Below are 69,931 nucleotides of genomic sequence, written 5' to 3' on the forward strand. Positions count from 1 at the left end.
TCCCAGCGCGCCCCTTCATCATTAGCATGGAGGCCGTGGGGCCAGCGCCCCCCTAGCCCCCAAGCACAAAAGGACCCCAGTCGCCAAGGGGCGTCCCCGAGAGGGGTTAAGGGGGTGGCGGGGATTCGGTGCAGCGAGGAATTGTGCGCCCCTGGCTGAACGCTGGGCACCCGAGCCTCCCCCGGGGCCCTGCTACAGGAGGGCTCTGGTGTTCAGACCTAGTGGCGGTCTGGGGATTCCGACAGGTCTCCTGGACCCCAGGGCCCGGCCACTTTTGCCCAGCCACCCCCGAGTGAGGAGCCCCGGGGGGTGGGGAGGGGAAGGCCTGGTCCTAGAAAGCGCTGTGAGCTCAGGTGCAAAGCCGCCTGGACTTGGCAGGCGGGGCTTGGCACTTCTGAGAGTGCTGTGACCCCCCTGACCTCTGGCTTGGCGGTCACGGCGGCCTGGGAGGTGAAGGCGGAGGAAGGTTGCAGTGTGCACCGCCCAGGTACACAGGGCCGCTCTCACTGGCGTTGGAACACCACACAAGGAGGGGTGGGTCTACCTGCTCGCTTGCGAGTCACAGTCAGAGCAAGCCTGGAGCCGGTGGTTTGCTGGTGTCCCAGAACCTGAGGTTTGGATTCAGACACCCTAAGGCCCGTCTGGAGCAATAGGGAGCCAAGGACCTGCATCAGCCCGCCTCTTTGTTTCTAAGTCCTGCTCACTCCACCCCCCCCCCCCCCACACACACACACAGGTGGTGACCCCGCTCTGGACATATCAGGCTCTTTGGGTCACAGAATGTCATGCATGTGTGGAACCCCAAGAATGTCTCCCGGGGAGAAAGGCTGTCGCCCAGCGCTTCCGGGATTTTCTCCCGAACACGACGTATTCCAGGTCTTTCCTGGAGCATTTGATCGTCCCAGGTCTCTGCCAGCATGGAAACCTGGGAGCTGCCCAGTATTATTTGGGAAGGGGCGAGTGAAAGCCCTTAGTGAGACAAACCCAAAGTTGCTGGTCAACAAACAGAGCAGTAGAGGACGAGCAAATCAAAAGAGGAAGGAGAAGCGGGGTTCGAGGCGTAAAGGAGGCAGGAGAGGGTGGCACACAGGCCTGCATCTCGGTTAACGAATAGGATGGATTTTCGGGGAGTCCCTTTATCTGGAGTCAGCTTTCCCTGAAACTCTGGCTTCAGTTAAAGATCGGGTGAGTGAGTGCAGTGGTTCTGTTCCCCAGAGTTACAGCTCTGGGTGCTAGCTCCCAGACTGGGAGGAAACTTGGCGATTCCTCAGTGGTAGTGGTCCTAGCTTGTGGTCCACTAGGACCGCACACCTCGAGGCTCCAAGTCTATAGAGAGTGGGGGTTCCTCTGCCCCTCCAGCTGTGGCGGCCTCAGGTTGCTGGAGCCAACCGCTGGTCAGTCAGGCTTTGTCAAGTCACTTAAACCAACCAGGTTTGCAAAGGCACACGTGCAGCTTCCCGGCCCCGCCGGCTGCTTCCAGAGGCCGGGGCTTCCCAGCGGCTCCCCAGCGGGGGCGGAGGCGCCTCCTGCATATTCAGCAGCACGTGGAGCCGCGGGCCTCGGGCCGCGCAGGCGCACTCCGACGCTCAGCCCCAGCCCCTGCCAAGGAGTGACCGACCCACTCTGCAAGCATCCCTCCGGCGAACTGGGATACCCCCTCAAACCCGCACCGCACTGCGTTGTCTACCGTGGGGGGTGCTGTGGAGCTTTCTGGCTTTCTCCCACACACACATAATACACCACCACAACTCCCTTCCAAAAAATAATCTTGTGTTTATGTGTTTTCCAATAAATTGTTTATAACAAACATCTCCCAGATCAAACACGTCACTTACTGTTATGCTTCCTCAGTTTTACCTTCCTTTTTAACTTTCAGTTTTCTCTGCCAGAGGCTCTGAATTTCCCCAGATAGATGGGGGGGGGGGATTTTTTAAAAGAAAGTAATCAGGAGGTGAGCTGATTATAACCCCATTTATGCCTATCTGCTTTCTGAGGGGTAGAGGAAATCATGACACAAAAGGCAGATGCAAAACATTCCTTTTTTTTTTTTTTAAGTTAGCTGTGGCTGGCTTTGCCCACGTCTAGGAATTTTTTTTTTCAAGACACAATCCCCATATGTTTATATTCGCACTTCGTGGTTGGTTCTTGTGTGTTCTGAGGAGGAAAATGTAACTGAGCTTCACTAGACAAGAATTCTCCTGCACGAATGTGCTTCCAGAGGTACACTGCCACCATCAGAGGCAGCCAAAATATTGTGGACAGTTGACAGACAGTTGTACGTCTTTTTGGCATTCTTGCTGCCAAACAATGTCATTTCCATAGTATTTACTGGATAGAAAAACTCAATTTCCTTTTCTTGGGGAGAAAGAATTCACGTCCAGTATATAAAGTCCACTGGAAACTTTATATATCTAAAGTGGCAACAAACACTGGGATGTAATGCCAGAATTCAGCTTGCATGGTAAAAATAGCCCCTGGTTTGGCCTGCTAGTGTTTCTTTTTACTTAGGGAGTGACTCTGGAGTGAACCAGCCTTGCACAGAATAATGGAATACACCGCCCATATTTTGTCCAAATTATGCCTTTCTATTTGCAATAAACTTCGAGAAAAAGGCACAAATGTGCCATACTATAGAAGGTTATTAACATTTTTCTTTATTTCTTGCCCCAAACTAGTGATTATCATTTAAAGAGAGAGAGGTTGTTGAATAGTTGCCCTATAAAGTCTAACTTTCTAAATCTATTCAGCTTAACCCCTTACTATGACGGTGGGGGAGGGAGGAGCTAAAATAGCACCATGGGAGATGGGAACCTTCAGTCAGATGGCATCTATAGGATAAATATTCCCATTACCACTTATTTTCCAAAGAGTTCTACATCCAGAGAGGATGAAGAGCTGTGACCATGTTTATGAAAACACTTTTTCCTAATATGAGTTATATAGTTATGAGAACTAAACTAAATGCCACAACACAATGCCTACAAAAGAGAAAATAAATTGGTAATTAATATTTTGAATTGTAAAAAAAAAATAATAGAGAAAAAAGGAATGTAAGTTGGCAATGTCTAGTATCTGATGATTTGCATCTAGTGCACAAATCATCAAAAGCACAAAGTCAAAGCTTTCATTTGGAGCTGGCTTGCCCATGCACAGTAAATTCTCCATCTTAAACTGATGCTGAGGGAACAGGGCCTTTTCCAAGTGACTTCCTGGGAAGCAGTCATCTCAGCACTGGTTCACAAAGGTCCAGGACCTTAGCCTCAAAATGGGGAACTTCTGGAAGGTTTGTGGATATGGAAGGATTTGGAAGAAGTATAAGTCTGTTGTAGTCCCTTTAAAAGTTCTGAGAAAACTTCACATCATCCAGTAAGAACAGCTAAATGCCAGGCCCATCAGCAAAGAAGGTTAGTGCTATTTTCATTGTCAGCAAAAGCCAAAAAGAAAAAAAAAATGATAAGCATATGGGGCAATTGAAAGGTTACATCTTTCTTTTGGAGGTGGTTTGCTTCTTAAAGGTTAACTTGAATGCTTGACTTTAAAAAATCAAAATCATCAGCTGCAAACGCTTAAAGCAGTTGGGGGTAGCTTTTGAAGAAGAAAACAAAGACTCTGAAATGTTTGAAAATTACTTAGCCCCCACATAAATGGTGCTTGTATATTTATATGCTTACTCTATAAATGTACACACACATACCACAACTCATTTCCCTTCATTTCTTAAGCATAATTGCTTGTACTCAGACATTTTTTGTTGACACAATATAACTTTTTAAATAACTTGTTAGCTGTTCTAATCATTTGATAGTATGCAGAACACAATGCCTTTGAAATAGGACCTCGGATGGCTTTCTGCCTAAATAAAACCCCACAGCTACACACAGAAATCAGCCATTTGCAACATCTTCAGCCCCTGCTAAATAGGGTCTAACAATATATTTCGCTGTTCACATTCATGTATTTCAAAACCTAATAGCCCATGAAGAAAAGTATGAAGAATACATCTCAAGAAGCAGACATTAAAGGTACCAGCAAAATAACAGACAACATCTAAGTTTGAAACATTAATTTAGGCGACCTCCATCATTAATGATTTTTTTTTTCTTTGACATGGGTGTTGGAGAAGAGAATGCATGTGTGTGGGGGGGGGAAGCTTGACATTAATGTTTGCTTCTCTTATAAAAAAAATCCTTTCCTATGAATGAGATTATTCCCAATCACACAATGCTCCTCAAATTAAAAAATACATATTTAGCCAGATTTATATATGAAACAAAGTAAAATTTACCCCCTGAAAGTTATCATTAAAATATCCCACTAGTGTGATAATCACTGTTATATCACTAGTGTGATAATTTAACTATTACTAACTCTGATGTTAATGTTTTATTACGGTACTAGGTACATAACCAATAATGAGACATTTCTACTTCCAAATTTGATATAAACTCCTTTTTGGGAATGGTCAAAGAAAAAAAAAAGGATTCATTAACTATTTCCCTGAAAGCACTAGGAAAGTTACAAAGATACTGTTAGCACCATTCTCATCATCATCCATCTAATTCACCGCCATCACACTCTTCTCAGGCACAAATCTCTAATGAAATAGAGAAGGATTATTAATTGAAGTATTTATCTTTTCTGGTTTGGATAGTTGGGTCTAGTGTGGAGAGTCACTTCAATCTCTGTACTGGCAGTCAATTTCCAGTTTCCAAAGTCAATTGGATCAACTTCAGGTCTCAAAAAAAATTTGGAGTTTACAACAATCCCTGTTTAGGTGTTCAATTTCCTTAAATCTCTCCAAATCTTGCAAGGTGGCGCTCTTTTGCTCTTTTCATGAATGGGTAACATTGACTTTTTTAAATCACTTTTGTTAAAAGGTTACAGACTACCATCTTCAGTTTCCGAAGTACTGCAGAAAGTTCTAGAAATACTCTCCATAGTTAATAAAACTTTGTTGACTAAAAGTGACAGGTACAAATAGCAAGGGACAAAGAACAAGTCAACAAAGGATGGTTTAAAAGGAGAAGGAGGAGGAACTTAACATTTTTATTTTGAAGAGGATTCTGCTATATACTTTGAGAGGAAAAAATCATGTCACTTTCAAACAGATGTGAGGATCTTTAAGATTCCCATACTATTAAAGGGGTTCCCTAGTCCATCTTGGAGCCAGTACAGAATTGTGATATCCTGAACACATATGGCATATTAAAGAAGCAGATCTGGGATTCTCGTCCACAGCGAGGTCAGTTTCTGCTTCCTGCTCTGACACGTCTATACCCTTGCAGCCACAGCCAAGGTCTGATTTGTGATCTCTGGCTACTCTGTCTGCTTAATGGGGCGATCATGCAAGCTACAGCCAGAGACAAAGAAGCTTGCATTTCCAACCAGCCCAGCTAACTTCGAGGGAGCAGCATAGCTTGCAAATCTATCAAACTAAACTGCAAGAAAGACAATCTGATTTAGAGAAAAGGCGTTCTGCTACAGTCATTAAGCACAAGTAATTTAGATTTTTTTTGTATTGTCTCCTCATTTACAAATTTACTGTATCAACGCCAGCCAATGGAACGAATTTCTTAAGTAAATGAGAAATAAATAAAAGAGATAGAAAGATAATCAAATTACATAAAATAATTCTCTTCTGAGATGTATTTTTGAGAGAACTAATAACTGCAGCAAAATTATAGGAATAATAACATATCACAGGAAGTAATTAATTTAAATTAGCAGCACGTCTGAAGAAATATAAGTAAAACGCTTTATGGACATTTACTTTTGTACAAAGAAGGAAGGCCTGGAAAAGCATGTCTCGACATTCTGAAAATTAGTTATAGCCATAAATGGTTTAATTGAAGACAGCAATTTAAAATATGATATTGTAAATCTGCAAGTCAGTTTCAGCCTGGGGAATTTCATGGGGAAGGCAGTGGAATCCTCAACTGCAAGTTCATTGCAGCACTGAAGAGCTGAGCCCCTGAGCTTCTGACAATTCGCCCACATTAATATTGATGTGGCCTCTGCAATCTATTTCTGTTATTTTTATGGTTGTTATTCTACGTCGGCAAAGGTCATTTAAATTATACTGCGGCCGAAAATTTGTTTCATAAATTTTTATATAAATACTAATTACACCCTCTCGGTGAGCCAGCAGGGTAGCATTCATTTATCACATTTATACCACCTGCAATGACAGAAAGGGAAAGCGAGGGAGAGTGAAGAGTGTCTCCCACTAAGACCCACTAAGGCTGGCAGAAGAGGCAGCAGGTTGCTAGGGCCAAAGAAGAAATTTCTACTACAATCACTGAGACTGAAGAATCTTTAATAAGGTACGAAAAATTACCAAACAGTTCTGGAAACTAAAGTGTACATACGAGTTCTAGCCATAAATATTGAATAGCTGTAACATGAATAAACCGGCCCCTTTACATGCGGATAAATATGGAAACTAGGATCTATATACATTATGTGGTTGTATCTTTTGCCAAAAGCAATGGACAGTTATAGTTTATATCTGTGTTTTTTTAATATCACTTTACATAAACAAATGAAACAGTTTGACACGTAGATCCAGGCTCGTACTATACGAATTCTTGACAGGACTGGGAAACAACATTTTACTGCACGAAAGTACTTAGACTTTGGGACAAAAATGTTTGCACTTCATACAAAAAAAAAAAAGTACATTAATAATATCAATAATATTCTGTTAGGTCGACGTGGAGACTGTAATCATACAAAATAATTCACATTTTGGTACACATTTACTAGAACATTCTTGCCATTCAGTACAAACAGTTGGCTTTTGAGGCCTCCCGCCCCCCTCCCCCCTCCCACCCTCCCCCTCCCCCCTCCCCCAAATGCAAAGACCACAACGCCACGATCCCGCCCGCCCGCTCCAACCGAGATATAACTATTTACAGATTCCAACAGTACAGCTGTAAGCTAATAATTCTGTATTTACAAGAATGCAAAGCCCAAAGAACGCAAGAAAAAGAATGAAGAAAAAATTTAAACCGAAGTCCCTCTGAGCCTGTTCCAATATGGGGGAGAAACTGGCCCTAAAGGTTGGCGGCCTTTGGTCCCATAGCCGCCCGCTCCTCGAACCCCCCTCCCCCCAACCCCCTAGGCTACCAAACCTTTGCCAAAAATAAAAATACGAAAGAAAGAGAAAAGGGGGGAAAGAACCAGAAAATAAGAAAATAAAGACACGGGGGCGGGGGTGGATGAAGGTATAGTGTTTCCTCTCTCTTACTCGGTCCTGGGTCTACTGGCAGGTCTGAAAAAAATGGGATTGTGGGGGTGGGGGTGGGGGAGTCTGGGGAGTGCTGTTTTCATTCACAGGGTTCTCTCAGCGAGAAGAGTTGTGTGTAGGGGAGTGCGATCAGTCTCTTAAATAGGGTGCTTTTTGTTGTTGTTGTTGTTGGGTGTCTGCTTTCTGGTGTTTACACGTACCATTCGTTAAAATTGGAAGAGAGCGCGCTGTGGCCAGTTGTGTGGTGGACGGCGGAGGAGGAGGGCGACAGGGAGCTGGTGGCCGGGTTGTCTGTGGAGGGAGACACGATGGTGGGAGGCGTGGACGACTCGTACCCTGAGCTGGCGGCCGGCGACGGCTGCGAGCCCTGCGAGGAGGATTCGTGGACCTGTGGGAAATAAAGTGGCCGGGTTTTTCTTTACGGAGACAGAGAGGGAGAGATCGCAGGGAGGAGAGATCAGGAAGCTCCTGGCAGGCTGCAGCACTGCCTCTGTGTGTGGGGGGGGGGGGAATCCCTTGAAGTCTGGGTCTAGGCCACCCTAGGGACACAGACTTGGCTGTGGCACTCCAGAAAATGGCAGCACCCTGGGGATTCAGCAGAGGGAAACAACTTAGGGAAACTGGGTACCAGATTGGAGGCCACAACTCAGGAACTTTCGAATTCAAGCAGCGGCCTAGCAGGAGACACACACACACACACACACACACACACACACACACACACTCCCTCCAGTGCCCCAACTCCTCTGTCCCCAGCTGTCACAATAGCAGCAGCTTGGGCCCATCTCGCCAGCTGCTACCACTCTGAGCTCCAGATCAGGCTTGGCCTCTGCTCCAGTGCTCCCTTCTTCTTTTTATTCTTCTTTTTTCCCCCAGGGAATTTAGAAGCTCCTGGGTGGCCCCCAGTCCAACCAACAGTCCCCACTCCCCCATTCAGCCTCTGTTCTCCATCCCAACTCAGCAGAATGGATCTGTGGCTTCCAAACGCTGAACCCGGCCACCCCAGAACAGAGCCGGCTCCTGAGTCGCAGGCGCAAAGCGAGAGCACCCCGATTACCTTCATGTGTTTGCGCAGCGAGCTGGGGTGCGTGTAGGACTTGTCACACATCTTGCAGAGATAGGGCTTGTCACTTGTGTGCACGTGCATGTGCTTCTTGCGGTCGCTGCTGTTGGCAAAGCGGCGGTCACAGCCCTCAAACTCGCATTTGAAGGGTTTCTCCCCTGGTACGAAGGCAGAAAGAAAGATGGGTATGATTAGAACAAGTCCCTCAGCTGTTTCTCTTTTCTTTTCTTCCTAGGAAACAAAGTGTGTGGTAGAGGGGAGAAGAAAAGCCACCAGCCCTAAGAGGAGAAAGCACTTTGCCAGCTTCACAACCCGGGTTTTTTAATGGAGTCAAGTTGTCGGTCTGGTAGTACCATTTGAAATATCTGGACTATCCAAATTCCTGGGCCAATTAGATCCAGATTTTTATTGCTTTTGCTGTTATGGAGTTATGGCTATCTCCTTGTTTCTCAAGGTCATTTTTCTTTCTTTCTTTCTTTCTTTTTTTTCTTTTTCAGAACAGACAAGCAGGTCTCTCTCTGGCTGCTGTTTCTTTTTCTTTTGCCCCAGGCTCTGCAAACCACTTCAGGTGTCCTCAGCCCCTTTCTGGGCTTCTAATTGTTAAAGTCCAGGTGGATTCTCCCTGTTTGGCTCTTCTCTCCTCCCTCCAACCCCCTCCCCAATGCTCCACACACACTCCCACCTCCCCCACCCACTCCACCTCTTACACATTGGCATTTAATATCAGAAGCTGGGAGGTAAGCGGGGCACCACAAACTCTTCCTGGAGCCCTGCAGTTAAACTCCTCAGTTCCAGATGCAGGGCTTGCAAATCACCCCAGACAGCCCGGAATAGCAAAGCAGAGGCAAACTCAAGAATCTCAAGATTACATGGGTGCTGGGAACCCAGCTGGGCCTGACTGACCCCAAACTATGATCCTGCACTCGCTGCAACTTTTCACTCTTCCCCAGCCGATGGATCTCTGGGTGTTGCAAGGCCCATGCAAGGATTTTGGTGTTTTGCAACCCTATGAGAGAATCTAACAACAAAATAGACTGTCAACTTCGGCTGACTTTTCCTAACTCTGAGCCTATTCACCAACGACAGCTAAAAACTGGACATTTTAATTGTGCAAAAGCCTCTGGAAGCAGGCCTTACAAGCTACCAATACTCAGCCCGCAACCCCCAGCACACAGTTCTGGAGCATTGGTTTTGTTTCTTTCTCTCTCTCTCCTTCTCTCTCTCTGGGGGTGGAAGCTTCCTAAGATCTCCAACTCCCTCAACTCCCTCCTAGGCTAAATCCTCATGAAAGGGCCCTGAGAGAGATGTTGGCCACCAAGGAAGCTTTAGATTTGTCAGAGGCTGGGAGAGGCTGGAGCTTCCACCCCAGCAGGAGACCGGCCCTGCTTTGGCTTTGCTGGCTCTATGGGCTGTGCAGAGCTGGGTTTTTCTCTCTCCTCTCCCGGTCTTTTCTTTCTTTTTCCTTTCTTCCTTTCTCTTTATTATATTAGTGAGATATATATATATATATATATATATATATATATATATATCCTTCCCATCCTCTCGTCCACTTCTCCTTTATTTTAAATTTCACGCCTCCAGCTATTGAAGAAAAACCCAGCACACCCTTGGTGCTGGAACCTGGTTGCTCAGACTCCCACCGAAGCCCGGCTGGTGCGCCCCAGCGGCTGCCCGGGAGTTCGGGTTCCCTCGGCTCAGGCTGGGGTGGGAGGACGGAGTTGTGGACGTGAGAGGGAGGCCAGCACGTTTCCCCTACCTGTGTGCGTCCTTTTGTGGATCTTCAAGTTCTCAGAGCGCGCGAAGACCTTGCCGCAGCCAGGGAAGGGGCAGGGGAAGGGCTTCTCGCCGGTGTGCACTCGGATGTGGTTGACCAGTTTGTATTTGGCTTTGAAGGGCTTGCCCTCTCGGGGACACTCCTCCCAGAAGCAGATGTGGTTGCTCTGCTCGGGGCCGCCGACGTGCTCCACGGTGACGTGCGTGACCAGCTCGTGCATGGTGCTGAAAGTTTTGTTGCACGATTTTTTGGGGTTGGCCAGCTGCTCAGGCTCGATCCACTTGCAAATGAGCTCCTGCTTGATGGGCTGGCGCATGTAGCGGAAGAAGGCGCCGGCGCCGTGGTGCGCGGCCATGTTCACGTTCATGGGCCCGTAGCCGTGCAGCTGGGGCGCGGCGTAGTGCTCGGAGCGCGGGCTGGTCACCTGGCCGTACTGCTCCGGCCGCGGATACATGTCCCCCGAGAAGCCCAAGCGCATCTGCCCGTTGACCACATTGGGCGACGCGTGGCCGGCAGCCTGCTCGTGCAGGCCGGGGAAGAGCAGGTGGCCCGCCGCGTCCGTGTGGCCGTGGGGCCCCCCGAACCCCCCGGCCGAGGCGGCAAACAGGCTGTGCTGCGCGCTGGCCGCTGCGTCGCCGAAGCCGCGGTTGCGGAACAGAAAGTCCCGGGTGGAGTTGAAGGCGGCGCTCGAGTAGGAGCCGACGTGGCCCGGGTGGTGGTGGTGGCCCAGGGCGGCAGCGGCCGCGTAGCCGGGAGCTTGCGACGTGAAGGCCGTCTGTCCGGCCGAAGCCAGCTCGTGCGAACTGGGGTTCAGCTTGAAGGCGCCCATGCCGTCGGCGAACGGGTTGATGCCCAGGCCCACGTCGCGCTCGCCCACGTCGCCCGCCGAGTGGTGGCGGGACGCGCCGAAGGTGGTCACGCCGATCGCGGGGTACTGGGGGCCGGCGTCCAGGAGCATCGTGGCAGCTCGGGGCGAGCCCCGGCCTCCCCCGGGCCCCCCACCCTCGCCTGCCGAGGAGGGAAAATCGGGAGGAGGAGGAAAGGGAGGCGGAGGAAGAGGAGGAAGAAGAAGAGGAGGAGGAGAGGAGGATAGGAGGGAGGGGGAGTCGACCCACCTCGCGAAGTCCGGGCCCGCTGGCAGCGCCGGGGCGCCCCGGGGAGCCCGCCGAGCCGAGCGCCGGGGAAGCGGGACGGCTGCGGGCCGCGAGCGAGGCTGGCTCCGGCGCCCGCCCTGCAGACCCCGCCGGCCCGGCTCGGCTCGCCGCTCAGTCTCGGCGGAGAGGACCCCGCGTCAAGGCTGGCGGCCGGAGACAGGCGCGGTGCATCTCAGCCCCCCAAAAAAACTTCCTCCCGGATGCGCAGCATAGAGGAATGTGAGCGCCCGAGCCGCGGCCGCTCGCCCCGCTCGCTCTCCGCCTCCGTCGGCCGCCCCTCCTCACTTCTCCAACCAACCCCTCGCCCTTTCTTTTCTCTCTCTCTCTTTCTCTCTCTTTCTCTCTCTTTCTCTCTCTCTCTCTCTCTTTCTCTCTCTCTCTCTCTCCTCTCCGGCTTGACTCCTCGCTTCTTCTCTCTCCTTTCCCCCCTCTGCCTTTTTTTTTTTTTGCAAAAAAAAGGGGGGGGCAGAGGGAGGGAGAGCAAAGAAAGAAAGAAAATGCCAAAGAAAAGGCGCAAATCATACACAATATTGTCTTTTGCGGTTTATCTTCCTGGGGAGAAACTTTCACCTCCTCCGCCGGGCGGTGAGCTCGAGACTGATAGCAGCAATCATTCCTGCAGATAAATGAATTGAAAGGACGACACCGTCCCCCCCTTGATGAATGGGAGCAGGGGGAGGCGTCACGTGCCGCGGGCGCGGCCGCCCATTGGCCGGAGCGCGCTCCCCCCTCCCTTGGCCGCCGTGCCAACGGAGGGCGCGCAGAGTTGCTGCGCGCAGCTCATTGGCCCGCCCGCCTCATCAATCCCAGGTATTGTAAAGCGCTTGACATCCCCTTTTGACAAACAGGGCTGCCAGGAGTAGCAACTTTTTTTAAGCCAAAAATTTCCTCTTCTCATGGAAAAAAAATTTTTTTTGGATGACTTGCTACGATTCCTTTTTTCTTTCTTTTTTTCCTCCTCTTGCAGACGAGTGCATTCGCTTGCTCTCTCCTGCTCTTTCTCCCTCCGTCTCTCTCTCTCTCTCTCTCTCTCTCTCTCTCTCTCTCTCTCTCTCTCGTCCTTCCTCCAACCTGCTCTTGGAGCAGGGACCGGCGACTTCGGGCCTGGTTCAGGGAGCGGGAGGCGGGGATGGGGCCAGGCTGCCCAGCACTGACAATTCCAGAATGTCTCGATTCAGCAACTTTCTTTTCTTTCTACTGCCCCCCCCACACACACACCCCGTTCCAGGGCAGCAAAGAAGGCTTTTGTTATTTGCTCCTTTTGAAGTTTGCTTCCCTCTTGCCTCATCCCCCTCCTGCTTATAATTTAAGATCCCGGGAACACACACGGTCACACCACGGTCCCCTTCACAAGAAATGCGGTTTCTCAGGCTAGCCGGCTGTCTCAGTTTCCCCAATTTTCGCACATCAGCTAGTCTCCCTGTGTCCATCATGCCCCCCCTTCCACACACACCCCAAAATAAACACAGGTGGAGAAGAGTTCTTCATCTCCCAGGTTACTGAGGGCTTTTCTTACCCCCCAGTCCCCCACTGGAAACATTGTTGTCCATTCTTTCCCTTCTTTCTTCTTGAGTTATTCTCCTTTTCCCCTTCTTCCCCTTGCCTTCCCTCTTCCCCCACTCACCCCCTCCTACACCCCTGCTCCCAAGCTCCCAGCCTCTTTCATTCAGGTAAAACTGTAAATTTCCCAAATGCACTATTGTTCTCCTACCCTGGGCCACTCAAAGCTCCCTGGAATTTCCCCAATACTTCTTTTTTTTTTTTTTTTTTTTGGTATTTAAATCCTCCTCCCCCCCTCCCATAGATAGGACCAATGTAAATTTGGTGACATTCAAACCTTTTTCTAGTTCACAAATCAGTCACCCTTGTCACAGTTATTGAAATGCCGCAACTCGCCACACCAGGACGGTGGAAAAAGCGGGCGCGGTCTTTGTGGCCGACCAGGCTTTTGATCGCCAGGGAAAATTTACTTACCTTCAGATGAGTGAGCAGAAAAAGAAATAACACTCCCTTTGATTTAGTTAGGAAAATGCAGACATTTGGATTCAGTGCAAACATACAACACTCGCTTGTTTTCGCGATGCGGCCCTCGATTAACCTGTCTTTGCCCAGCGCAAAGGCTATTCAGCCCCTGTGCCTAGTTGCTTTTTGTCCCAGCCACAAAGAACCATTGACTATATATTAAAATGATTGTTGAAAGGTAGAGAAGTATGGCACTTAAAAGTAGAATAAGAAAAAAAAAATCCCTGTGACTCAATCAATTAAGGAGAGCAATATTCTGCATCTCTCCCCCCCCAAAAAAAAAAAAATTCACTGGGATGCAAGGGGCAGGGGGAGACTGGAGGTTGTCTTCTTTCTCCCCAGCTCAGTTAAAAAAAAAAAGCAGCCTGGGGGCTGAGGGGTGAAACTGGAGCGCCCTACATATTCATTAGGTCTAATTATTTTCTAGTAAGGAAAACACAAAAAGCCAAGAGTCGGAATTCTTCAATTTGCCCTTTGTTTCTAACTTCATTTGGCTTCTTTGCAGCTGAATCCGAGCCCTAAACTCTTTGCACAGACAAAGAGACCTCAACTCATCCTTTCACAGGGAAAGGGCCCCCGGGAGGAGACTCACCAGCGCCCAGGCCGAGAGGAAAAATGAAAATGAATATTATTTATTTATTTCGGTTTGCCCAGCCAGCCCCGCACGGGGCTGAAGGGGCCGGCAGAAGGCAGGGTCAGCCTCGGCAGCTCCTTGCCTTTCTGCTTTTCTGTTCTTTTCATCATTGGGGTCCTTGCTGGGGCTGAGGAGCTGGGCTGCCTTTACCCTTGCTTCTTCCTGGCGCCAAACACACAAAACCTGGGAATCTGGGATTCTTTCTCCTTGTCTAACTGGACCTGTCCCAGTGTTTGAGGTGGTAGTGGTGATGGTGGTGGTGGGAAATAGAAGAGAGAGAGAGGGGGGGGGGGGGAGAGAGAATATCAAATGTTAGGCTCTAGCAACAAGTCTAAGTGTATTGACTCTGCAGCCCCAGCTAACTTGCAGTGGAACAGGGCTGGGAGATGAAGGGACAGGGTTGAGGTTGTTGGAATGATCTTTAAATTAATAATGATGATGATGATGGTATACTTTGTCCCCCCCCCCGAAAAATAAATATCAGGGTTACACTGAGTCTTTTCTGCTGCCCACAAGAAGAAGTTGGAGCTAGTCTCCACTATAATTGTTTTTTTTTAAATCTGATCTGCAATAAGTTTTCTCTCTTGGGGCTGCAATAGAAAGAACAAATATTGAACCCACCTCATCTGCCTTTCAAAAAAGAAAGGGGGGAACACAAGGGAGGGCATCTGAGGGGGAAGGGAACCGTTGGGGTGGAAGAATGAAGAGGAGAAAAAATAATTCTTCAAAAAGAGAAAAATCACTCTTCTCCTCTCCAGTCCATGGACAATGGGGGGGGGGGAGAGACGTTGGCAAGAGGATATTTTTAGGCAACGCATCCAAATATCCAGGGGAAGGGTGAATGTGAGAAAGGGAGGGGGACAAAAAGTTGTGGGTTGTAGAAGTTATCAAGTGGGATTTGCGGTGCTCTCTGCAGGAAACGCGAGCGGCTCCAGTTCAAAGCCACATGCACCAACGTGACATATAAGCCATTAAAATATCATCCTGACGGCTCATTTCTGCTTCATCATACATTCCCTAACTGCTCCCTGAAAGCTGGAAAAGGAGAAATGAAGGATGACCATCTCGCTGGAACCACCAAAGAGAGGCTTGGAGGGGTTTAAGGTCCCCCCTCGGTCACCCCAAAGTAATGTGCAGAAATGAGGTGATGCCGGCAACAGGTGGAGTGGGGTAAGTACATGAATATGGGGATGGGAGTGGGGGCAGACTGATGGGGCCCACACTGCAGGAACCCCCAGAGCAGGCGCCCCTGCCTGAGCCACTGGCACCCAAACCCCCTGGGCAAAGAACTACACTTTCTCCCCCACTCCCTCCCTCACGGACCCCCCCAAAACGAGGGGTGTAGGCCCCACCCCGTGGACACTGAGGGGAGGGGAGGGGGCTTTCTGCGGAGGGGCAGCACTGGAGATGAGTCCATTCTTGCTTTCCAAGGGGTGGGGGGGAGGAGGGCGAATGGCACTCCCACTGGCACAGGGGATGGAAAGCAGCCTGTGCCCACCCCACCTCCCCCCCCAGCCCACCTCCCCTCCCAACCTTAGAAAGTGCCTGGGTGCTCCCAGCGTGGCCACAAGAAGGGGAGTCGTGGCCCAGAGCTGCGCGGTGTGTGGAGGGGTGTCCCCGCAAGCAGCTCCTCTTCCCGGCCCCCAAGACCATGGCCAGAAGGGATGAGTCTCTCCCTCCAGCACAGGGTCCAAAGAGCCTCCGAGGCAGCCCAGCCGGCCGGCCCCGGGGTACAGGGACTCCTCGGGCCCCGGCTGCAGGTGGAGGCCGACTGGGTCAGCACCAGGCCTGGCCTCCTCCCTCGTGCCTAGCGGTCCAGCCTGGCGACATTGACCACTGGGATCCGCTCTCCGCGCGCGCCACGGGCCCGCGAGTTCAGGACTTGGCTTTCTATCTCCCTCGGGAGGTGGAGGAGGGCTGGGGTTGGCTCTTCAGATAGCAGGCCGCATCCATCTGTTCTGGGCACCGTCCTGAACACCCAGGGACACCAGGCGATGGGTCTTTGGAGCCGGGGAGGCGGGAAGGAAAGCTGGGGCAGCCGGAAGGCTGGCAGTGAACGCAGCCTTTGGGGAGACTGGTCCACCGGGGTGGGGGGCGGGAGGTGGGAACCATCGAAGTCTTAAGGCTGGAGAGGGCCGCTGCAGGACTGAGCCTCTGCAGGGGCGCTGTCTGTGAGGAGCACTACGACCCTGAGAGTGACACCCCTTTTTCCTTCCTCTGCCCCAGGGCAGGCTGAGGGTGGACAGGGAGTTAAGGGGCATCCTTAGACGTCCAGGCTGGCCCTTCAGGCGACACTCTCAAGCAGATCCCAGCTACAGCTCTACCACTCCCCTCATCCCCCAATCTGGGGAACTGGAGAAGGGGACCATGCCAGTCTACAGACCCTGGATCCAATTGCCGGGTGATCACTAGAGGACCGTGGTGTGGTTGTAGAGGGCCACTGCAGGTGGCGGTGGCAGGGAAGGTTGAGCTCACTTAGCCTCTGGCTTGGGGGCTTCCAGACTGCCTACACCTAGGACCCTCCTGCCCCAGCCATGGAGTTCTCTCCTGGTTCCAAGGGGCACAGATCAGTGGGTGAATCAGAGAGAGCTTCTGGAGCTGTCAGAGGCTGGAGCCTGCAGACTGCAATGACCTCTGACCTTAAGGAGGCCAACCAGCTATGGGAACCCCCCTCCCCGCCCCAATGAAGTCTGTGGGCACCCTCCAGGAAAAAAATGAGGCCTTTTGCAAATATTTAACTGTCTGCCCTCTCCACAAGCCTGGTCCTAAGGTGGAGGAAAGCAGATCCCAGTAAATTTCAGGTGTGTGCTTCCAGTTGGGGTTGCAATGGGAGAAACAGGTGTAAGAAGCCCTTGCAATCCTGGGGTGGAGGTTTGGGGACTCATTGGGTGGCTAGGGGCCAGCTCTGCTGATATGATTGACTAGGCAGTAGGGTCAGAGTGTGAACCAAATAGAATGGCATTGACCCGGCTTCCCTGTGCCCACCAGGGGCTGGAGCTGCTACAGAGAGCAGCTTGACAGTCCAGTATCTGCAGCACTTGTTAGTTAGTATGCTTGTGGGTTTGGCATGCCTCCTCCCCTCACCCCCAAAACCAAAAGCTAAGGGTAGAAATGACCCAGACTCTAAAGAGAGGGGGGTCTTGGTCAGCGTTGTGGGTGGACAGAGCTCTTGAGGGAAATTCACACCCGTTTCTCTCTGAAAGGCGGCAAAAGGAAATTCTTTTAGTTCCAACCAACCAGGACTTTATCCGTGCCAGGCATCCCACTATGAGGAGATTTTAGAGCAAGGCCTCGCAGCTGGCTGCCCCTGCAGGAATGCAAAGTTGGGGCTCCTTTTCTTTCTTGATTTGTTCAGAGAAAGAGCTCATTACCTTTGGGGATGGATGTCGCTTGGTTAGAAAGACTTAAGAATAAATAAAAACCCTCTGGGAAAAGGTGAGTTTCTCCTTTCTTGCCCCCCCCCCCCCACACACACATCCGCCCTTTCTCACATGGGACCTGAAAAAAAAGAATGGAGTAAAAAAAAAAAAAAAAAAAGAATGGAGTATGGGAAGGGTGGAGACAATGAAGCTAGCTCAATCACAGATTTGGGGGCAGAAGGGAGAGAGAGAAAGAGAGATGGTGAGAGAAAGAGAGAGAGAGAGGGGGAGAGAGAGAGAGAGAGAGATATCTTCCAGCAAAGAGAACTGGAAGCCCTTTGAGATAATAGCAGAGCCCCACTTGGATTTGGCCTGTGGTTCAACAAGTTAAACAACCCCTTGTTCAGTGGACTGGAGTGTCGAGACAGGCGGCCATCCTCATTGACAGAGGGCTCGCTGTGTTTGTCCAGCCTGAGACCTTTTCAATGACTGTTTGTCTTTCTAGACCAAATTGAGGGTTGGGCTGGGTGGATCGCCACGGTCTGACTGCTCCACTGCTGTCTGACAGATGCAGAGGTCTCCAGTGTGGGTTTCAGGGCAGAGAGCTCTAACCACAAGATGAAGCTGACTTAAAAAAAAAAAAAAATCTATGGGGGAGGGCAGGAGATGCTGACTCTGACCTTCTTAATCAAGCAATAGGAACAGCCAGGACCAGATGAGAAAAAACAAGAGGCCCCCAAGCCCACCCCACCCACTACACACATCCCAATAGGGTAGATTTTATATTAATGTTGAAAAGCTAAGCAGTGTTGGCTCCCAAATGGGTCCGGGGATGAGAGCCATTTAAAGATAAGTGATTCCACACCACCCTGGGCCAAACAAGATCTACAAAGAAATTCCTGTCTTTTCAATACTTACAACTCAATTTTTGAATCCGATAATCTCCCAGAGGACACACAGCCCTCCCCATCACATCTCACTAAACTCAATTAACAGGCTTAAAGGAAATAGTGGGGGCTTCTCTACAACAAATGCAAATTCTAGAACTGAGGGGCAATGGGACACTGACTAGCAGAAACAATGGTTAATTCTACCTGCTAGGCAGATCATCAAATAAGTTTCATATTTTTAAAATCTGGGGAAATTATTATTTTTCTGCATATTTTTATCTCCAAGACTGTATCATGTATGCAAAAAAAAATTATGTAGTTCCTAGCAGAGTCCTTCTAGACTAAAAGCCTTTTCAGATCTACAGCTTCCTGTCACTCACATTCAGGCCACAGCTTCTTGCCATACAGACAGGTCTGAAATTGTTTAACTCATGACTCTCCCTCTTTTCTTCTCAGTCTCAAAGTCAGAAAATGAGATACAAGACTTCCTTGGTGATGAGGAAACGATTACGGCTTTACCGGAACACCCTGAAAGAGTCAAGTAAGTTCCACTCCTCTTTTGAATCTTGGTTTGGCTGAAGTGAAATTTGTGGAGTAGAAAGTTTTCATTCTGTCTTGTGGTTCTATTGGGGTTGTAAGTTGGAGGTGGTGGTGGTGGTGGTGGTGGTGGTGGTTGGAAGTACTTCTTGAATCCAAATGAAACTTAGAGACAGCTTAGTCTTTGATGCACATCTATACAAATCAATGTAGCAGATGTCCTACCTACCTGCTGAACCCCACTCATTGCCTCCCCTCCCATGCCTACTCATCTAGATGTTTTAGCATTCATATTTGATGACTCTTTCATTGAAACAAACCACCCCTGACCTTCTGTAGTTCCACTGTCACATAATTCTATGACATAGTCGTCTTGAATTCATTTCCGGATGATTTGATTGGAATGAGGTTTGACATGTATTGGCTTCCATGAAAGGAGCAGACTTTGATCTTGGTGATGGGACTTACATGATATTCCGCATCCTTCCCAGGGACACCAGCCTTCTGCAATGTGGTGGTCAAGACGTTCCCACAATGTGGTGTCTGAGCAGGGAGTGACTGACAGCCGTTCTGTCAGGAATACCTTCATTGTAAAGAGTTTAATTTAATATTCCATTTAGAATAAGCATATGATTTAGGGTTGGGTGTTTCCCCTTCCAGGCATCTCGTTTCCTCATTTCAACTATACCACCAGCTGAGGGTTGCCTCCAACGGGCTATTCCCTGAGTGGTAGGAGAATCAACCTTCTGAACAAAAGTTAAATGGACAGCTCAGGCGAGGGCTCCCTTCTATTATCTGATGATGATTTGATGGCAGGAGTGTGATTATTATGTAAATTCGGTTGTTTTGATTCTTCAAGGCCGTTTGGGAAGATCCTTGAGCTATACTTCTGAATCTTTCATCCAGAGACATTCTGCAGCATCGTTACTTGGAAACTTGTTCTCCAAGTGTATTCATATTTTCTTTCACACTATGTTCCATTAGTGATGACTTTGTCCCATAACTTCCACAACTTTAATAATAAGGCATGCCCTCCTTTCCCTACAAGACCCTGGTGGGGCTCATCTCCTTTGCACAATCTGGGCTTAAACATATGGTGGACATTTGGAGGTTTAAGTGATATATATATATATATATATATATATATATATATTTTTTTTTTTTTTAGAGACAATTTCTCACTAAAAGATCACTAAAATCTGAACAGCCATATTCCCTTGCTGACCAGAAATAGAGCAGAGGGACTTGAACAAGTCATTTCAGGAGCAGAACATTCAGGCAGCAAGGTTTATGCTTGGCCAATCTCTGGGCTGTGCTTCAACTCTGGGGTCCTATTGTGGCCATCCCCTGTCACAAACAGTCATCAGTTAGCACTGTTTACAGGATCAAAATAGACAATCAGTCCAACCATGAATCTTAACCTCCCTCATTTCTTTCTCTTTCAATGAGGGAGAGGTTAGACACTCCCCTATTTGAGACAGTGGTGTGAGAAGTGTTGGAAAATGACAAGGTCATTCACTAATGATGTTATTTCTATGCTAGCAGAAATATGAACTAGCAAGTCACTTGATTTTATGCTACTGTGTTGATGTGGTAGGTGGGCATGCAGACAAAGGTGGTTAGAACATGATTCTGAATGTGGGGGATGGCGGTGGAATGCTTTCTAAACAGGCCACAGGGAACTTTCCAGTGCATCTTTGAATTCTATCAAAGACCTCTGAAAGTCCCAATATGTCCTTTTTCTACAAATCAAGCAGGGCAGTGCGCTCAGCAATAAGATAAACCACCCCACCCATCAGCATAGTTCGGAATAGAATGCTCCAACCAAGCAGTTAGTGTTGGGGTAAGTGCAATGAAATAATCTGAAAGAAAATTCTTAGTGCTTCTTAAACTGCCCAACAGTCACAGAAGCTCGACTCTTTGCTACCTGGACACTGGAAGGTTCCAAGAATCTCCTCTGAAGATGGATGTATGCCTCTCTGGCACTATGTCCCATTCTGTCATCTACAGATGTGGCCTGTTTGGGGGCTTATTTCAGATATATGCCTTAGGAGCCCCTTATAGAATCACCCCCAGTTTCCTGTCTACACATATTAGTCGAGGAAAGAGGTTTTTTTTTTTGTTTGTTTGTTTGTTTTTTCCTTTCTTCCCTATCACCTGGAACATGTCGTCAGGGGAGAATGCCTGGCCCTACTGCAATATTTAGTCGACCAAGGTATGAACCACATAGTTCCAACAATGTTCAAGAATCAGGCAACCTTAGTGACCTGCAGGTCACCTGACCCCTGGCTACTCAGGAAGATGTGGGTCCAGATGTTTCCAGAGCATCCAGAGCTGGCTGCATCTGGGAAAGAGCTCCATGGGGCCAGGCTACTGCCTGAAATTTTGGCTGAATCAGATGTATCTGCCCTCTTGCTGTTGGCACAAGAAGCCATACACATGTTCAAAGTTTTTTCAAGGGTAAAGCTAACAAGAGAAACTGCTAACACCTGTGAAGCTCCATCTCTGGGGTCCAGGGAATCAAAGCTGAGAATTGGGGGGAGGGGGAGTGCAGAGTGCTAGGTGGGGGAATACTGCATCTTTCTTTTCAACACTTTCTAATGGGAAGTTAACATTTTCTTCTCTGGTGATTGTGGGCAACAAACACAGGAGAATTAGAGGTCACTGATCATACTAGACTTCCAAAGGGGTTGAAAGCCTATCAGCTCAAATACCCAGATTATTCAAAGGCTTTGATGCAGGTGTGTGTGGGGTGTCACAGTCGATAAAGTAAGGGACTGATCTCTGTGCAAATCAGTTGTGATGTAAGTTGGAGGCTCACTCTCTCTCTCCCTCTCCTCTCTCTCTCTCTCTCTCTCTCTCTCTCTCTCTCTGTGTGTGTGTGTGTGTGCATGCTTGACAAACCTACATGGCTAATGACTGGGTCCAGGTAAGAAATCCAGGAGGCAAGTGCAGGACTATTGCAAAGGTCCTTGAAGGTTAGGCCTTAGTAACAGATGTGGGGCTTCTAAGCTTCCTTTTGGAGAAAAGAGTTAGTCAAGAGATTACAAAAATGAACACACTTTTTCTTTTTAATTGCTGTTGCTTTGTTACTTTTGGAACCTTTTGTAGACTCAGCTCAGACTGACCTAGGCAGCTGCATCATCCAACTAATACCTTCATGATGGGCAGCCTTGAAATCACTTGGGTTTTTGTTTGTCTTTTGAGACAAGGCAGTCCCTTGCCAGAGACCCAGCTGGGCTAGCACTCATGGAAGAAAACACACAGGGGGGGGAGAGCAGAGAAAAGACCTCAGTGGGCAGAGGAGTAGATTTCCAAAATAATTTTCTTAAATAGTATTAATGTGAGAAGGAGTGAAAGACAGAGGAGATAAATCCATTTAGTCTCCATGTTGCTTTGCAGAAGCCCTTGGTCTCTACAACAGAGAGGGGTTCCTCTGTCAAATGCTTCCACCTCCTCCCCCTTTTTAAGTGCTATGGCAATATCTATTGGTAACAGTGTTGAAACCAGAGTAATAACAACAACAAAATCTGGAATTATCAAACCCTGGAGGAAATTGTTGAAGTTAAACCCCAACCAAAAAAAAGTAGCAGTGAGCATGGAACAATGTACTCAGTCTCCAACACTCTATCTGTCCTTAAAAATAAGCTGATTCTCTTATTATTTTTTTAAGTCTTGTATAATTGGATTAGGAATGTTATAGGAAGAGCCCTTGGTCCTAGGGATGGGTGGAGCAGCTCAATCAGCCTTGGGTCAGAGGTGCTTGTTTTTGCCCAACTCTGTAACCTGTTCGTGGTGTGGGGTGTCTCGCTCAACCCTTCACGCTTCTCTTACATATCCAGACCTCTCTTTGCTTTGGGGGCGCCCTTTTCGGCCTCCAAGGAGGCCCCATATTCAGGTTACATTTTCAGTCACAGAATGAAAGGCAAGGCCAGCAACCTTTTAAATTCCCGAGCACAGCAGACAGCTCGAGCTGGCTAGCGCAAACAAAGGACGCTCCTTCTGTTTAGGCCACTCTCGGCCTGGCGGGAACTTCCCACCGCCCCCCACACACACACATCCCACTCCATTTTACTCAATCCCACCCCATTCCTGGACGCAGAAATCCGCACCCCCAGGCGTCGTCCTGGCAAGAGGAAGCTCTGAGTTTTCGGACCCTAAATGGACTTTGGAGCCTTCAATAGCTCCCTCCCGAACCCCGAGGACCGCCAAGGCTGAGAGAGGCAGAGACTCCGACCACCCGCAGGCAACAAGTGGCCAGAGCTGCAAGTGGGAATGATCCCCAAGTGTGTGTGTGTCTCTCTCACCCTCCCCCCTCCCTCCCAGATTCTCTATCTGGTGGCGGGTTAGTGGGGGGGGGGTACCACCGAAAAGTGATAGAGGCGCTGTCCCCCTGTACTGCGCGCCCCTGGCCTTTGTTTCTGTGGCCGGCCGGCCGGGATGATCTGTGGCCCCAGGCTGTGTGTGTGTTGGGGGGGGGGGGTTCAGGGGTCAAGGTGAGCTACTCCCGCCCGCCACCCACTCGTGGCCTTGGGTTCAGGCTGGACTTCCGGCTTTGCGAGTCCCTGGGCGCCCCGGACCTTCGCAGTGAGAGGAGTTGGGCAAGGCTAAGTCTGGGAGAATAGAGGCAAAGACAGAGGGGGAGAAGCGATAGGATCCAAGAAGGAGAAAGTGTGTCCACAGGTTTGGACAAATGAGAGAAAGAGAGAGAAAAAATTTAAAGACAGAGAAAAATGAAAATTTAAAAGGGGAGGGGGCTGGGAATACACACACCAGACATTTCGGGAAAAGCGAGAAAAAGAGAGCAGGAGCCAGAGCTGCAAGCCCACGATCTGCTCCGCCCGCGGCCACACGCTCATTGGCCGCCTCGGAACCCGGGAACCCGGCTCGTCCTCCCGGCTGGGGTGGGGGTGGGGGGTGCAGGGCGTTCAGGCGCCGGCCCAGCTTTCACCTCCCCGCCCCATTCGCACACAACACCGGGTGCCCCCCTTCAGGCCCGGCCAGCGTGGAGGACAATACTGCAGCGCGACACCCCCTTCCCTAAGCCGCGGTGAATGGACGCGGCGGGGCCGAGTTGCACGCAACCCCGGGAACAGCAGCGCTGAACCGCCCCGCCCCGCGCTCCCCAGAGAAGGGGGGAGGAGGAGGGGGGAGGGGAGCGGCGGCGGCGGCGCCCGGGTCAGGACGCATGAGCAGTGGAGGCCGGAGAGAGAGGTTGGTGGGCCAGGAGGTGGGGCCCGCGATTGAGCGCTTGTGTATGCGCGCGCACGCGCACTTGTGTATATCTGTGTGCGCGCGAGAGGGCGAGTGCGCGCGCGCGTAGCCGTGTGAGGCAGGACTTGTCATCGTGACGTCAGGCAGGGCCGCGGACCAATAGGCTAGCTGGGCGATTGTTTCTCTCGGCCGGCTCGGGAGGCCTCCCAGATTCACTATTCACTCTTCTCCCGCGTCCCGCTGCTGCCTCTGCGGCGCGCGGGATTTCAATTAGGCGTGAGACAGGGAGAGAGAGCGAGCGAAAGAGTAGAAAGTCAAACTTGAGCAGAGGGGAAAAAAAACTTTGCTAAAGTTTTTTTATTTTTGTTTTTATTATTTATTTTATTATTAATAATACTTTTATTTTGCGGTTGTCTGTCCTCTCCCCGCTGTCAGTGACCGCGGCCTGAACGGCAGGGATCCGGGGAGCCCCCGGGCCACGATGCCGCCGCGCGGAAATCAGTGTACACGGCCAGGCGCTCCGGCGCCACCCCCACTTCCCAACACTCCCACCTCCACTACCTCCATGCACCCCCTGCTAGCCACCCCCTCATGCACCCCAGGAAGGTGGCCGCCGGGCGCCCGCGGGGAGCCCGGTCCCAGGGCCCCCCAGCAGACTCAGCACTGCGCCACCCCCTGACCCCTCCGTCCGGCTGCGGCTCCGGGCACGCCCCGCGGCTCCCTCCCGCCAGCAGCCCGGACGCGCCACCCGCCGGGCTCCCAGGCCCCGCGCTGGAGGAGGGAGCGGGGTGCACCCCGGGGCGCCCGGCGAGGCGCAGAGGCCGCGCCGCCCCTTCTCATGCGCGCTGTTTGTCTCGACAACAGGTAGCAGCTCCGGACACCATGGCCCCCCGCTCGCTGTGGCCTCCAGCCCCTCCTCGGCGTTCCCGGGCCTCCCGGAGCATCCTCCCCAGGCCTCCCCCGGCGGCCCTCTGAACGGACTCCTGCGCCTGGGGCTCCCCGGAGACATGTACGCGCGGGCCGAACCCTTCGCGCCCGGGCCGGTGGCCCGCAGTGATGCCCTGGCGGCGGCCGCGGCCCTGCACGGCTACGAGGGCGTGAACCTGACCGTGAACCTGGCCGCACCCCACGGGCCGGGCGCCTTCTTCCGCTACATGCGCCAGCCCATCAAGCAGGAGCTCATCTGCAAGTGGCTGGCCGCCGAAGGGCCCGCGCCCCCGCGCCTCTGCTCCAAAACTTTCAGCACCATGCACGAGCTGGTCACGCACGTCACTGTGGAGCACGTCGGCGGCCCCGAGCAGAGCAACCACATCTGCTTCTGGGAGGAGTGTCCGCGCCAGGGCAAGCCCTTCAAGGCCAAATACAAACTTGTCAATCACATCCGAGTGCACACGGGCGAGAAGCCCTTCCCCTGTCCTTTCCCGGGGTGTGGGAAGGTCTTTGCTAGATCAGAGAACCTCAAAATACACAAACGAACTCACACAGGTCAGTATTCCTCACAAGCTGTCTCCTTTGGTGGGGGGAAGGGGTGGAGGCTCAGGAGTTGGGTCGCCCCAAGTTCTCCCAGAGGGAAAGAGGAGAGGGGGGATGTTTTGCTGTTTCCATGAGTCAACTCCATCCAATATTAATTATGTCCTTCTATGCAGAGAGTCGCAGAAAGCGTCCTGAGGCTGTGCTTGGAAGGAGAGTTGGTGGGGGTAGTCTCTGTTGGGGTGGTGGGGAACGAATGTGCTAGGATCTCTGCATATACAAATGTGTGCACCCTCCTCCGAGTTTAATTTCAAGGAATATAACAAGAACACATAGCCCCTAAAGTCCCTAAAGATGGAGAAACGACGATCTAACTTTTCCTGGCTCACTGGGAGTCCTGCAGCTAATACTCATCTGCTTCTCAGCCTGACAACCCAGCTCCCACCAGCACTGAGGGGTCTTCAGCACCTGGGCGCTTTCTTTGGGACTTGGGGGACCCATGGGCTGACTTTGGCCCTGTTTTTGGAGATCTGACCATCCTGAACTTGGCATGTTCACCAAATTCTCTCTTTTGGCTTTAGCAAAGACTCAAGGAGACTCCTCTTCTTTAAGTGTCATTTACCAGAGATGTTGAGTGAAATGGGGACATGTGGGACAAACACACCTGTAGCTCTATTTAACAGACAAGGAGCCTGTGCAAAACAAACAAACAAACAATAACCTGCAAAGTTGACCTCCTCTGGCCAGAAATGTCTCTCATTAATGCAAATACAAGAAGAAAAAAAAAGTGTTCAAGCTTCCCAGAACAGCCTAGAAAGTTACATGAATTAGTTTAACAACCAAAGTTGTTTCTCTCCCTCACAACACCCCTCCCCCAGATTTATGAATTCAACATCTCTCTTCCCTCCATTTTTTTTTTTGAAGGGAGGGCAATAGCAAGAGGAGAAAAATGAAGTTCCACTTGGTGTCCCAGTGCTCCTCCTCTCTGATGTTTTTTCTTACTCTTGGTGAAGACATCAGCACTTTGAGGCACGGAACAACCCTCTCCCCCAGGCTGGCCCTGGCCAGGGAAGAATCTGGCTACACAATTTCCCCCGTTTCCCCACGCCCCCCTCAGAAGTGCTGAGACACCACACATCAGAGCAAAGTCCACTTCCAGTAAACTGCTTTATCCCCCAGAAATGGGTGCATTTTCCCCAGCTGTTTCTCCTTCCCCTGGCATCTGTGCTCCCCCTCTCCTCCCTTGGGGTTTTATCCTTGGGGAGGGAGGCAAGGCAGAAGCCTTCACCCTGCCTCCCCGCTCTCAGGCCTGCTCCTTACTAAGCCGGTGGCTTCAGGGAGAAGGTAGAGAAGGAAGAGCTGTCCTCTGAGCCAGAGAAGGAACTCATTTTTAATGAAAGGGTTGTTTTTTAAACAAACAAACTTTTACTGCTCTTTGCCGGCCTACTGTTTGAAGTCTTTGAAGCAGAAAATGGTTAAATTCTTAGTGCAATCAACCTACAGCAGAGAAGCAAGTTCAGTGCGCCCAGCCTGGCTCAGGTTTGAGTCTATTCAGGACCGAGTTCTCAGCGCGTCCTTCCCACTGGCAGCCCTGATTCATTAGTTTTGGAGTTAAAGTGGTGGGTCGGTTGGGGTGGGGTGAGGGGGGTGTCTAGAGAGCCTGGCCTGCTCTAGCATTTTCCTCCAACCCCCTCCTAAGTAATGAAAGGGGAGGGGACCCCCAACAAAATGTTTCTCAAATGGCAATAGACCTCACTACAAATTATTCATGAAGACAGTTCTCGATTCAACAGGAAAATAATTGCCTTTTCAAATATTAATGACGTTGCATTTCTTCGAGTCACAGAAGTGAACAGGAGCGGATGTCTCCAAAGCTGAAATTCTCCTGGATCCGAATCCCAGACCTGGTTTCGGAGGAAGCCACCCCTGGGCTCATGCTAAAAGGTTTCACTTTGTGGCAGTCTCCGCTGGCCTGGAACAATGGTGCTGCTGCAAGGGGGACACATGCTTCATGCTCCACAGGATCCTGGTTTCCCCTTCCCCAGGATCCTCAGCCTGTGTCCTCACCCCACTGTCCCTCGCAGCTGAGGTTGGAAGCCTGGCTGCGGGTCCCAGCAGAGAGTAAGGGAGAGCGTGTGTCTGGGAGGAGGAGCTGAGATAACAAGTGCCAAGAAATGGTCCTACTGCCCAACTTTGTTTCCTTTTCCTGGCTGCAGCTCTGAGTCTCTGGGAGCAGATGTGGGGCCTGTCCTGGGCCAGGCCATGGCGGTCTGGCTGCAGAGGCCTGGCCCATCCCTGCCTCTCTGCTTTCCCTCACTTGCCTTGAGAGTAGAGCCCAAACTTGGTGGGAGGGAGAGGACAGGGTAGTGGGCTGTGTGTGTGTGTGGGGGGGGGGGCTGGGAATGCAGCCAGCTCCCCCACCCCATCCCTTGCCTCCCAAACGAGGGGAGAGGCAGGCATCAGGGCCCACCTCACCTGACCTCCCAGAGACTTTGCACTGCCAGGCTGCCCAGGCCCTACCATTTCCACCTCTGCTTCTTGTCTAGAAGGAAACAATCCTGTTTTATGTGCCTGTTCAGTGAAGCTCTCCTGAACTGGGAAAGATAGATTGATGGGGGAGAGGAAATATTTGTGTGTGGGGGGGTGGGTAATCAACCTCAGTTCCCAACTCCCCCCCCACACACACACTTTCCCCCCCCCCTGAGCCAATCTAGTTTTATTTTGCAGCCCCTGAAACTGCACAGCTTTTGTAAGTGCTTTTTTATAAAGAAGAAAAAAGTTTGGGTTTCACAGATGCTAACAAGGCTTAGAGGGAGGAGAAAACGAGGGGGGCCAGATAGCAACAGTGATTTAGGCTCCGTTGTACATGTAGATAATGACACTTGGGTCCCCAGAAGGGGCAGATGGACGGAGTGGTGCTGGTGGTACCTTGGGCTCTAAGGTGGCAGCCACAGGGAGGCGAGAGTTGAGCGCAAACCTCTGGCTCAGCCTTGGCTTAGGGACTCTGGGGTGGGGGTGGGGGCTTTGTTTGCTTAAACCTGCCTTCCCCCCCCACACACACGCACAAAGCAACGGTGTTTGGTGGCAGCCGTGACCACTGTTCTCACCACGGTGCCTTTCTCACTAGCTTGCTGCTTGGCGTCTCTCCCAGCCCGAGGCGCACGACTTTGAGCTATTTGTTTAAAGCGATTGTACACTTCTTCCTGGAGTATCTAGGGCTCCAGCAGCAGCCTGGGCTCCTCGGACTCTCGGAGTTCTTTCCTCCGATCAAATATCAGCCAAGTCCGCCGGCGGCCTGACGGGAAGCTCCGGGAGTGGGGCTTCCCCTGGCCAGTGTCACCCCCTAACTGTGCGATCGCGCCTTCCCGCGGCTCTCCAGGGCATCGCACCACCCAGCCGGGTCCGTCCGGGTCCACCCCGGCGATCCAGCGGCCCTGGTCTCAGCAGAGCCAGGCCGAAGTCACGCTCACCCCCAGAGCCGTGGCGCTCACGGTGCGATTGCGGGAGACTCGGCCCCCAGTCCCTGGGACGCCTGGGCCGACCTTGTAGGCCACGGCCTTAGAGGCCTGCTCGCCGGGCGTGGGTGGGCTGGGGAGGCCAGGCAGCCTGGGGCGGCCGGGGCGGAGGGGCGAGTGGGCTGCTCGGCGCTGCGTCTCCCGGAGGCCACTGGAGCCGCGAAATCAAATCTTCCTGCCGGCGCCAGTAGATCAGGAGGGATCGCGGCCGGTTTAGGCCAGATTGGAAGAATGCTGCTAAACGTTTGCCCTCAGGGGGTAAAAGGAAAGGGGGAGGAGGCTCGTTTTCCCTGTTTAAAAAAAAAAAATCGCCTCGGAAATGAATCTTTGCTCAGAATACCTTTTCCCGCGGCACGAAGCCGCACTCCTAACTCTTCTGGGCTGCACCTCCGAAAGGACTCGGCCGCCTGGACACTCCGACAAAACCGACTGCAGGAAACCGCCCGGCGGAGCGGGGCGGGCTGTGTGTGTGCGGGGCGGACTGCGGGGCGGGGGGCAGGGAGGTCTGGTTGGGAGACCAGCTTTAGACCCACCGGAGGTCAGCTGGCCCCTCAGCTCCGGCCTCCGGGTTCTCACTTGGGGGGAAGGGAGATAAAGAAGAAGGGGGGGCTGAAAATTGGGAGGAAAGCAATTGTAGGGGCGCAGCCTGGTCCCCGGTGGGAACTCAATTAAGATGGAGTCACTGTCGCCCCTCTTGTCCCCCAGCTCCCCCCACACCCAGGCCAAGGCGGGAGAGGGGGAAGGGTGGAGACCTGGGGAGGAGGTGTTTGCTGGGTGGGGGAGAGGCGCAAGGCTGCCCAGGGGGTGTCAAAGGGATGGTTTCTGGGAGTCCTGCGGCGGTGTCTTCTTGTAAAAAGGGAAGGGAAGTTGGGGGGGGTCAAGGGGGCAGGCCCCCCGTGCTAATGTCTCTGCGTTGTCTCCACCAGGGGAGAAGCCCTTCCGATGCGAGTTCGAGGGCTGCGAGCGGCGCTTTGCTAACAGCAGCGACCGCAAGAAACACTCGCACGTGCACACGAGCGATAAGCCCTACACGTGCAAGGTGCGCGGCTGCGACAAGTGCTACACGCACCCCAGCTCCCTGCGGAAGCACATGAAGGTGCACGGGCGCTCGCCGCCGCCGCCCAGCTCCGGCTACGACTCGGCCCCGCAGTCTGCCCTCGTGTCGCCCTCCTCCGACTTCGGCCGAGAGCCCCCGGCGGCCTCCTCGGCGGCGGCGGCAGCACAAAGGGCTGATCTGAGCGAATGGTACGTGTGTCAGGGTGAGGGCCCCCAGGTGCCTCCAAACCCTGCGCCCCTCAGGGGGCCCTGCAGCCGCCGCCGCCGCCGCCGCCGCCGCCGCCGCCGCCGCCGCCTCTGACTGCACGGATTGAGGCAGGAAGGGAAGGGAGGAAGGAAGGAACGGATAGTCTTTTAGTTCGCTTAATAGGCGGAGAAAGACTGTCCATTATTTTTAAAATTATAAGCATAACGCCTATATTTATCCTACAGTCACACCCAGCACCCCCATCCACCCATTCAGCCAGCCACCCACCCTACAGGCGCCCATCCTGCTTGGCTGGCACAGAAGCATCGTTGGGATAAAGACAAAGAGAGAACGAACTAGAAGGGGAGAACCAGTGCGTGCCTGGGAGTCTGTGTGCAGTCTCCGCTATTGCAGGTGGCCACCCTCCGGCCACCGAATGGTAGCGCGCTCCGCAGCTGGGGAACTGGGGGGTCGGGCCTAGGCCGCTAACCAGCCACCGCCGCTCCCATTTGCAGGCTCCTTCTGGAGCAGCAGATGCCCGAGGTTCCTTTGCTTCGGGCCTCCATGCTCCGACCCTTAGGAACAAAACTACTCAGTCCCCCAGTCCTACAAAGTCCAACCATTTCTGTGAAGGTGGCAGGAGGGAGGAGGGGTGGTCGGAGCACTCCCACCATCAGACTGATCCTCCCCCTGGGGACTCTAGGGAGGCACTAAGTGGTGTCTATCTTCCCAGGGCTCAGTCTCCACCCCTTCCCCCTCCAGCTTTACATAGTTGCAGTAGGGGGTGAGTCCCAATCACAGTGTATGTAGACAAAAGAGCTCTCCAGGGGCTTTAGGAGTTCCTGCTGAAAGACGTCCCTGGAGCCGTCGCTCTCTTCCCCCTGCTGGCGCTTCTGTGGACACCACGCCCAGTGGAATGTTTGGGGTAGTTGGTACTGGGGCACAGGGTAGGCTAGTGACATCACAGAGCCGGAGCTTCCAAAAAAGAGGAGCCTGCCTTGGGCCGCCGTGAGCCCATCACATCCAAGTCTGGCATGGCTGGTCAAAATTCGCACGGATGTTGGTCATATTTTAAAATAATAACAATAATAATGATGATGATGTCGGGATGGGACATGAAAGCTAAGCTACAGTAATAAACATTGTGGAATCACCCAGTAGATCTAGATTGAATGAGTAATTGATTTGATGGAGGCCATGTTCTCAGAAAGAAAGAATAAATTCCTAAAAAGATGCTAGAGGCAGAGGAGAGGAAGGTCTTTGCAATTGTTGCCAAAGATATAGAAGAAAGGGGGGGGTGGACAGTCCCCAGTCTGTCACCCTTTGCAGGGAGCACTGGGGTTGCCCCCAAATCCTTGTTAAAATTTGGAGAGAGACAGAGTGAAAGTAACAAAAAGAAAAAGAGGTATAAAACTTTACCAGACCCATTTCAGTCCCCTAACAATTTGGGGCTAGGACAGATAATGGTATTCCTGACTAGGAAACCACCACCCCCCTAAAAAAAAAATCTTAAAAACTCAGAACAGCCAGCAGGAGAGTTTCAGCCCTTCCATTCCGCTTTTTTCCTCCCCACCCCCTTTTCCAAATACCATTAGAGTATTTATACTCCTGCCTTCCAAAGTCCTGCATTTTCCACAAGGCAAATAATGTCCTAACTGCAGTTTTCAATACCTTCTAATAAAGCTCCAAATCTGGCAGACATTCTCAGTGAAGCCTGTGTGATGAAGAAGGGACAGCCATTTCTTCATCTTCCCTTTTTGCCTCCCCCCACCCCCTAAGCTCCAGCAGGACCCAGCTGCCACCTCCTGGCCCAGGATCGAGGGCCCTGTGTAAACTACCGGTTCCCACCGGGAACCGGGTCCCAACGTTCGGTGGCCAAGGTGCAGAGGGCATCTGACCATCTTGCTTCTGAGGACAGTGTCTCCAAATGCATCCCCCTTCCCTGCGTCACTAGGAATCGTTTTCTCTTTTATTCCATCTCTCTCTCTCTCTCTCTCTCTCTCTCTCTCACACACACACACACACACACACACAAAATAAAGAAAGAAAATAAAAATGTTGAGCCTGCCACTAATCGCCTTTAATTTTTCATTTGCTTGTTACAGATGTCCACCGCGTTGCCCGCAAGGTAATCTGGCCCCGCGCAGCTGAGCGCCCTCATCCCGCGCCTGCGACATCAAAGGTCCGCGCACAAAGCAATGTTTCTTCGCCACGGTGCATCTTCATGGTAAGTTAGGATTTCTATGGCAATGGGCAAGTCGCACTGAAATCCTGAAAGGCCGAGCCTGGAGCCCGTCCAGGCTTTTCATTAAGCACATAATATTTACGTCTAACAGGCCTTTTTTCTTGTGTATACAAGTATATATTTTTGTTTGACGCGGACTAAATCATTTTCATTTAATTTCCGGTAAACAAAACCCACGCGAATGGGCACTTGTTCCCGATCATAATAAAAATGGATAATAATGCGGGGGAAGAAAAAGGCCGCTTGAATCGCCGCTCGGCCCCCTTTGTTTCTGCTTTCTGCGGTGATCAGAGGGCGCATTTGGGTTTGATGGCAAGTTTCTAAAGGCGAGGAAATGGTTTGTAAGAGGGGAAAGAAAAGGAGAAAGGTCTAATCAAGCTCGGGTTGTTCAAAGAGTCCGGGCTTGGGGGGTTGAAAGTGTGGAGTTTGACGGAGCTGATCATGCCGCGTTAGGCTCGCCATGGCAATGTGCGCGGGGAGCGGCCTCTTCAAAGAAGGCACACTTCACTGCAGACACTCTATTAAGATACATTTGCGTTGACCTTTGCTTTCACGCCATTTAATACTGTCACCGCACTCTCCAGCATATACTTCCTCCGTAAGACCTGCCTCCCATCCCCCCCACCCCACCTCTCAGCCTTTCGGGGTTCCCCCCTCGTATGCTGAGGTGTGGAGGGTGCGCTCCGTAGACGCTTTCAGGAAAGGGAGGAGCCGGACTCCAGCGATTCTTGACTGCGTCCCCCCCCCCCCCAACACCAACCCCAGAAGCCCATGGCACAGGAGTGGACTGACCGTAGGGCAACCCTAGAAACTTAACAAATGAGCACCCTCCCCCCTTCTCACCCCCAGCTCCTGTTTGAATTTGAGTAGGACGTAGGAGCCACCCTAGATGAATCTGGGAGGATGTGGGAGGAGAAACTCAGACTGTACTTTTGGGGTCTTAACTCTGCCCTCTATCCCAGGATAGTCCATCCTTGCCTCACCCATTCTAGAAATTTCTTGTAAGTTCCCCCCCCCCAATTAATTTTTCCCCAGGTGGGATGTAGGGGATCCCTCAAGCCTGAATAGGACCTAGGCAGGAACTCAAAAGCCCAAGGGCAAGGGGATAGGGAAGATGGCAGGAAAGTTAGAAGTCCATGTCCCCTTAATTGTCTTGTTGTTTATTTTATCCAAGTGCCCCAGTGAATAGGGGAAAAATAAACATGGTGGAGAAAAAAAAATCAAACAGAGGAGTCTTCTTTAGTGCCAGTCCTTGTGGTTGAATAAAAAGGATGGTCCACTTTCTATTGAGCTGAGAAATCTTTGAAGTGGGAATTATTATCTGAGACATTCCTGCTTGTCGTCCTAACAACGCTGATGAAACGTAAAAGGTTCTTTGTCAGCGATTTGTTCTCCTCTTCTGTCAAACTCGCCCTGCTCCATGAGTTTCCAACCGTTTCTAAAGTGATAAAAATCAAACTTCTTCTTTCTTCCTCTCTCTCTCTTTCTGTCTCTCTCTCTCTCTCTCCCTCTCTCCCTCTCTCTCTTAACCAAAAGCACATTCACTACGTTGACTGATAAACTTTAGGGCTAAGTCCAGCAAAAGGAAAAGCAAAAGTGATGTGGAGACATGAGGTCCAGGGCCTGTGGAGGTGTGCAGATGTGGAGGGATTCTTTGCACTGGACATTGGAGGGGAAAGGATGCAGAGAGGGGCAGGCTAAGGTTATGTGCCCCAAACCCCAAACCCACATTTATGTACATGCTCCTCTCTGCTGTAGTCTACCATCCATGAGACAGTCCAAACCAGGTCACCTAGAAGAGCTTTCTTTGGGAGATCCCTCCCTCAAGTTTCCAATATTCTCCTCCAGAATTCTTGGAACGCCAGGCTTCAGTCAAGCGGTTGGTAATATTTCCTGCCCGCTCCACCCCACCCCACCCCCCACCAAGACAATCTCTGCTAAAAATAGGCTCATTGTGTGTTTCTTCCCAAGCCCCAAAATCAGTGAGCCCTCTTGCCATTAATGGAGGGGCTTGAGGGAGAGAGACATTATAATATTTCCCACATCTTGGCAATTGGAGTTCAGAAGGTTTAGTCTACAAGATAATGATCCCAGAGTGCATGCAAACACCCCTCCCATCCACATATGCAGTCCCTCTTCATTTTATATTCATGCCAAGGAAGGAAACTTTCACCCTGTCCAGTTTCTCTCCCTCCCCAACCTCCTAATGTGGTTTTTCAAGGTGGTTTTAAATAAGCAAGACTCTTGCCACCTCCCCACCCTGTGTGTGCTGACTAAATGATTTGTAAAGAAGTTTCCCCAAGCTGTAACCCATGCTGTTATTATAGTTGCTGCAAAATGTTGTCTCTTATATTGATTTTTATTTGTTTACTGGAGGTCCCCATATGTTTGTTTATATTGCTAATTTATGGGAAAATGTAATGATTGCAATGAACGTGAATTATACAGACAGGCAAATGTTTTTGCAATCATAATTCACACAAACAAAAAGGAAAAAAGAGCCTGGATGAAACCTTAGACTCCTTATCCATACTGTCTGTGTGATTTATCTTGGTCCCCTTAGCACCTTTAAATTATGAATTAACTTGAAAGAAAAAAAAAAGTTGTTACGTATTTGACTGAAAGTGATTGTTGAATGATAACATAGTAGAAAGCTGTGGCTTAATCTTGCTGTACATATGTAATAATGAATTGAAACCTGTGATTCTTTTTTTCCCCCCCTCTGCCCTCTCTAAATCCCTTTGTATACATGGAGATCCATTTTGCTATTTTGTTTGGAAATAAATGATGTGATGTTTACCTTCCTCTTTGAAACTGAGTGTTCTGTTATTGTGTTGTTATCTGGGGAGAGATTCAAGACTCTCCCACCAGCCTTGGAGATCACAACCAGTTGTTCAGGGCAGTGCGATGGGAGAAATTCACCAAACTGGTCACCTCAGAGGTTTTTCTCCCCACACCATACCCATCCACCCCACCGCCGCCCAGTGACATTGATACTCATCAACACATTTACGGAAACACCAGGAAAATCATGCAAGGTTGCTCACAGTGTCTTCTCAAACCACCTCTGACTTCCCAGAGAAAAACCTGGCAGTTGGCAGAGATAAAATGGGGGGTAAAGTGGGGCATGGAGAAGGAGAGACCAAGCTGGTTTCCAGATCTGCTTATATCCTTTTAGGTTGCAGGGGACCCTGGTTACCTACAAGAGTCCTCCTAGCTGGACCCCACTACTTCTGGAAGTAGTCTGTGCTCAGACCCCTGAGTCTCTTCATAGGGCCACTAAGTTCTTTTCAAAAGTGCTTTATGTATTAGGCAGAGACAGACACAGAGAGAAATCAATAGGGTAGGGGAGATAGAGAGACACCTGCACACTTGCTTCAATTCTCTTGAAGCACTCGCCCTGCAGGTGCAAACAGGGTGCTTGAACCCCAGTCTTTGTACATAGCAACATGTGTACTCAACTGAGTGTGCCAAGCCCCAGGGCTGAGTTCTAAGGAGCACCACCATGATACACATGCTTCTCCACTGGAACAACACTAACAACTTTTTTAAAAAAAATTCTTCTTCTTCTAAGGTTTGCTTGGACTACTTATGAAAAAGAGTGGCCAGAGCTGTTGGGATACTGTACAGATGTGGTTGAGTTAGGCAGGACCCACAAACCACCATATTTCCATGCGAGTATTATTATTTACTTATCAATCTTCTGCCTTTTTTTAAAGTGACTCCTCCACCACCACATTACCCCCTCAGGGTATCGCCCATTCCCACCAGCCGAAACCCTAGCAACCATTGCTATGGAAGCTTTCTACCTTCCCAGAGTGCCTTGTTTTCTCCGCCCCCTTTTCTAGCCAATCCTGTCCAGACTTGCCACTTCCAGAATTCTCCCATAAAAGCCTCTGCTGTTTGCACTCTCTCTCTGTTTTTTCTCTTCCACCACCGGCCTAGAGAAGGGCATAGTGGGAGGCGACCATTTTGCTAGCTCCACGTGGCCGGAACCGCTGTGCCCACACCCAATTCTGGGGCCCACACCCAATTCTGGGGCGACAGTGTGAATAAAGATTTGCATTCCTGCTCCACCACAAATTCCTGGTCTCTTCTCTCTCCCCCCCCCAAAAATCAAACTGATTTCTTCTTTTTTTCTTCATTTTTTTTTCTTTATTAGGGGGATTAATGGTCTAAAGGAAAATACAGTAGTTGGTACATGTATAACATTTCTTGGCTTTCCACATAACACTCACTCTAACTCTCCCCATGTTCTCCTTTGCCATCATGTACCAGGACCCACCTAGGATCTCCTCCACCATCAGCAAACTGATTTTTTTTTAATTTATTTTTTATTTAAGAAAGGATAAATTAACAAAACCATAGGATAGGAGGGGTACAACTCCACACAATTCCCACCACCCAATCTCCATATCCCCTCCCCTCCCCTGATAGCTTTCCCATTCTCTATCCCTCTGGGAGCATGGACCCAGGGTCATTGTAGGTTACAGAAGGTGGAAGGTCTGGCTTCTGCAATTGCTTCCGTGCTGAACATGGACGTTGACTGGTTGATTCATACTCCCAGTCTGCCTCTCTCTTTCCCTAGTAGGGTGGGTCTCTGGGGAAGCAGAGCTCCAGGACACATTGGTGGGGTCTTCAGTCCAGGGAAGCCAGGCTTCCTGATGGCATCTGGAACCTGGTGGCTGAAAAAAGAGTTAACATACAAAGCCAAACAAATTGTTGAGCAATCATGGACCCAAAGCTTGGAATAGTGGAGAGGAAGTGTTGGGGGGGGGGGGTACTCACTGCAAACTCTAGTGTACTTCTGCTTTCAGGTATGTATTTTGCACTAGTTTATGGATATGTGTGAATATATGCTCTCTCTCACAGAACCTGGTCTACATCTAGGTTTTGGGACTTTGTTAGAAAGTGAACCACTTGGAATGGAATTAGAGAATATTATAAAAGGAAAGGTCTCACCCGAGTAATGAAGCTGAAGGGTGTCATTCCACACCTGAAGTCTCTGGACACAGTCTGAGCTGAAGCATGTTGAGGTGGCAATCATTGCAGCAAACTGATTTCTTACCTGCACTGCAGTCAGGGGCCTCTAAATGCCTGTCCATTCACTCTCATCCTGTTTCCCCCTCATGACCCACTGCAGAAGCGACCCTGTCCCCCTGGTTCCTCACAGGGGTGGTGGTGGGGGTGATATGAGTAAAAGAACCAGGGCTCCTGAGGTAGGAGTTTTTATAGCAAGGACTGCAATCCAGAAGAAAGAGTGGTGGGAGGTGGGCTGAACGACAAAGCATGCACTGGGATCTATACCACCTCTAGGGAATGTCCCCCTGGAACCTTCCAGGACCAGCCGGAACCTGGAGTCCCCAAGCAGCAGGAGGTCCAGGTAGACACAGAGACCTCCACCTCCATCCCCCCACATACATATGTAAATAAGTGGTGGACCATCTCTGTTTCAGTTTTATCTTCAGTCTACTCAGTACTAGTATCATCTCCCCCTCTGTCCATGCTGGGCAGGAGGAGATGGGGGGGGCACCTTCAGCTGGGGGAGATAGCAGCACATATTTAAAGCCCTCTGAAGTGTTGTGGGGAGCAGTGGGTATTGGGGAGATAACCTGGGGAGCCAACCCCACCCTCCTAAACCCACCACCACCACCACCACCAAGGCTGCTTCTGGGTTCTGGCTCCTGGCTCAAGATCTGGTCATTGTATGCTCTGTGTGAAGCCAATATTGCCAAGGCCTTCTCCACGCATTCCCTTCCCTTCCCAAAGCAGAAAGCATAGCCAGGACCATTGGCTCAAACACCTCTCCAGAGCTGGGAAGCACCCCCCACACACACACATACACACCCACTCCAAGAAACCTGCAGGTTGGGGAGCAGGAACCAAGGAAGTAGCTGGAGAAAGGGCAAGGACATCATTGGATGATGCCCTAGTTGCTAAACGAGCCCAGGCTGCCTTCAAGCTCTAGGGAGTTGAACTGGATTTTTTTGGGGGGGAAGATTTGACTCCTCAGTTGCCCTTGGCTACTCTAGTGAACCTAGTTCACCCTAGAGAACCTCATTTGTTTGTCTTTCTATAAATTATGCACCTCTACTGACATGGGCAGTAAGCACCTAGGGCAGTGGGGTTGGGGGAAGCCCTTAGTCTTGCTCAACCCACTAGGGCTCCTAAGAGCACCAGGTACCAACTGCCATCTTCACGGGGTAGACTTTGACTTGAAGCCATTCTCTCAGGCTTGTCCACAGACACCTCCACCAACCCCCCCCCACAACATACATACATAGATAAGTGGTTGACCCTCTCTGTGCTTCTACTAATAAGTATACTAATGTTTACAAAGATCTCCTTCACCGGCTGGTTTGGGGTGTTCCATGAGATAATCCTTGAGGCACTTTGAATCTCTATGTCAAGTGTGGTTATCATTATTATTACTGCACTTAGGGGCTACGTGCTGGTACACCTGGTTGAGCGTACCTTTTACAGTGCGCAAGGGCCCAGGTTTAAGCTCCCCCACCTTCCCCACTGCAGGGGGAAAACTTCACAGGGCTGCAGTTGTCTCTCTCTCCCTCTCCCTCTCCCTCTCTATCATCCTCTTCCCTCTCAATTTCTGACTGTCTCCATCAAATAAATAAAGGTAATAAAAAATTTTAAAAGAGGGAGTCGGGCAGTAGCACAGTGGCTTAAGCGCACGTGGCACAAAGCGCAAGGACTGGTGGAAGAATCCGGGTTCGAGCCCCCAGATCCCCACCTGCAGGGGAGTCGATTCACAGGCGATGAAGCAGGTCTGAAGGTGTCTATCTTTCTCTCCCCCTCTCTGTCTTCCCCTCCTCTCTCCATTTCTCTCTGTCCTATCCAACAATGATGACATCAATAACAACAACAATAGTGTAACAAGGGCAACAAAAGGGAATAAATAAATATTTTTAAAAAAAAGGTTCAAGAAAAAATGAGAGAGGCTGGAGTTTCTTTTGACGAATAAACGTGATTTTCTTCATCTCGCCCCCTGACTTGGCACTGCAGGCCCAGATGTTGATTTACCTTTATCATGAGCTACTCTCAAGAGCAGTGTGGGAAAGGTAGGTATGTGTGGGAAGAGGGCACTGGGGCAGTGGCAACCCACGATAAGGTTTTGGCAAACATCATATTAAAGCATGTTCTTCCCAGGAGAGTAAGCAAGCACTAAGACCTTTTCCATAAAGTCTCCTGTTTCCAAATTCTCGTCTTGGAGAAATCAGTACTATCTTGGTCACCATCTAACGAAGAAACCCACAATAACTTGTTCCACTTGTCAACAATTTCCTATTTCAATAGGACAGCAAAACTATTTATGCAGATGTCTTCTATGAGGAAAATTCCAAAGAGTTCTATAGGAACATGAACAAGTTCTGATCCAAAACTTCCAGAACTCATTCAGGAAAAAAGAAAACCTTAGTGGACAGTTAAAAAAAAGAGGTTTGGGGGGCAGAGGGTAGATAGCATAATGATTATGCAAACAGACTCTCATGCTTGAGGCTCCAAAGTCTCAGGTTCAGTCCCCAGCACCACCATAAGCCAGAGCTGAACAGTGCTCTGGTAAAAAAAAAAAAAAAAAAAAAAAAAAAAGGAAGAAGAAGAAAAATAAAAGAAAGAAATAAAAAGAAAAGTGACTTTGTTCAATTTAGTCTTCCAGAACCCTCTTCTTCATGGGTGGTGGAGCAGGGCTGCAGGTGTCTCTCTTTCTTTCTGTCCCTGTATCTCCTCTCTGTCTCTTTCTGTCTCTCAATTTCTCTCTGTCCTACTCAATAAAATAAATAAAACAAAACTTAAAAAAAAAAAGAATTTTGGGAGTTTTCCCTGGAAACCAGTTTGCAAACAACCAAAGCAACTATAAAGGGGGGTGGGGTGGGGGGTGGCCCTTCAAAGCACGGGTTAGTCAAATGTAAATGTGACCAGGAAATAGTCTTGTGGTAAACTTGTCTTGTGGCTTTTTAACTTCTTCCAAGACAGTGTGGACTCTGTGTGAGCCAGCACACAGGGCAAGGATATCGATCAGTTCAAACCAATCAAGCAGCATGTTTCAGAATCGCACCAGGAGTGGACAGACAGCCTTGGGAAATTTCTGCACAGTGAAGAAACCCAAGCTGGGTAGATTTCAGTGATTCTGGCTCTGCAATCCAGTTGTAGAATAATAGCAAAAAGGAAAGTAAAATAACCCTCATCAATCGTATAATCAGATGATTTATATAAAATACACAGGGATGTGGTCTGGGAAGTGGCGCAGTGGATAAAACACTGGACTCTCAAGTATGAGGTCCCAAGTTCAGTCCCTGGCATCACACATACTAGAGTGATGTCTGGTTCTTTCTCTCCTCCTATCTTTCTCATTAATAAATCTTTTAAAAAAATACACAGGGACAATTCAGTTCCCCCTCATCTGTGACTGAGAGCTAACCCACAAAAGATTATATTAGCCTGTGGGCAGCTGGGGAGGTGGCTCAGCCACACGGGTTCAGAACTTGCATGAAACCTCTGAGGAGACAGCATAATGGTTATGCAAAAGACTTTCATGCCTGAGGCTCTGAGATTTCAGGTTCAATCTCAAGCACCACCATAAGCCACAGCTGAGCAGTGCTCTGGTTTCTCTGTATCATTCTCTCATTAAAAGTAAATAAAACAGTTTTTAAATAAATCTTTTAAGTGCACATGGCACAAAGCACAAGGACCGACCGGCGTAAGGATCCTGGTTCCAGCCCCTGGCTCCCCACCTGCAGGGAAGTTGCTTCACAAGCAGTGAAGCAGGTCTGCAGGTGTCTGTCTTTCTCTTTCGCTCTCTGTCGTCCTCTCCTCTCTCTCTGTCCTATCCAACAACAACAACAATAACAACAATAATAACTACAACAATAAAACAACAAGGGCAACAAAAGGGAAAATAAATAAATATTTTTTTAAAATCTCATGGGAGTCGGGCGGTAGTGCAGCGGGTTAAGTGCACATGGCACAAAGTGCAAGGACCAGTGTAAGGATCCCAATTTGTGCACACGACTCCCCGGGGAGTCATTTCACAGGCGGTGAAGCAGGTCTACAGGTGCCTACCTTTCTCTCCTCCCTCTGTCTTTCCCTCCTCTCTTCATTTCTCTCTGTCCTATCTAACAACGACATCAATAACAACAATAATAACTACAATAACAATAAAAAACAAGGGCAATGAAAGGGAAAATAAATTAAAAAGTTTAAAAAATAGATCTCATATTCCATCCTAGGCACTAAACATGACTTTAAATAAACAGATAACTATTTTTACAACATATCAGCCAGATGAGGACTGTGCCCTCTTGCCAGGACGCTGGAGAAGCTACAAAAAGGTTTGGTGGCACTAGAAGATCTTGCTCAGATTTATTTTAAAGACTGACTGAGGGGGGTGGGTAGGTGGTGGCACACTTTCTTGAGCACACATGTTACAATGTGGTAAGGACCTGGGTTCAAGTCCCTGGTCCCCACCTGCAAGGGGAAAGCTTTGCAATTGATGAAGCAGGGCTGCAGGTGTCTCTCTCTCCCTCTCTAGCTCCCCCCTACCTTCTCAATTTCTGGGTGTCTCTATCCAATAAATAAAGTTGAGGGAGGGAGGGAGGGAGACAGATAGAGAGAGAGGAAGAGAGAGAGAGAGAGAGAGAGAGAGAGAGATTGAGGAAGAGAGAGACAGGGAGAGTGAAAGAGACCACAGTAGTGAAGCTTCCTTTGATGTGGTGGAGGTCAGCCCTGAACCTGAGCCATGAATATGGCTAATCAGTGCACTATCCAAGTGAGCAATTTCACTGGAGTATCTTGTTCAGATATAACCAAACCTCTCCTTTTTGCATGCATGGATCGATTCCTGAGTTAGAAAAAATACACTGAACATCTTGGGTTTTTTTGTTGTTGTTGTTGTTGTTTGTTTTTTGCCTAGAATATACATATTATCCAGCTGTTAAAAATAAGTATCTGCCTTTGAAAGGCTTGCTCATGTATTTCCTCCAAGAGAAATGAGGGGAATCCCCTGGTCTCCAAAGGCAGTTTCCAGTCCCATTGCAGCCACTCTGACTCAAGAAAATCTAAGAGTTTTAAACATGCCTTAGACATTTCTCCTACAGCTTCTGTCACTGCCTTTGATAAGCAAGGAAGCCATAATTATTTTTTTCTATTGTCCAGAAACAAACAAAAAATCCTGCCAACTTCCTTTAAAAAAAAAAAAAAAAAAGGAAAGAAAGAAAGCTAGGAAAACAGAGCTTCTTTTAAGTGTGAAATATCATTTCATTGTAAAAAGTAAGAAGAAACAAAAAGCAGTAATCCAACTTCCGGATACTGTTCTGAATTATTTCACCAGACCCTTTTAAAAGAGGATTAGCAGGGCTTTGGAAGCAAAATCCTTCTGTTTTATTCAATCTCTGATTTTATGTTATAATTACTGGTTGTAAAGGCTCTGGAATTAGTATGCAGGCACCATCAGGACGCGATGCAGGTGCTATTCTAATGGTTCAGCTTTTTAATTAAGCGAAGAGGTAAGAAAATCGAATCATAAAAACACTTTTGTGAGAGCGGAGAACATTGCAGCCAAGGCATGAATAAAGCTTTTATACCTTCCCCTGACAGGTCAGCTATCAAGACGCTGACTTACGACCTTTTCAAAACTAGACAATAGTTAACAGCTTTCTCACCTTGTCTTCACCAAACCTTTTCTTCTAGTACCCGATCTTATGGAAATCGCCTTAAGTAGCTTGACTTCCACAAAAAGAGTTTAGGTTTAGAATGGATCCATAGGTTCTTTGGTCCTAACCACAGATCTCTTGTTCTCATGGGTAGGGATTGGGGAGTGTGGGAAAATGAGGAGAGGGACCAAAACCAAGGTAGACTCTACCTCTGTCCCTAGGAAAACAAAACAGGTAAGGCATGGAGAGATCTAGTCCGGAGCTGCAGTCTCTTCTTGGATGGGTAAAGGTGTTTCTCTGAGGCTTAGCTTAGTGGGTGTCCCTTGATCCTTCTTAGATCTAGGAAACTCTCCAGGTGACCCCCGCCCCTCAAAGATCATCACCTGGGAGTAAAGTTGGGATCTGAGTGTTCTACCCCCCCCCCTTCAAGAAGATATCAAGAACTTTTTCTAGGATGTGAAGCAGACCAAGATATATATTCTTTTTCTTACTCCCTGTTAGTTATTACTTTCACTCAGGCTCTGGATAAGAAAACTAACATAGCCACAAATACAGTTTCAAACACTTTGATGTCTTGCCAATAAACATACTTCCTTCAAGAGAGAAATCAACATTTGTTTTTCACATTAAATGGCATTTAGTTGCCAGTGAAAAAAAATAATTCTAAGGACCACTTTTTAATTCGATGGATCACAACCGCAGGGGTCTAAAGGAAAATAACGGCGATCGCTATAGACACAAATAACTAAATTACCAAAACGTTGAGGGGTGTATAAACTTGGAGTAAAGTTGTTCTGCCCTTGACATTGCAAGGCAAACTTCTCACAGTCAGCCCCTTGTTCTCTCTGCAAATCAAAGCAAAAACTGCCCCAGCCTTGGGACACTCAACCATTGGCAGTGTCCCTGATCCTAAAGTCTCTGTCACCCTTGAGAGCCCAGATCTGAATGTTCAGGGAAGCCACCCCGGTCTGATCTGCCAGAAACCCTCCACCCATCATCTAGAGGGTGCAACTGGAGACCAGGTTCAAAAGCCCAGTCAGGCCTCGCCCTTCCAGAGGAGGCCCGGCCCCGCAGCGGTCAGCGCAGAACAATGCGAATATTAGGATATCAGCCGCCCTCACCGTGATCACGCGTCCAGCGATTTTGTTTTCACGGCTGAGGGGGCTTTTTTTCCGATGGAAATCAAGCGCTTTAGTTATTAAGGCCGAACACTAATCTCCAACAACCTTGACATAATGTGGCCAGGCGCTCTGGCCCACTTCGCACCTGCAGTCTGAATAGGGAGCCTTGTCAATGGGGGACACGCTTGTTGCCCCGGCTTGCAGAGGAGGGGAGTGAATAAGTCAGGCTTTGTGAATGCCCTTGCGTGCTCTCCCTCCAGTCTTTGATCACGGAAAATGTCTTCTAATTTGTCCCCCCCCTTTATTATTATTATTGTTACAACATTTTCAAGGCTCTTTCTATTTCTCTCAACCATGTTCTTAGAAAGAATGCAAATCAACCTCCTCTTCCCCCACTCACCCCTCAAAAAAAGAGGGGGCAGGACACCCGGCCTCTGTATTCCCTGGCTCAGCGAAATTTGGTGCATCTCTGAACTGCCCTCATAGCAAAATTCTGGGCTGGAAGGCCTGAAGGATCTGGAGGGAGGGAAAATCCTGAGGGGGTGAAGGAAGGAGAGAGGAGACTTCCTTATGGGGGGAAGGTGCAGGGACTCAGCTAGAGTGGAAAATCAGAAAAGGACCTTGGGGCAGAGACCCACCATCTGGGTCCAGGACACTAGTGTCTCACACAAGATGCTATGGTACTTCTGATTACCCATAAAGGAGGGTCCTTCCTGGACCTCATACAAATGGAAATGTGTGTGTTTCCACAAGACACTCCATGTACTGTCTCCACTCTAATCACAACATTTGACCAACTCTTTTCTCATCTCTCCCACCCACACTCCAATTAAGAAATCTCTGGAGAGATTTCTATACCTTGTGTGGGAAGTCCAAGCACTTTAGAACCACCTCCCCATCCCAATCATACAGAGACACTTGTCCATCCTCTATCCTGGAGTGAAAAACCACCACGTGGCCAACTGTGGCTTTTATTGGAGGGTTGTCAATCAATTCAAGTCTCTCCAGGAGAGGACATTGGTGTCTCCTTTGGTGGAATATGAATGATCAGTTTGCCAATCAACTAGTGACTTCTCTGCTACTTCTCTAATTCTCCCCTTGCCCACCTAGATGTTTGGCTTTCCAAAGGTTTGGGGAATCTCTTACCAGCAACACTTTGATCTGAGTGTTCTACCCCCCGCCCCATCTTCTTCAAGAAGATATCAAGAACTTTTTCTAGGATGTGAAGCAGACCAAGATATATATTCTTTTTCTTTCTCCCTGTTAGTTATTACTTTCACTCAGGCTCTGGATAAGAAAACTAACATAGCCACAAATACAGTTTCAAACACTTTGATGTCTTGCCAATAAACATACTTCCTTCAAGAGAGAAATCAACATTTGTTTTTCACATTAAATGGCATTTAGTTGCCAGTGGAAAAAAATAATTCTAAGGACCACTTTTTAATTCGATGGATCACAACCGCAGGGGTCTAAAGGAAAATAACGGCAATCGCTATAGACACAAATAACTAAATTACCAAAACGTTAGTATATCTCCCGGCTTCATTAATATGTAACAGACTCCCCAGTTAATCTCCAAAAGCTAGTGTTCCCCCTGTAAAATAGCACTCTGGGACGAATTGTACATGAGATCAATCACAGCTAATGCAGGAAGGTTTACTGCAGGAAAAGAGGGGGGAAAAGCTATTTACACCTTCAAATAGAAGCTTTTCAGATTTAAGAGCCATACATCACCAAGAATAAATGATTATGAATTGGTAAACGCACCCTCCAGCGATTAGTTATGCGATGCTATTTATCATTTCTTGGGTGGTGATGGTGGTGAAGGGTTTTTTTTCCCCTCTTCTTTCTTTCTTTCTTTCTTTCTTTTTCTTTCTTCATTTCTTGGACTTTTTTTTTTTTTTTTCAAATCATCTGACTATTTGGAAAGAGAAGCTTGAGGAGCTTTGGAAAAGGGGAAGGAGAGACACTGCAGGAAACTTTGTTTTTGCATATAGTATAAGCCATCAGAACCTGGTTGTGCAGCTATAAACGGGTCATGTGCGGGAAGCTTAATAGGCAACAATGATCCCACCCCCTTTTCTTTTTCATTGTTTTATTTGTTATTAGGATATTGCCTGCCCATTGAGGCTGACACATCAGCAGGTATTTTTGTTTTTGTTCTCTCCCTTCCTTACTGATTCTTTCCCTTATTATATTCCCCCCATGCCCCACCCAAGGTTTCAGTCTGCACTGCCCGCCATCCGTGCAGCTCACTCACTCTTACTTGTTCGTTCGTTCGTGCTTATTTAGCAAGAACTTTTCTTTGTACATGTCAGACGCTGCAAGTCTGCGGTGGAACGCAGGGGTGCGTGAAAGCAGTGGAAGCATGATAAACGCATCCCCCCCCCCCAAAAAAAAAAAAAGGCCGGCGGCGGGTCTCTGTCGTCCGGGGAAACGGTGCACCAGGCCCCAGGCACGGGGTCAGGGACTCCTGGGGACCCCGATTGCTGTTTGCAACACAAAAGCATATGCAGCCCCTAAACATTCCAAGGGAGACAAAGAACAAGTCCGAGGACAGGCTTAACCCTGGTTAAAACTCACCCCCAGCCCTTCTCCGTGGGCCAATTGAGCTGGGGGGGGGGGTGAAGTGGGGAGGGGCACGTAAATACTTGGGATCTGAACCCCAGTCTCTGATGGGCTAGCTAGGGGCTGCAGGAAGCAATTCCTGGCATTCCTAGGCGAATGGGCTCTAAAGCTGAGTAGCAGGGTAATTGCGCTCGCTGGAAAGGCTAGGTAGGGGTTAGGGACCGCCACCTCCCACCTTCCACCCCACCCCCTTACAGCCTCCCAAAGCCTGCTGAGCTTTAGGTCTCCCCTGGAAATGGCGAACTAGTTGTTCTAGTTAGCTTGAAGATGTTAAGTTATCAACAACAACTATAGGGTCATTTCTGACTCCAGATCTCTAGAGGAGGTGGGGTTGGGCAGAGGTCTTGGGCAGGGACTTGGGGAATCTGGTCACTGTAGACCCAGGACTTGTCTCAACTGCTCTCCAAAGAGTTGGCCACTTTTGGGGTGGGCCACCTTTGGTAGCTCAAAGGACTCTAAGGACCTGTTTCAGGGTTCCAGAGTCTAAGTATACACTTGAGGGGTGTATAAACTTGGAGGGTGTTGGGACTGGGAAGGAAGAGGAAGTTCAAGGGGGTAGCTACAGTGGACTGCCAGAGGAGGACAAGGTGCAATGGCTCCTTGCCTTCTGTGCCCCTTGTTCCCATACTCGGTCCCCTGCCGTTTCTATCTACGTAGTGTCCAGGGCCTTTATTCTTAGGTTCCAGAGATTTGGGAATGGAGCTATGGGGATAAGTCTGTCCTAGCAGGTAACAATCCCTAATGGATCTTTCCATTAAACAGGCAGCAGGCCTTGCAGATTGTCTCAATGTTGTAGATTAAAGCCAGGACACTCCCCACCCCACTTCAAGCTTGTTTTATGACTGGATTTTCAAGATAAAGCATCTGCTAAACTGTAAATGTGGAAGGAACAATGACACTCACTACATACTCCCCAAATTTATAAGAATAACTGGACATTGAATTTAAAGTCTATAAGGCACTCCCAACTTTCTCTCTCTCTCTCTTTCTCCATATATATCATTATTTAAAATCAACATCTAGAGAGTGGGAGGGGAAATAACTTCTCCCTTTTATTTTAAATTTCAGACTTTAATATGTAAATGCTCACCCTCCCCACCACACACACACACACACACACACACACACACACACACACACACACAACTTTCTCCCAGTCCGATAACTGATAACTGGAAAGTGACAGGTGTAGAAAGTCTACTTGAAGGATAAATTTAGGTAGCACAAACCTTCAGGGAATTGATTGAAAAAAAATTTTTTTTTCAAAGGTAAATGCTGCCTGTGCTTTGGAAAAGAACTGGAGAGAAGGAATAAGCTCAGAAATTTGAAAAAGCAATTATATTCCCCTTGTATCACCCACTTAAGAAGCCTTTAAGAGTTCATGCCTAACAGTTACTCCAGGAAAGGGGGGAAATGACAACAAGCCCCATGAAATAAGCAAACTGTCATCACAGAGACTGAATTTCATAATGCTAGCAAAGAATGTTATTCATTTGCTTCTCATTCTTCCTCAAGGTTTCTGCTCTGAATTTAAAATTTTAATGTTATTATTTTCTCCTGCACGACCCATTTTTTTTAAATAAAGGCTTCCCCTTATGATATGTTTTTAATAGTGAGAGTCTCTAAAGATCTATAATATTATTATTTATCTGAATTTTACAGCTCTGAGGGCTGTACACATGATGTAATTGCTTTAACATGTTTTCATAAATTACTTTTAGAAATGTGTCATAGTAAATTACCTTTGTAATAAAATGTAAAAAATGCAAATGGCTGTTGTCTTTATTACGTTTTAAACCATTGGTTTATCTGCACTATTTCACTTGTCACTTGCACAATATGTTGGCTAAAGGGGCAGCACAGTTTGATAACAGAGAGCCCGGTCCTGTGTGTAATCTTGCAGGCACGTGCAGTGCAGTTTGGGTCATTTCCTCATCTCCCGCAGAAAAGACATTATCTCACTCATATTTACATACTTTTCAATATTTGTCAAACAATCATAAATTATAAATTAATGAAATGTTCGACAGTCTTCAGAGATCAGACTAATGAAGACATTTACCTTTTTGGTGATTGTGCGTCTCATCTTTGTAAGTTTAATGACATTTTGACGCTCACGCTTTATTAGGCTTTATTAGATTTGTCCCTCACTCCTGCTGTCATTCAGATGCCTCTGCAGAAACATCACCTGCTTCAGGTACAAGAACAAATCGACTTGAACCAGGAAGCCTTCAGAACAGGGACCTTGCCACCTCCATTGTAAGGATGAATGTTGACTTGGGCTTAAAAGGCCACTGCAAGTTTCTAACCCCTTTTCAATTTTTTTGTTTTGTTTTGTTTTTGTTTAATGAGACTGCTGTTAGGTTTATTTCGGTAGCAAGCAATAACATGCGTATGCAGAGTATGCAGACAGATGTGTAGCTGAGATATATGGTGATTTCAAAGTGGTTTACAGCCACTGTCAGGAGTGAGGGACTGACCACAACTCTGATCTTGGTTTCACCTTTTTGGAATTTTATGAAATTTCCTCTTGATTAACTCTTGGGGCATAGTTGTCAAGTCATCTCTTGAGTCTACAGACACTGGGTTCATTTAGAATTTGATCTAAATTAGGGCACTTTTTATCACTGGTCCTAAAGCAAGCAAAGAAGTCTCCTCTCCAAATGTCAAATGCTACAGAGAATCCTGGTTTTTCAGAGGGAGCCCCTTCTCAGGCCAGGATATGGAAGGTGTGTGTGTGTGTGTGTGTGTGTGTGTGTGTGTGTGTGTGTGTGTGTGTCATGTGTTCATGAAGTTGACACATTTCCTGGTCCTCATGCTCTCATGATGATTGATTGTCACCACGAGCCTTTTTAATAAAGTTATAGGTGATGAATTTAATTTGATTCAGAGAGGTTAAATGATCAGCCTTGACTTAAGATTCAAATAGTAAATCACAGGGAACAAACACCCCCCTCCTTGGCACTCAGTCCCAGCCTTGGTGGAAGTGAATTGGGGCTTTGGTGCCATCTTATTCTAAACAAAAGGTCAAAGAGCTGTGAGAGTGGGAATGCCCACGTCTCGTCTCCATCCTCATTTAGGTAATTGTATTAGCCCTTCTGCAAATTTCATCAGCCCATGTTAGTACACACTACCCTGCTGGGCACTAGACACCTGGCTTTCCTAAACCTTGCTTGGGAACTGGGAGGTGTGTGCACCCTTTGGGGTAAATCTAGTGGGAGAGGGAGGGGTGGTGGAAAGTGAGGAAGCTCACTGCTCCCCACTGGACCATCTTCAGGTGAAAAGGGGAGGGAGAGGAGAGGGGGGAAGAGGAAGAGGAAGAGGAAGAGGAAGAAGGAGGAGGAGGAGGAGGAGGAGGAGGAGGTAGAAATGGTTGACCCAAAACAAGCATTTTTTAGGGGTTCCTTACATCGTTTCCAGCAACCTGGGCTAGAGCTTAGACAGAGGGCTTTTTCTGAATGGGGCACTGGAGGGGCATGCACTCCAATTCCCTCTGCTAGCATGAGCCTAGAGTTTAGCCTATGCCACCTTATCAAATATGCATCAGGAATGAAGTGGTGGCCTATTAAAGGCCACGTGCAGAAACCTATAAAAATGTTGGGAGCAACTTGGAAAATTTTACAAACGCTACTTTTTTTTTTTTTTAAATACACAATGGAGAGTTATTAAGCAGCTTCTTGGTGAAGCGAGCCGAGCTTCCGCAATCATCAAAAATTGATGTGTACTGCTAGTAAAGTAATTATGCACCATCCTGAGGATAAGGGAGCAGCAATTGTTAATCCACTTGCACACCCGTTGACTTGCAGCATCAAGCTGCAAATAGCTTAATTAAGTCATACACGTGGACTCGAACCATATTGCTCCATTGCATTACACACACTATATCTTGATTTATTGGGACGACTAATGTGAGAGCCCCACCCAGAGCAGGAATATCATCTATCCTACTCCCAAGTTTTTTGCAGCTGATTAATTGCCCAACTCTGAAAACCAAGAGTGAGTCAGAGGAGGAAGAGGAGGAGGGGGATCTAGAGATAGAGATGGGGAGGGGGTGTGCTGAGATTGGAAGGAAAGGGTGTGATTTGTCTTTAGGAAACTTTGGTCCAACAGAGCTATCCAAAGACAGTTGAGGGAAAGGGTTTGGACAGATCAAATTCATCATATCAGAGTTGGCCATGTCCTTTGAGCTGAGTCCACAACAGTTTGATTATAAATGTTAGGGTATAAGCCAAAGCCAATCATTCATTCATTCATTCATTCATTCATTCATTATAAAGCATCTTTAGGCCAGCAGGTTGGAAATGCTGTCACCTACATTCAAGGACCTGGGTAGTAGTCAGAGTGTGGGGGTGAGGAGCAGAATGCACCCCCTCACTCTCAGCCCTGAAAGTTTCCAACTTCTCAAAGGTTCTGTCTAGTAGGAACCTTAATGTGCGAGTCTTGGGAGGAGGTGAAATTTTTAGTAGCTTTTTTTTTTCCCTTCTCTTTCTCTCTTTTTTAAATATTTATTTATTTATTCCCTTTTGTTGCCCTTGTTGTTTTATTGTTGTAGTTATTATTGTCGTTGTTGGATAGGAAAGAGAGAAATGGAGAGAGGAGGGGAAGACAGAGAGGAGGAGAGAAAGATAGACACCTGCAGACCTGCTTCACCGCCTGTGAAGCGACTCCCCTGCAGGTGGGGAGCCAGGGTTCGAACTGGGATCCTTATGCTGGTCCTTGTGCTTTGCCCTTATGCTGGTCCTTGTGCTTTGCGCCACCTGCGCTTAACCCGCTGCGCTACAGCCCTCTTTCTCTCTTAAAGATATGGGGAACCAGTTTCATTTTAACCTTCTGGTGTCAAGTGGTCGTCTGTTTTGGGTCTGAGACACAAAGTGTACTCAGAGTCCTGTGAAAGTCAAGGTAGGCAAAACATTCTCAGCAAGTCTGATTGTACCAGACTAGTCTGCTGGTGACTAGCTATCAACCTTTTCAGGCTGGACACACCACAAGTTAGTGAGAAAGACCACCTGGCAGTTCAAGAGCGTATCATGCTTGTCTCACCAGACATGCTTGATGTAGATCCACCTCAAGATATTTGACCCATTTAGCTCCTCTGAGCACAAAGTGGGGGCAATGATTTGATTTAAACAACACATTTTTAGGGGTGTGCCCTGGACTCTGAGCTGCCGCTGTACTTCTTTCCTTCACAATTCTGAAGCTGCTGGGAGCAGCTACAACTCCTCAACCAACTTCTTTTCCCTCTTTCCCAACTCTGTAGTGTGTGTGTGTGTGTGTGTGTGTGTGTGTGTGTGTGTGTGTGTGTGTTGGGAGTGAAGAGGAAGCATATTTTTTCTTGCATGCTCTGCAACAAAGAGTCTAGACCAAGCAGACCCAGTGAACTTGGTGCACTGACCTGATCCTCCCAGCTGCCCACAGGGACATCTGTCCATGGGTCGCCTCCCTCCAAAGGCTGTACTCTTTTGCTTCCAAAAGGTTTATAAGAAAAAAGAACTCCTGGGGGCTTGGTGGTGGTGCAGCAGATTAAGCGCACATGGTTCCAAGTGCAAGGACCGGCATAAGGATCCCAGTTCAAACCCCCAGCTCCCCACCTGCAGGGGAGTCGGCTTTACAGGCTGTGAAGCTGGTCTGCAGGTGTCTATCTTTCTCTCCCCTTCTCTGCCTTCCCCTCCTCTCTCGATTTCTCTCTGTCCTATCCAACAATGACAACAATGACAACAACAGGAATAACAATGATAAACAACAAGGGCAGGGCAACAAAATTGAATAAATGGTTTCCAGGAACAGTGCATTTGTAGTGTAGGTACTAAGCTCCAGGGATAATCCTGGAGAGAAAAAAAAAGAAAAGAAAGAAAGGAAAAGAAAAAGAAAAAGAAAAAGGAAAAAAAGCTCTTTTTCCAGAAGTTGTTCACCAAATTAGCTCTGGAGATTCCCTCACCCACTTCAGGATGTCAATAACTTTAGGGACCAGAGCTGAGCAGACTCCAGGACTTCTGCATATACCCCTCTCCATCCCCTTAAAAAAGGAAGGGCTGTGCACACACTTGGGCTAAGCCAGGTTGATTCAGGTGGGGAAAATCTCCCAGCTGCCTAACCTAGTCCTAGGATCATACAGGTTTTTCTCAAGTTCCAAGGTTCCAAGCCTGCATGAGTATCTGTCTTTGAACTTCAGAGTCAGTTCAGAACTTGAAGACATAGATGTAGAGAATTGGGAATCAGTGCTTCCACAACCCAGTAGTGGTAGTAGTAGTAGCAGCAGCAGTAGTAGTAGTAATGACAGTGTTCCACCTTTTTTCCTTTATAGTACCCTTTCTAGAGCAGCTTTACCACCCCAATTCCATTTAAAATAAATGAACACAGCACCACAATTGCAATGCATTCTATTCTGGGGTGTCAGTTACAGATAGGAAGAAACAGAAGACTGTGAATTTTTTCATGTGTGTGTGGGGTGGGGGTGGGGGTGGTAGAGTAAAGTCCCTCAGCCAGGAAGGGAAGGGTGGGACAGGGTCTTGAAGAAGCAAACCACCAAAGGATCCACTTTTCATTCCCCAAAGATTGGTCTCAGAGAAGCCAGGTCAGAGCTCCCTTCACCGATGTCAATCCATTTCTAGTGTCTCTCTCCTGGATCTGTCTGTTCTGTTGTAGCCCCCTTCCCCCACCTCTAGGTCATATGGGCTTGGAACCTGGGAGCTGGAGCCCAAGTCACCTAATACACCTGCAGTGTACTCTTTCACCACATTCAGTTTCTCAGCCTGGAAAGCTGCAGTCAGGAGGCCTACCTGGAGAAGGCGGTGGTCAGATTCAATTAAATTCTGTAAGGGTGAGATTGAGGGATGTGATCCTGGATGATTTCTGACTCTCACTCTTCTCTCCCACCTCTCTGTCACCTAATAGAAAGCTTAAGCACTGAGAGTCGGGCAGTAGCCCAGCTGGTTAAGCGCAGGTGGCACAAAGCTCAAGGACCAGTGTAAGGATCTTTTGGTTCAAGCCCTCGCTCGGTTCCCCACCTGCAGGGGAGCCGCTTCACAAGCGGTGAAGCAAGTCTGCAGCTGTCTATCTTTTTCTCCCCCTCTCTGTCTTCCCCTCCTCTCTCCATTTCTCTCCGTCCTATCCAACAACAATGACATCAATAATAACAATAATAATAACTACAAAAATAAAAACAACAAAGCACAACAAAAGGGAATAACCAAATAAACAAAGATAAGAAAATAAAAAAAAACTTAAGCAGTAAGTTCTGTGATCTGTCTTTACTCCCACCCCCACTCCATCCTATTCCAGCCTGATAACTCTGCTTACCAACACCCATCCCCTAAGAACACACTAGAGTATTAATTTCACTGTTCCCCCCATTCCAAAGCCTGTGCCTCATTGTCCAAATTGCTCTAAGAAGACACCCCTTCCCGTGTGTACATGTGTGTGTACTGCAAATATAACTTTACATGGGTCAGGTCCGTGAGAGTATAAGGCAAGTGGGAAGAAAACATTGGTTCTTATTTTCAAGACCCAAGACGGGGAGGGCCCAGGCCAGCTACCCATGCGCATCCATGAGAGAGCGCGTCCTCAAGTTTAACTCTGAGCAAAAGGGCAATGGAAAAGTGACTTCCGCAAGTTTCAAAGACAGGGTTTCCTCATCAACCTCTGGCCTGGGAAAGCCGGGTGGCTGTGGTGGGGACCAAAATGAAGTGTGTGTGTGTGTGTGTGGGGGGGGTTGTGTGTGTGTGTGTGTGGGAAGAGCGGGGAAATCAATTGAAAAAAATAATAAAGATACACGCGGGATTAAGAAAAGTTAAGCAGCTCAGCCAGCTGAATTCTAGATGTGGGGTTTTCAAACTGAGAGGGTCCCTCTACCCTGGGCCATCTGGCTGTTTTAAGCTCTGCCCCATGCTGTATGATTTTCGCTGAAAATCTCTTCCGTTGCAGCTTCGCTTTTATTGAATTCATCAAAAGCAAACTTTCCCTGAGTTTTTTTTTTTTTTTTAAGACGGCTAAAATAATACGCCGACCACTGTGACATTCTCTGCGCCCAGGCCATTTTTCATAACGCCGAGGGCCCGCTTTTGTGTCCTCCGAATCGACTACACAGATGAATAACGAGCAAAGTCGCCCGAAAGTAAGCTACCATCTTTTCTCAGCTCAGGGGGGAAAAAAGTTAACTGAAATGAGAGGTGCAGGGAAAAAAACCCCACACCCCTACGATAGGGGCCACACTTTTATTACTCTGACAGAGCTCTTTTTTTTTTTTTTTAAAGTAACTAACTCCCACTCCCAGGCACACACGCACACGAACCACACAAACTTTCATCTTGTGAAGCTGCCCAGGTGGTGCTTAGGGAATTTTTTTGGCCAAGGAAGGACGAAGGAAGAAGTTAGTGAGGCCTGTTTTAACTGGCAAGTTGTGAGATTAGTCAAAGCAGTGAGTGTTGTTTAGAATTAGTTTTTTTCTTAAACAAACATTTATGACTTTTTCACCGACGCAAATTTTGCAAGTAGTTTTTTAAAAATTATTATTATTACTATTTTGAGCAGGAGGGAAGAAAAGACTGAATGCAGCTCTAAAGGACGAATCCAAGTGTTAAAAGGACGCTCAAAAATGTAGCGTTTTGGCAGGTCGGGGTAAGTTATAATTCTCTCTTTTTTCTTTCCGTTTTCTCGTTGGTTTCGGAATGCAGTATTAAATGCACTTTTGGGGAGGAGTTTTCCTTTTTTCTTGGTGGGGGGGGGCTCAGAGAGTTAACTCTGAGGCTTCCTCCTAAGGAGGGCTGCGTCATGCGACGTGGCTCAGGTTTTGCGAGTTTTTTTTTTTTTTTTTTTTTTTTTTTTTTTCCCCTGGTGGCTCTGAGCCCTGTCATCTCAATTTCTCCGGCCCAGGGGCGCCCCGGGGGCCCGGGGTTCAGCGAGCTAAACCGGAGCCGCGGAGGCAACAAGTCCGGGAGGCGCCTGGGGCGAGCGCGGCTGCAGCAGCTGAGCTGGAGGCCGCGTGTTCCCGGGGCCGGAGCACTGCACGTGGCCGCCGCGTTCTCGGGGGCGCGTGCAGCTGAGACCCTCGGGCTGATCAGGGGAGCCAACTCTTGCCTTAAATGGCCGATTTGGAAAAAAAAAAAAAAAAAAAAAAAACCTCAGCCATTGGTTCTCACCAGATGATTACCGATACAAAGTTAAACCCTGTGGGTTTGGGGCGCGAGCGCGCGCGAGCTTTGATTAAACCCTGCAAGTCTTCCCTGGCCGAATTGCACAGGTTGCCACCCGCTCTGCTTTCCTTCTTCTTTATATATATATAAAGAGGATATATATAATATATATATATATATATATATATATATATATATATATATATATATATATATATATATATATATATATTTTCCCTCTCCTCCCTCTCCCCCATGGGCTGGGAACAGAACTAGGCGTGATCTGAAGGAGCTAGATGGTGGAGTCCCATTAGTGGGAGAGGAAAGCGAGGCCCCGGGTTCACTGAATTTGTTGCAAGGAAACTCGCAATGCGTACACACAGGTTGCCACAAATGACATGACCCAAAGTGCAGTCACAGACCCTCTCCTGCCACGAGCCTGCGTCTCTCAAGTGTGACTCTGTGTTTGCATTTCATGGCCAGAAGATTTTGATGTCAGTACTCTGAGGTCATTCGTTTTGCTCTAAGCAGGCACCTGTCCCGCACAGTTTGCAGAGGGAGTTTATTTTATTTTCTTTCATTTTAATTATTTTATTTTTTATTTTACTGCGAGTACTCCTCGACTCCGGGTCAAGGAATCCACATGTGCACCGCTAAAGGTTGGGAAGAGCTGATCCAGATGTTTGTTAGCTCCGTTCGGGCCAGTTATTTCCGGAGAAAGCCCAGGGGAAAAAAACTCCGCAGCTGGTCGCCGGCGGTGGTGTTCATTAGCCTAGATCTGCGCCTGCCTGGGTCTGGCGGGGCGAGCTTATAAAATGCAACTTTTGCCCCATTGGTTCGCTAGGTGAATTAGCACATACTGGGACTGAACAGTCCTTGACCTTTGCCTTTATGTTTGCGCAAGTGTTTGCCTAAAACACAATCGGCCTTGACAAGGGAGCATGCTACCGTGTGACACTGCCTATTCACCAGATAGATGTTCCCTGCCACACACGACCCCGGAGCCTTTTAAATAGCTTAGGTATTTGTACCAACCGTATAAATTAACGTCGGTTGATTGCTAGTTGCTGGTTAAATACGAGACCTTTTGGAAAGGGACTCTTTCTTCTCTCTCTCTCTCTCTGTATCTTAAAAAAAAAAAAAAAAAAAAAGTGGACAGAAGCCGAAATGGTTGTGGAGGAAACTTGATGTTTGGGGGAGTCTGCAGATTCTTCTTAGAGCAAATAGTTACATGGATGTCATTTCTGTAGTCAGAAGTTTTCCTGGGGGGTGGGGAGTGGAAGAAGGAAAAGAAGGGAACTGTGGGGAGACAGACCCTCATGGGTTAGTTCTCAGGACAGTTGGTAATGGCAAGGTTTGGAAAAATGAATCTGAAGATCTTGGAGGATTTATTATTCCTGCAAGAGAAACAAGAGAGTCCCGGGGCCCTGGGAACCCTATGGGGCTGGGTTGAAGAGGACACCCCTCCTGTTCCTGGGGTGAAGAGGACACCCCTCCTGTCCCCAAGCTTTATGACTGCGTGTTTCCTCCAATAAAACTAAATACTTTAGCAGGAAGAGAAAAAAGTATCTTGTAAAAAACATAACACCAATTTTAAGCTCTTTCTATGTCCCATGTTGTAGATCTGAAATGATTTAGAGGACTGGGCTGTCTTTCCTAGAACTATGACATAAAAAAGGAAGGAGGGGAAAAAAAAAAAAAAAAAACTTCCCTTGACTGTGGTTTCCCGGTGGTTCAGAAATGTCCACATTCCTTCCTTTCACTGCCAGCAAGCTAGTTAAAGTTCACCTAAGTCTTTATTTATCACCCAAGGCTTTATTTCTGGGGGCTAAGTGGACTGTAGAAATAGGGAGGGCAAATTAGGAAAAACAGAGATGCTTGCAGTATTCCTTTGGGGATTGTCATTCCTTTTGGACACCAAGTGACCAGGTCACCACCAATGCCAGTGAAAGCACAATTGAAAGTCTAATAGTCTCAGTATTTTGGTTTTTGTTTGTTTTTTGCTTTACTTGAAATTTGACCAAGTCTCTTTCAGGTTTTCTTTAACTATCTGCAGGTGGAGGATGGAGGGATTGGTTAATAGTCTACACCTGGGAAGCATCATTCTCCCCCCCCCCCCCATTTTCTGGGCAGAATTTACCTTCTCTCAGTGGACTAATGGGCAGGATAGAAGTCTGTTTAACAAAAGTTTTTTTTTTCCCTCTTCTTCCCTTTCCCCATGTGATATTTTGGTGAAACCCAAAAGGAGCAGAATACTCTGAATAATAACCCCAGAATACCAAGAAGCAAAATAAATAAAAGATAAAAATAAAATAAATAAAAATAAATTTAACGATAAGTCCCTTGCAGAGAATTGTGATACAGGGAAGCTTGCAAGAAGAGTAAACCCAAGTGATAAAGAAGGAAATGAAAAAGACTACCTCTACTTTTCCAGAAGCCTCCCCTTAGGAGTTTCTAAATGAACAGATCATATTCATTAGTTTAGCCTGGTCATTTGTATTATTACAGTGCTGGACAGAAACCATTTCAAAAGCAGTTCAGTTTGCTTGGCAGGAAACAGTGTGACTGGTAGTCTGTGTACTGTGGCTGTTGGTTTTTAAATGCAGACAACAAGGAGACATGGGTAGAGATCATATCTGGGATCTCAAAGGAATTTATTTCTCATTTCCTTAAACTTATATAATCATCTTAACTATTTTTAAAAAATCTTGTTAACAGTAAAATGACTATAGTTCTTTTCTTTCTTTACCTCCCAATCTTGCAAAGAATTTAGAGATTAAAGAGATACAGGTACATGTATTAGGGCTCTATTCCCTGAGGTTTTCTGTGGGGACACAGAGAAAATAGATCAGCAATATATCTCTAGCAATCCTGAAACTTAACCTGTAGTAGGTGAAATTGTCCAGGCTTATTTGTCTTCAGTCTACTTGTTAAAAATCAGCCTAGGAAATCAAGACATTTTGTTTCTTTCTTTATCCCCCCTCTCCTGTCTCTTTTGGGGGTTTATGGGTTACAGTATAGTTGTCAACGTGTACAATTTCTCACCTCCCTGTGATAGGTGTCTGCAACACACTTTCACCTCAGACTTAGGTAAATCAAGCCATTTTCAAATGTGCTTAGCTTGAAAGAGATATATGTCATTAAAAAAAAAACATAGTTTCATATCCCACATCCATCATGGGCATCAGCAATTCAAAGATTCAGTATGCATATTCATTTAATTATCTGATTATAATAAATCACATTGAAGATAAAATGATCAAGCTATTGGTGACAGACATCTGGAAACTCTATAGCCTTGCCATAGTTAAAATGTCATTAAATATTTATATTGTGATATCTGTAGGTTGATTATTCACCGAGCAGTATTTAAGAGTATATAAAGTAATTTGTTGCTACAAATGAAGATGTAGTAATACTATTCTTATTCAAACAAATAACATGAACTGAATGGAGAAAGGGGTAAGGAAACAACAGAGCAGTTAAAGCAATATTACTTTCCTTAGAGAGAAAAAATAAAGGTGCATCACTATACTGGAAAGATAGGCAACTGATTTATTCTTAGGAGCTGAGAATCTGAGAAAAATCTGTTGAAATTCATTTGCATATTAAACTAATGTTCCGTAAAGATAAAATGATTATTTTTTAGCTGACACGGAAACTTTAAAATCTTTTAGGTGGCTCTACATTAAAAGTAGACATTAAAGTATACATTAAATTCTAGGTTAACAAAGCTCATACTGATTTTTAAAACACTTTTTTTAAACTGGGGAATTAATGGTTTACAGTATAAGTAAGTACATTTGTTTGCACATGTGTATAATATCTCAGTTTTCTGCAAGACTTTCTAATCCTGACCCCCACCTAGGTCCTCCTCCACCATGCACGAAGACCTGAATCCCCACCCCCCATATACTGATTTGATTATCAAATGACATCTGCCAGGGCCTGGGAGATTTCATATGTACCATGCAGTGAAATTACCGTGGAGAAGTTAGGTTTTCTTTGCTGGGTGGATCACCCTACAATTTCCTTACATTCTATTACCCCCAAGGGTGATCCCTTTCCCCCTCATTTATGAGAAGACTTATACTATTAGAGTATCCCCCATATGTTTTTTTTTTTGTCACTTATTTTTATTCCCTGCAGTTGAAAACTTTAGAGACGGTTTGGAAGCATATGAATTAACTATTAGTTACTAATAGCCAAGATATCACCTCTTCCTGCCTTGTGTATGTGGATAACTGGGTTGTTTTACAGTTGTGGTTCAGAGATCATTCTCTGGTTAGTGAGAATTTTTTTTTCTTTTTTTGCCCCGGGTTTATTGCTGGAGCTCTAGGTGACTGCACTATGAATTCATGTCTCTTGGAGGCCATTTTCCCCTTTTTGTTGCCCTTGTCGTTGTCCTTGTTGTCGTTGTTATTGTTGTTATAGCTGTTGTTATTGGATAGGACAGATAGAAATTGAGAGATGAGGGGAAGACAGAGAGGAGGAGAGAGAGACACCTGCAGACCTTCTTCACTGCTTGCCAAGTGATCCCTGCAGATGGGGAGCTGGGGGTTCGAACTGGGATTCTTATGCTGGCCCTTGCACTTTGCGCCATGTGAACTTACTGCACTGAGCTACCACCCAGCCCCCTCTTGAGAGAATTCTTATCCTCTCCATTTTAAGTTCCAATCTGAAAATAAGCTGGACTCCAATTTTAACATTTAATTCACCTAACACCAGGTCTTAACTTCCTGCTTGTGGATAAGAGAATGCTGTGGTTCAGAGGTTCTGGCAATACCAGGCAAGACTTGGGTTCCAGAGAGCACCTTGAAGGAGGCAGTTCAAGCTTTGCCCAGCAAGTCAGACCCAGGTGTGTAGAAATTGTTCCCAAAGTTAGATTTGGATTCACTCTCCAGCACTACCCTATGCCAGAGCTGAGCAGTGTTCTCTATCTTTCTCTCTCTGTGTGTCTTTCATGAATATATAAACAAAATATTTAAAAAGGATAGATTGGGAAAATTCAGGCTTGGAGAAGCCTACTTTTCTGTTTTGATTCATAAATCCTGAATCTGGATTTATGGAAGGAAAAGGAGTGGTAAAGACATTACAGGGGGAAGAAGTAGAACCTCGCAAGTACCCATACCTGAAAGGCGAGGGCCCTCATTTTCACCAGAAGTTTCCAGTATCCTCCCCAAACATCAAACCTGTCAATTCAGCAGCCCAATGCCAGGGAAAACATCAGCATGGAGGGAAGCTGGGCATGCAAGGGGAAGGACACTCAAACTCTGATTTATCTGACAGTGGACAGGTTGGAAGTAAGGGATCAGGAGTCAGGTTCTTGTGACTCCCACTAATTTGCTCCCCCACCAACTTTCTGTGTAGCTGTGCCTTCAGTGAGGGAAAGCCTGGGAGAATGTCTCAGCAGGAAGTCCCTTCACCTGCTTCTTTCTCCCCACTCACTTCCCTTTTCCTCTACTGCTTCTCACCCCTACACCTTTCCTATTCCCTCAGCCCTTCCTTTACTCTCCCCACAACCCCCTCTCCTGTCTCTTCTGCCTCCTTGCTTACCCCTCATTTCTTCTCAGTCCTAAGGCATCATTCATCTTTCATACCCCCCCCCCCAATCTTCCACACCCTCCCACAGCATCGTCATCAGCCACCTCCACCCTCCTCACCCTTATTCATTAGTTCCTCTCCACCCTTCACACCCAGTTCAATCCTGGGAGCCACCAGACCACCACCCCTACTTTTAGCAAACCTATATTCACACCATTACACAACCCCCACCACCTCAGTCATACCCAGAAGCCACTCCTTCTGATTGCCTTTGGCAGGGTGGCATTTGAACAACTCTGTTCCTTTGGAGAATCTGGCCTCTGTTCTCTTCTCCTCTGATCCCTCCTCCCAGGGCACCTTCCTTCCAAATGTAGGGTTCAGCATCTCCCCTTCCCTCAGTGAGAGGCTTCCTTTGCCCCATGCTTAGCCCCTTAGGATGATTAGGTTTCTCAGTGTCCAGGGCTTCTAGCTTAGCTCCTTTGCTTTCAGTCCCCAGCTTCAGAGATCATTTCCTTAATGCTCTTTTCAAATTGGTCAACAAGCTAACACCAAACAAAAGCATAAAATTTAATGAGCATAATCTCATTTAAGCATAAGATTTCTATTCATAGGATGGATTGCACCTTGACAAGCTTCAGAATCAGCCGGTCAGTCTAGTAACACAAATAAGCATAGTTCATAGATGAGATGGTGCTTCCTGAGTCCACCTGTTGAGGAACTAGAAACAATGTGATCCCAAATGTTAGAAGACAAGGAGGGGCCAGAGGACTTCAGTGCTCAAGAGCAAAATGATGCTGGCTAGATGGGACTAGGACCCTCAAACTCTCCCCAGACAAGGAGATACATTGGAAAAGAAGATGTATTCTGATGAGTGACTTCAGTTTCTCAGAAGATGACCAAATCTTCTCCATAGTTAGGACTTCTTCCATGAGAGAAAAAGAGAAAGAAAGAAAGAAAGCTGTGTCCAGGTCATACCTTTACCTACACTCTCATTTGTCATAAGATGAATGGTGTTCAAAATTAGGAGGGGAGAGTTAAGTCACTGAAAATGCTAAGCATTCTGGGTACATTTATTGTTTGTGACTGTGTGTTTTGAAGGCTGTACTATCTTTGTCGTTATGTTTCATGCTAAATGGGCAGAGAGAGATTCCAGTTCTACAGATCCATGTTTTCTAACTTGGGTAGTCATTACAATGGTTACTTTTTGCTCCCTCTCCATGGTCACCCCACCCTCCATCTGCAGTAAGAAGTAAGAAGTCTTCCCTGATGGGCCAGAAAGTGGCCCAGAAACTTTTATTCAGTTCTTGGCTTTTTTTTTTTTTTTCAGTTCTTGTTTTTACTTTTTTTTGATTGTTTAGGAAATTCTTTTCTTCATTTGCTTAAAAGTGCAAAAATAACTGCATAAATATGTACATTTCCATGCACAAAGGTATAAAAATGTTCCAGAGCTTTCAAAGGAAATGTTTACATGTGCATGCCTGATATGCTAAATCAATCAGAGTATACACACCACAGACAGACATGATGCTAGACAATGATTTGTTTCTTTATTTATTCAAGGGCAGATGGCAGAGATCAAGCCCAGGGCTTCACACATTCAAGTCATGCATTTTGTTACTAAGCTACACCCTTGTCCAGGCTTCTATGGTTTATTATTTTTTATAGAATTTTTTCTTTTAAAAATATTTTAAAAATATTTATTTATTTATTCCCTTTTGTTGCCCTTGTTGTTTTATTGTTGTAGTTATTATTGTTGTTGTTATTGATGTTATCATTGTTGGATAGGACAGAGAGAAATGGAGAGAGAAGGGGAAGACAGAGAGGAGGAGAGAAAGACGCCTGTAGACCTGCTTCACTGCTTATGAAGGGACTCCCCTGCAGGTGGGGAGCCTGGGGCTTGAACCGGGATCCTTAAGCCAGTCCTTGCACTTTGTGCTACATGCGCTTAATCTGCTCTGCTACTTCCTGACTCCCCTGTGGTTAAAATACCCAATTTTATTTGACAACATAAACTCCAAATCTTGGCCACTTGAGCTAAAAAATATGCACACACACACCCCCAGCTGATTTTTAAGCACAGCTTCATTTTTCTCTAAGAGTAGTGGTCAAGGCAGAAATTTCTAGTCTGCCTTTGGGGATTAGGATCTAGGGATTTGTGTTCTGAGATCTTGGCCAGAGTTTGCATAACTCTTTCCAACTTCACAAATCCTTAGCCAAAGCCCAACACCTGACATTTGGCCACTTTTCTCCCCTTCTATTACAAACAAGTGAGCTTTTCATAGGAAAAACACAGTTACAGCTATACACGTCCTTCTGCTATTATTGATGATGAAGAGAATTTTGTTAATTCAGAGACTTTTATCTGGTTTGAAAAAAGCAAAAATGACTTTTTTAAATGCCTATTTGATCGAGTATTTAAAATTTTTTTTTCATATTTATTTATTTATTTTTCTCTTGTTGCCCTTGTTGGTTTTTATTGTGGTTGTAGTCATTATTGTTGTTGTTATTGATGTCGTCGTCATTGTTGGATAGGACAGAGAGAAATGGAGAGAAGAGGGGAAGACAGAGAGGGGAGAGAAAGATAGACACCTGCAGACCTGCTTCACCACTTGTGAAGCGACTCCCCTGCAGGTGGGGAGCCAGGGGCTCGAACCCGGATTCTTATGCCAGTCCTTGCGCTTTGCACCACCTGCGCTTAACCCGCTGCGCTACCGCCTGACTCCCAGATCGAGTATTTTGTTACTGGTAGTCTAATATATAGATATCAGCAGGCACTGTTCAAACATTTTCAGGGACCATCACTGAACCAGCATCTTGAGAAATGTAAATAGGACACCATCAAAGCAGCCCTCCAGATGGCTAGGGTTGTTTTTTCTTTTTCTTTTTCTTTTTCTTTTCTTTTTTTCCCTAAAGGTCTCAATTTGTTCATGCCTTCCCTTTTCCCACTTTAAGGTGTCTGTATATATTGTTTTCTATTTTTTATTTCAGATTGAAATCTTTACTCAGGTTCCTTTTAGCATGAAAAATGCAGAAGTTACTAAAGAGACTAGATATTTAGTACTGAATCCAAACGGAATACTTTTATAGTGACAGAGAAACAGAGGCAGAGGTAGAGAGAGAGAGAGGAACAGAGACAGACACAGAGAGAGGCTGAAGCACTGAAGTGTTTTCAATGCAGTGGGGGCTGGACTCCAACCTGGATTACATTCATGGTAAAGGAGTGCACAGTCTGAGTGAACTATTTCACTGGATTAAACCAAATACTGTTTTGAAATTTGTAAAACCCACTTTTCCTGTTAACTTGAATGGAAGTCAATGCTCTACAAGTGTGTGGGTTTTTTTTTTGGGGGGTGTTATTTTTATTTTTATTTCCTTTCTTTTCTTTTTTCTTTCTTCTCGTCCTCCTCCTTCTCCTCCTTCTCCTTCTCCCTTCTCCTTGTTTTCCTCCTTCTCCTCCTCCTTCTTCTGTCAAAACAGAAAACTGGGCCACATCTAGGTACAAACATAATGCTTTGGTGTTAGCCCTAGAAGTGATCAGTTGAAAGAATAGAGCTTTTCTATTTAAATCAAGGGTGGAAAATATACTGCCTAAGGAACTGTTCCATGGCTGAGTATCTTACAATGGTCTTGGTTCTGGGGTAGATATGGTCTGGCTCACGAGATGGTGTCACCAGAAAGACATTGTGGCAAGTGACATCTGACCATAATGTTACTGTCACTTGGGCAGAGGAGGGGGAAGGAAACCTCGAGTGCAGTGTCTGCTTACAGATGGTTTGGCACTGCCCTCCACCGTCTCATCATGCTCTCCAGCGCTGCGGGGGCTGTTGGTACTTGATTTGTGGAGTTAAAACCCGTCTCGGAGTCGGGTAACCCTCTCTCCTGCCCCCTAGCGGCGGGCTTGGTAGTGCACCGACCCGCGATAATGTATCGGATCACCTGCTGCGCGCCAAGTTGGGGGGGGGGGGAGGAAACTCAAGGTGGTCCAATGTAGGGGCGGGGGGTGGGGAGTTCAGGGCTTTGTAAGATGCTTGAGAATATTCTTCTTAATCTTTTTATTTATAAAAGGGAAACATTGACAAAACCATAGGATAAGAGGGGTACAGCTTCGCACAATTCCCACCACCAGAACTCCGTATCCCATCCCCTCCCCTGATAACTTTCCTATTCTTTAACCCTCTGGGAGTATGGACTCAGGGTAATTGTGGGATGCAGAAGGTTGCTTTAGAATATTCTATCATGGGAGTCGGGCGGTAGCGCAGCGGGTTAAGCGCAGGTGGCGCAAAGCACAAGGATCCCGGTTCGAGCCCTCAGCTCCCCATCTGCAGGGGAGTCGCTTCACAGGCGGTGAAGCAGGTCTGCAGGTGTCTGTCTTTCCCTCCCCCTCTGTCTTCCCTTCCTCTCTTCATTTCTCTCTGTCCTATCCAACAACGACGACATCAAATAACAACAACAATAATAACTACAATAATGAAACATCAAGAGCAACAAAAGGGAATAAATAAAATAAATATTTTTTTAAAAAGAATATTCTGTCAGAAACGGATCAGCGATTCCAACCGGGTTCTGTGCTTCTCAAGATCTGGGGCGCTCCCTTGAACCCTGATGCACTCAAGTAGTTTCCATTGGGGTCCAGCTGGCAGCAGTCTCTGGCCACCAGAAGCCCCTGGCCGTGGCTCGTTCGGGGACCCGGAGCCTCTCTGTCCCCTGGGTCCCCCGGGTCCCCCGGGTCCCCCCTCGGCGGGCCTGGGCATCACGCGCGCGGTGGTGTATAAAGCTATCCAGTTTGACCTGCCGTCACAACCCATCACCGGATCCGCATTGTCAGACCCCGGTTCCACCACACTCTGTTTGAAGAACCCTATTTTGTGCGGTGGCAGCCACAACAAAACCCCACTTTTCCTCTGCGACTTTGTTCTTTTGATTTTTAATAGATCAAAGAGGTGGAGGGAGGAAGGGGAAAAAAAGCGAAGGTGGGGGGGTTGGGAAGAAGGGGGGGGGGACGAGGACCAGAGGGGAGCACGGATTGTTGTGGTGTCAAGACGCAGTGCCCAGTGGAGGCCGCGGGCCCTATTGGCAGGGGGACAGTGCGGGGAGCCGGGAGCGGGGAGAGCAGAGCCGGAGCCCGGGCGAGGAGCGTGCGCTGCGCCGCATTGTTCCGGGATTGCAGCCGCCGCCGCTGTCAGGCGGCACGGTCGCCATGGCAACGCAACCTGCTGCCACTGCCGGCGCCAAAGTTGAAGGCGAATAAAAGGGTTTGAAGAGACTAGATCTGCAACCCTGTTTCGGTTCCCCAGGAACAACGGTGATGGGGGGGGGGGAGGCAGAGAGAAAGTATGGAGGAGGATAGGAAAGAAGGAAAGAGAGAGAGAGGGAGGAAAACAGAAAGAAAGTGAGAAAGAATATGCTTGCATGAGTAAGGATGGCTGGGAGAGAGAGAGAGAGAGAGAGAGAGAGAGAGAGAGAGAGAGAGTGTCTCACCCCAGGCCTATGAATGCTGGCATTGTCCCTTCTTTTCTGAATCTGATTTACCATATCATAACCCCCAGGAAGAAGAAAACATCAATATCCCGAAGGAATGGAGATGTTTCTATGGAAAACCTAGGAATTTTAGTCCATAACAGATCTGGGTGTTAAAAAAAAAAAATCAAAAGAGATCAAAGGCAGAGCTCCCCAGAGGATAGATGGGTCTCTGAATTAAAGATGGACGATGCTGACTACAAAGTACTTTTTTCTTCTTTATTCGGTCCTCTGTTTCCATTTCAAGGGAGGCACTGGCCTCGTCATATCTGAACTAGACAGTTGTTTGGAACAATGTCATGAAGGAGTCTGAAAGGAGGAGGGGGCACCAGGAGCACCGCCTTCCAGCCCTCTTCTTCAGCGGGTTTCAGTGGAGATGGCAGCCCGGCCCTCCTCATAGAAAGAGCACCTGGGCCAACCCACCCCCACCTTCAAACCTGTAGAGATGTTTAGGGAAAAGGAAACCTGCTGAAATCAGGGGTGTGGGGCTGGCTCTCACCTCACCCAGTGGAGCCCAGCACCCCTTAAAAAGCATCCACATCAGGAGACAGTAAGGTCTGTAGACCCAGATGGAGGAGGAGTCAGGGGACATTGCATGGGGGTGCAGCCCCAACAGGTGTTTTCACAGATGTGGCTTCCTGGAGGCCCTCTCCTCAGCCACCCCCTCACCCCCAAAGGCAAAGATGTTAGGCAGAGAGACCTAGTTTAGTGCACCATCTTCTGACCAGAAAGGATCTCAGTTTACACACCAAAGAAACACATTCTGTGTGTGTGTGGGGGGGGGGGGCGTGGGGGTGGAGTTTGAGACTGCTTGTCCAAAAACATTAGCTGATTTTCAATTTTTAAAAAACATATTATTTATTATTATTTTAAAATATTTACTTATTGTTATAGTTGTTATTGTTGTTGTTGATGTAGTTGTTGTTGGATTGGACAGAGAGAAATGGAGAAAGGAGGGGAAGACAGAGAAGGGAACAGAAAGAAAGACACCTGCAGACCTGCTTCATCGTCTGTGAAGCGACTCCCCTGCAGGTGGGGAGCCAGGGGTTCCAACTGGGATCCTTACGCTGGTCCTTGCGCTTTGTGCCACGTGCACGCTATGCTGCCTGACTCCCTGACTTTCAATTTTTTTAAAAAGATTTTATTTATTTATTAATAAGAAAGATAGGAAGAGAGAGAAAAATAATCAGATATCACTCTGGTACATGTACTGCTGGGAGCTGAACTCAGGACCTCATGCTTGAGAATCCAATGCTTTATCCATTACACCATCTCTTGGACAACAATTTTCAATTTTCTTTGTAAACCAGAGGCAAGTTGGAAAACTAGGAGCCAGAATTACAAAGTATATAAACAGAAGGGGGTGGGGGCAGACCAGCTGTAGGCCCCAGGTGAATGTCTTCTCCAAGTGCAGAGGCAAGTCTATGATTCTGGCCAGCTGTGCTGACAAGGGCTGCTCTGGCCAGCAGTCTGGACTTTGTGTTGGGGAAATTAAAACAGTAAATTTTTCTAAAGCTGAAGCCCCCTCTACTTTCTCTGGAAAAAAGCAGACACAATAGGCTGGGAGGCCTGGCCTCCTGGGAGTGAGTAAAAGGCCTTCCAGAGGCCACAGGCCTTTTCCCCAACTCTCCCTCTTCCCTTGTCTCCCTCCCCCCCCCCCCCAGTGGTTGCAGATGACTATTAGTGAAGTCAATTAAGTTGTTTGCAAACATGCATTGGTCAGTGTGGACCTGAGAAAGGAGGAAGTGAGTTTCCAGAATGGGATGAGCACCTGTACCGCCACCCCCCCCTTACCAGGTGGCCTTGGGTCAGACCCAACACTAAGTAAACAGGACTTGGGGTGAGGAGATCCCTTGTGGGGGCTTCAGCTGTTTGGGGATAGGCTGTCCATTGTCCGGTTAGGGCTGTGGAGTCAGTGGATCTGCTGGCACCAACTCTGCACAGAAACAGATAGGGGTAGGCCACAGGACCCTTCTCTCAAAACACACACACACACACACACACACACACACACACACACACACACACACACACACACACACACACCTTGTCGTGTTTTTCTCTTTTGAAGTGACAGAGACAGATAAAGTGCTGGCATAGGGAGTCAGGTGGTAGCGCAGCGGGTTAAGCGCACATGGGGCAAAGCGCAAGGACCTGGCTCCCCACCTGCAGGGGCGCAGCGGTGAAGCAGGTCTGCAGATGTCTATCTTTCTCTCCCCCTCTCTGTCTTGCCCTCCTCTCTCCATTTCACTCTGTCTTATCCAACAACAATGATATCAATAACCACAACAATGTTAAACAACAAGGGCAACAAAAGGGAAAATAAATAAATAAATATAAAAAATGTTAAAAAAATTTTAAAGTGCTGGCATAAAAAAAAGTCTAAACCTAGGGGAGAAAGGTAGGGAAGAATGAATGAGAAGGGGCCAGGTGATGGTGCACCTGGTTGAGTGCACACATTACAATGCACAAGAACCCGGGTTCAAGCCCCCAGTCCCCACCTGAATGGGGAAAGCTTCACAAGTGGTGAAGTACAGCTGCAGGTGTCTCTCTGTCTCTCACTGTCTCTATCTCCGCCTTCTCTCTCAATTTCTAGCTGTCTCTATCCAATAAATAAAGATAATAAATAAATAAATCAATAGATAAATAAATAAAAGAAAACTTAAAAAAAAAAGAATGAATGAATGAGAAAAGAAACTCTCCCTTCCCAAGAATGGGAGCACAGAGAACATCATTATAGAACAAAGAGGAGGTTTGGTGGAACCTCAAATCTCAAGTGAGAATGTGCTTGCCGCCCAAGGATGCTTACTTATCTGGATTTGTCTGTCTGGAAGAAACACAATGAGCAGAACTAGGACAGTGCCTTTCTTTGTTTCAGGTTGGGATGGTGTTGGCTTCTGATGACTCATTGGGGGTCAGGCTGGGGGAGCCCCCAAGAAATGCCCCAAGGGTTCAGA

At 47.8% G+C, this 69,931-nt stretch overlaps 2 protein-coding genes and 2 long non-coding RNA genes across 9 annotated transcripts in view; 1 reads left to right on the top strand and 3 right to left on the bottom strand.

Annotated features, from left to right (window-relative positions):
• LOC132540367 (uncharacterized) overlaps window positions 1-171 on the bottom strand; it is a 157,035-nt gene extending 156,864 nt beyond the window's left edge. The window contains exon 1 of one of the 2 annotated variants that reach the window (XR_009551546.1): window positions 1-149. This exon is cut by the window's left edge and continues 498 nt beyond it. This is a non-coding gene — a long non-coding RNA (uncharacterized LOC132540367). The other variant, XR_009551545.1, reaches the window with a different exon arrangement.
• Window positions 172-6,299: 6,128 nt separating this feature from the next.
• ZIC1 (Zic family member 1) lies at window positions 6,300-12,667 on the bottom strand. The gene is made up of 3 exons (XM_007518068.3): window positions 10,072-12,667; window positions 8,307-8,470; window positions 6,300-7,637 (listed from the first exon to the last, which is right to left on the bottom strand). Exons 1-3 carry the CDS (start codon window positions 11,045-11,047, stop codon window positions 7,440-7,442), a joined length of 1,338 nt encoding a protein of 445 aa, XP_007518130.1. The 5' UTR covers window positions 11,048-12,667; the 3' UTR covers window positions 6,300-7,439.
• ZIC4 (Zic family member 4) lies at window positions 11,914-35,186 on the top strand. Of its 5 annotated transcripts, none has more exons than XM_060197547.1 (6): window positions 11,914-12,053; window positions 14,816-15,069; window positions 18,605-18,689; window positions 24,764-25,384; window positions 29,811-30,129; window positions 32,233-35,186. In XM_060197547.1, coding segments are annotated over exons 3-6 (1,011 nt in total). In that variant the 5' UTR covers window positions 11,914-12,053; window positions 14,816-15,069; window positions 18,605-18,619; the 3' UTR covers window positions 32,234-35,186. The 5 variants fall into 5 exon arrangements, with proteins under 5 accessions (XP_060053530.1, XP_060053529.1, XP_060053531.1 ...); XM_060197546.1 differs by lacking the exon at window positions 11,914-12,053 and adding an exon at window positions 14,029-14,137; XM_060197548.1 differs by lacking the exons at window positions 11,914-12,053; window positions 24,764-25,384 and adding an exon at window positions 14,029-14,137.
• A 29,675-nt stretch (window positions 35,187-64,861) lies between these two features.
• Window positions 64,862-69,931, bottom strand: part of LOC132540171 (uncharacterized) — a 5,170-nt gene continuing 100 nt past the window's right edge. The window contains exons 1-2 of the long non-coding RNA XR_009551399.1: window positions 69,784-69,931; window positions 64,862-64,949 (exon numbers count right to left, since the gene is read on the bottom strand). The exon at window positions 69,784-69,931 is cut by the window's right edge and continues 100 nt beyond it. This is a non-coding gene — a long non-coding RNA (uncharacterized LOC132540171). The remainder of the gene's footprint in view (window positions 64,950-69,783) is intronic.

The sequence above is a fragment of the Erinaceus europaeus genome, chromosome 9, assembly GCF_950295315.1.
Source record: "Erinaceus europaeus chromosome 9, mEriEur2.1, whole genome shotgun sequence".
Taxonomy (NCBI): Eukaryota; Metazoa; Chordata; class Mammalia; order Eulipotyphla; family Erinaceidae; genus Erinaceus; species Erinaceus europaeus.

Coding starts and splice junctions, on each gene's coding strand:
- ZIC1 (XM_007518068.3), bottom strand. CDS start 11,047: ATGCTCCTGGACGCCGGCCCCCAGTACCCCGCGATCGGCGTGACCACC. Junction 8,471..10,071: donor CCACAAAAGGACGCACACAG/GTAGGGGAAACG, acceptor CCTTCGTACCAG/GGGAGAAACCCTTCAAATGC. Junction 7,638..8,306: donor CGCTGCGCAAACACATGAAG/GTAATCGGGGTG, acceptor TATTTCCCACAG/GTCCACGAATCCTCCTCGCA.
- ZIC4 (XM_060197547.1), top strand. CDS start 18,620: ATGAGATACAAGACTTCCTTGGTGATGAGGAAACGATTACGGCTTTAC. Junction 18,690..24,763: donor GAACACCCTGAAAGAGTCAA/GTAAGTTCCACT, acceptor TCTCGACAACAG/GTAGCAGCTCCGGACACCAT. Junction 25,385..29,810: donor ACACAAACGAACTCACACAG/GTCAGTATTCCT, acceptor TGTCTCCACCAG/GGGAGAAGCCCTTCCGATGC.